General features: G+C 43.9%; 2 protein-coding genes and 7 non-coding genes across 9 annotated transcripts; 5 read left to right on the top strand and 4 right to left on the bottom strand.

The window, feature by feature from the left end:
• Nucleotides 1-16503: 16503 nt before the first annotated feature.
• On the bottom strand, nt 16504-16597 carry TRNAY-GUA (transfer RNA tyrosine (anticodon GUA)). The gene is made up of 2 exons: nt 16561-16597; nt 16504-16539 (listed from the first exon to the last, which is right to left on the bottom strand). It is a non-coding gene; the product is annotated as a tRNA-Tyr (tRNA).
• Nucleotides 16598-19810: 3213 nt separating this feature from the next.
• On the bottom strand, nt 19811-19904 carry TRNAY-GUA (transfer RNA tyrosine (anticodon GUA)). The gene is made up of 2 exons: nt 19868-19904; nt 19811-19846 (listed from the first exon to the last, which is right to left on the bottom strand). It is a non-coding gene; the product is annotated as a tRNA-Tyr (tRNA).
• A 2390-nt stretch (nt 19905-22294) lies between these two features.
• Nucleotides 22295-22388, bottom strand: TRNAY-GUA (transfer RNA tyrosine (anticodon GUA)). The gene is made up of 2 exons: nt 22352-22388; nt 22295-22330 (listed from the first exon to the last, which is right to left on the bottom strand). It is a non-coding gene; the product is annotated as a tRNA-Tyr (tRNA).
• A 3131-nt stretch (nt 22389-25519) lies between these two features.
• Nucleotides 25520-25613, bottom strand: TRNAY-GUA (transfer RNA tyrosine (anticodon GUA)). The gene is made up of 2 exons: nt 25577-25613; nt 25520-25555 (listed from the first exon to the last, which is right to left on the bottom strand). It is a non-coding gene; the product is annotated as a tRNA-Tyr (tRNA).
• Nucleotides 25614-42494: 16881 nt separating this feature from the next.
• Nucleotides 42495-42567, top strand: TRNAT-UGU (transfer RNA threonine (anticodon UGU)). The gene has a single exon. It is a non-coding gene; the product is annotated as a tRNA-Thr (tRNA).
• A 1508-nt stretch (nt 42568-44075) lies between these two features.
• TRNAY-GUA (transfer RNA tyrosine (anticodon GUA)) lies at nt 44076-44164 on the top strand. The gene is given in 2 exon segments: nt 44076-44112; nt 44129-44164. It is a non-coding gene; the product is annotated as a tRNA-Tyr (tRNA).
• Nucleotides 44165-44823: 659 nt separating this feature from the next.
• On the top strand, nt 44824-44895 carry TRNAP-UGG (transfer RNA proline (anticodon UGG)). The gene has a single exon. It is a non-coding gene; the product is annotated as a tRNA-Pro (tRNA).
• Nucleotides 44896-55617: 10722 nt separating this feature from the next.
• ANG (angiogenin) lies at nt 55618-56208 on the top strand. The gene has a single exon (XM_055289512.2). It carries the CDS (start codon nt 55618-55620, stop codon nt 56059-56061), a length of 444 nt encoding a protein of 147 aa, XP_055145487.1. The 3' UTR covers nt 56062-56208.
• A 5206-nt stretch (nt 56209-61414) lies between these two features.
• RNASE4 (ribonuclease A family member 4) lies at nt 61415-62941 on the top strand. The gene has a single exon (XM_055289514.2). The coding sequence runs from the start codon at nt 61415-61417 to the stop codon at nt 61856-61858; it is 444 nt and encodes a 147-aa protein (XP_055145489.1). The 3' UTR covers nt 61859-62941.
• The last annotated feature ends 8001 nt before the right edge of the window (nt 62942-70942 follow it).

Raw genomic sequence — 70942 nt, 5'->3', positions numbered from 1 at the left:
TTTTTTGTATTTTTAGTAGAGACGGGGTTTCACCGTGGTCTCGGTCTCCTGACCTTGTGATCTGCCCGCCTTGGCCTCCCAAAGTGCGGGAAATTTCCCAGTTTCATCTCTAGCTAATTCTACTGCTTCTCCCAGCCTTGCTGCTTATCTCCTAGTGGTAATATATATGTTCCACATACCCAAAGCATTATTCAGAATTCTGGGCCATTGATCACATTTTTTCCATTTGTGTCCATTCTATGGCCCTGACTAAAATCTTGACTGTTCCTACTCATGTCCTAAGACTCAGTTGAGTCTAGTGCACATCTGGTCTTCTGAGACAGCTTCCCCTACCCTCCATCCTTAGTCCTACCACCCTACTCACTCTCCCCCCTGAGGTATGGCAGGTTCTGTTTATCTCAATCTTAATATTTAATCCATTGTATTATAACGTTGCTTTTCTGTCTGTATCCCCTGCTAGACTCTAAATTCCTATGGCAGGAATATTTTCATCTCTGTATTTCTAGCACCAATCACAGTGCCTGGCACATACTAGGTGCTTGACAAATGGCATGTGAACTAGGCTGCTCTGAACCCCAGATTTGAGGAGCAGCTGCCCTTGTCAGATGAGCACCAATTAAGCTTTGAACTGACAGGAGTGCACAGGGCTCCCGGCAAGTAGTTTAGCTGAATTACTCTAGACATACTCCTTTCTAGAAAAAAGAAAATATCTAAAGGGAATGAAGCATGAGAACTGTCATCACTAGATTCTAAAGCAGTGAGAGCAAAGACTGGGAGAAACTGGCTGAGCTAAGCCAAACAACAACAAAAAACTAAACTAGAAACTGCAACTCTTGTTTGTTAAGCTGAGGGAAGGAGGGGTCTGAAAAAGAGACCCATGAAGTCTAAGAACTAGTAAAGCACATTTAAGCCTCGCTTTTTTTTTTTTTTTGAGACAGAGTCTTGCTCTGTCACCCAGGCTGGAGTGCAGTGATGAGATCTCAGTTCACTGCAACCTTCACCTCCTGGGTTCAAGCAATTCTCCTGCCTCAGCCTCCCAAGTAGCTGGGACTACAGGCACCCGCCACCACGCCCAGCTAATTTTTGTATTTTTAGTAGAGATGGGGTTTCACCATGTTGGCCAGGCTGGTCTTGAACTCCTGATCTCAGGTGATCCACCCATCTCAGCCTCCCAAAGTGCTGGGATTACAGGCATGAGCCACCACGCCCAGCCAAGCCACACATGTTTTTAAACCTTAATCAAATCTTAAGGACTAAGGAAAATGCAGAAATAGATGAGATCAAAGACAGATAATTTGTTTAAAACAAACAAACACATAGGCTGGGTGCAGTGGCTCAGGCCTGTAATCTCAGCACTTTGGGAGGCCAAGGCGGGTGGATCACCAGAGGCCAAGAGTTCGAGACCAGCCTGGCCAATATGGCGAAACCTCATCTCTACTAAAAATACAAAAATTAGCTGGGCCTGGTGGTGCCCACCTGTATTCCCAAGTACTAGGGAGACTGAGGTGGGAGGATGGCTTGAGCCTGGAAGGTGGAGGTTGCAGTGAGCCAAGATAGCGCCACTACACTCCAGAGTAAGACTCCGTATCAAAAGCAAAACAAAACAAAACAAAAAACGCTCTTTGCCCAGTTGACATTGGCTTTGGTATTTAGCTTATAATACTTTTTCTTTTTTTTTTTTGATACAGCATTTTTGCTCTGTTGTCGCCCAGGCTAGAGGGCAATGGAGCGATTTTGGCTCACTGCTACCTCCGCCTTCTGGGTTTAAGTGATTCTCCTGCCTCAATCTCCTGAGTTGCTGGGATTATAGGTGTCTGCCACCACACCCAGCTAATTTTTGGAGTTTTATTTTTTTTTATTTTTATTTTTATTTTATTTTATTTTATTTATTTTTTTTTTTTTGAGGCAGAGTCTCTCTCTTTCACCCAGGCTGGAGTGCAGTGGCGCGATCTCGGCTCACTGCAGGCTCCGCCCCCCGGGGTTCACGCCATTCTCCTGCCTCAGCCTCCCGCGTAGCTGGGAGTACAGGCGCCTGCCACCTCGCCCGGCTAATTTTTTGTATTTTTAGTAGAGACGGGGTTTCACCGTGTTAGCCAGGATGGTCTCGATCTCCTGACCTTGTGATCCGCCCGCCTCGGCCTCCCAAAGTGCTGGGATTACAGGCGTGAGCCACCGCGCCCGGCTTTGGAGTTTTAGTAGAGACAGGCTGTGTTGACCAGGCTGGTCTCAACTCCTGGCCTCAAGTAATCTGCCTGCCTTGGCCTCCCAAAGTGCTGGGATTACAGGCATCAGCCACCGCAACCGGCCACTTATAATACTTTCAAACCAACTTGATCATAGGAATTTCCTAGTTTTTTTTAATGAAAGTAAACCATGTTAGAAGAAAAAATTATATTCATTGTTAAAGCATACTCACATGGTACAAAAATAAAAATGTATAAATTGAAAAGTTCTAGTCCCCCACATTCCTATTCACCCCATCCCCCTCCCCAATTAACCATTTTAATTAGTTCATTGGCCTCCTTCCAGTGTTTTTTGTGTATAAACAAGGAAATAACAAAATGTTCATTTATTTACTTCAGACTTTCTTACACAGTTCTGCACCTTTGTTCTTGTTTTTCCCTGGAAAACTTTCCCTGTCAGAAAATAGAGAGCAAAAGAAAAATGTATAAACCAAGAAGAATACTAGAATGACACATCCGTTGAATGAATGAGTTGCAACATTCTTGAATTACATGTCTGCTTTAATCGTTGTTTGATATCTCTTTCGCTTCAATTTTCCTTACTAGTAAAAATCCTATTGTAATGGAAATTGTATCAAAAAATCTAATTGACACTTTGTAAATAAAAATGAGCTAAAGTAAAACGAAATGATATCTGGAATTTTCTTCAAAATAAAGTGAGGGCTATAGATAAAACTTTCTTGGCCATGAACTGGTAATTCATGGAGCTATATGTCAGCTATAACTGTGATTCATTATACTATTCTATTTTTAATATGTTTGAAGTTTTTCATAATAAAAAGCCTCAGAAATATGTAGTGAAAATCAAGCATCTATTTCAAGAAAACTCTAAATTTTTAGAATATGATTTTCCCAGCTAAAAATTAATAAAGATGTGAAATACTTCCCTGAATATGGAAACTCTAGTTCCACAAAATTAACCAGCCAGCCACTGGAGAATGTCAAATACCATGTGGGCTACTCAGAGCCAGAAAATGTAAAACTATAATGAACTACTAACTCCAAGAGGAACGTAACTTTCTCAGCAACAACCTGCCTTCTGGTTCGAAAGAGTGGAGGCAATATAGAAACACACATACACACAGAATCACAGTCTAGAATAAGGTTTTTTTTTTTTTTTTTTGAGGTTGAGTCTCCCTCTGTCTCCCAGGCTGGAGTGCAGTGGCGCGATTTCGGCCCACTGCAAGCTCCACCTCCCGGGTTCACGCCATTCTCCTGCCTCAGCCTCCCGAGTAGCTGGGACTACAGGCGCCTGCCACCACTCCCAGCTAATTTTTTGTGTTTTTACTAGAGACGGGGTTTCACCGTGTTAGCTAGGATGGTCTCAATCTGCTGACCTCGTGATCCGCCCGCCTCGGCCTCCCAAAGTGCTGGGATTACAGGCGTGAGCCACCGCGCCCGGCGGGAATCGAGTTGTAAAAAGAGAGAAACAAACACAAGTCTAAAATACAAACAGGAGAAATCTGCTCCATAGTCCTTAATTCCTCTATTTGAATTGACATGTAAATATTACCAGGCCTTGAGTAAACCATAGTGTTAATGAGAAGGATAAAAATGAACAAGTAGAATGAGTGACCTTAGAGGAAACAGATACTTAAATGATGGAAACAATCTTTACATTTCCAAATTTATATTAATAAAATAATGTAAACATTAACAAACCAGGAATAGATGTTATGAAAAAGGAATTTCTAAGAACCAAAGAGTTATTTAAATTAATAATGATATCATCAAAATTAACATATACACACATATCAATCACAGTTATGCCCTGCATAACAATGTTCCATCAATGACAAACTGCATATACAACAGTGGGCCCATAAGATTATAATGGAGTTGAAAAATTCCTATTGCCTAGTATTTACTATACCATATTTTTTGTTTATTTTAGAGTGTACTTTTTCTACTTATATATTTTTAAAATGTTAACTGTAAAATAGTCTCAGTCAGGTCCTTCAGGAGGTATTTCAGAAATCATTGTTCTCATAGGAGATAACATTTCCATGAGTCTTATTGCCCCCAAAGACCTACCAGTGGTGGCCGGGCACGGTGGCTCACGCCTGTAATCCCAGAACTTTGGGTGGCCAAGGTAGGCAGATCACCTGAGGTCAGGAGTTCGAGACCAGCCTGACCAACATGGAGAAACCCCATCTCTACTAAAAATACAAAGTTAGCCTGGCTTGATGGCGCATGCCTGTAATCCCAGCTACTCAGGAGGCTGAGGCAGGACAATCGCTTGAACTCGGGAGGCTGAGATTGCAGTGAGCTGAGATCATGCCATTGCACTCCAGCCTGGGCAACAAGAGCAAAACTTGGTGTCAAAAAAAAAAAAACCAAAAAAGCAAACAAACAAAAAACCTACCAGTGGGACAAGATATGGAGGTGAAAGACAGTGATATAGTGATATTGACAATCTTGACCCTGTGAGGGTCTAGGCTAATGTGTATGTCTTAGTTTTTTAACAAAAAAGCTTAAAAAGTAAAATAAAATATAAAAATTTTAAATAAAAAAGCTTGTAGAATAAGGACATAAAGAGAATATTTTTGTATAAATATACAGTGTGTGTTTTAAGCTAAGTGCTATTACAAAAGAGTAAAAAAGTTTTAAAAATTAAAAAGTTTATAAAGAAAAAGTTATAATAAACTAAGGCTAATTTATTATTGAAGAAAAAAATTAAATAAACTTTTTTTTTTTGAGATGGAGTTTTGCTCTTGTTGCCCAGGCTGGAGTGCAATGGCATGATCTCGGCTCGCCACAACCTCTGCCTCTGGGTTCAAGCGATTCTCCTGCCTCTGCCCCTCGAGTAGCTGGGATTACAGGCACGTACCACCACGCCCGGCTAATTTTTGTATTTTTAGTAGAGACAGGGTTTCTCCATGTTGGTCAGGCTGGTCTCCAACTCCTGACCTCAGCTGATCCGCCTGCCTTGGCCTCCCAAAGTGCTGGGATTACAGGTGTAAGCCACTGCGCCTGGCCCCATTTTTTATCTGTAGCTTTTCTATGTTTAGATACACACAAATACTTAACATTGTGTTACAATTGCCTATAATACTCAGTACAGTAACATGCTGTATGGGTTTATAGCCTAGAAGTAATAGGCTACACCATATAGACTAGCTGTGTAGTGATGATACCACCTTAGTTTGTGTAAGTATACTCCATTATGTTTGCACAATAATGAAGTCGCCTGATAATGCATTTCTTAAACCATATCCTTGTTGTTAAGTGACACATGACTGTATATAAGAGGCTTGGCTGAAGACAATCTTCTAGAATATAGAACTAAGAGATGAAATATATGAGAGAAATATTAAGAGACATGGAAGTTAAATCCGGGATGCTCAACATATATCTAATAGGAACTTCAGAAAATAACAAAAATGGAGGAGATAAAATAAAGAAAGAATAAATAAGTTGTCTGAATGAAAGAAAGACACTTCTGAAATTTGGGAGACCATGCAGTGAACAGTATTAAACATAAAAATACCCACAACTATATACGCCTTGGTGATGTCTCCAAAGTCCAAGAATAAAGACAAAAGCTTAAACACTTCCTGAAATGTAAAAGAAAAAAAATTATCTATAAAATAGGAAAAATCAGTTTCATCATCAATGAAAACTCTATGTAACAAGAACAATGTCAGTTATCTTCAGGAGTAAGAGGGAAAATGATTTTGAGTCTAGTATATTGGTTTTCTAGGGCTACCATCATAAAATACCATAGACAGGGTAGCTTTAACAACAGGAATTCATTTTCTTACAATTCTAGAGGTTAGAAGTCCAAGATCAAGCTACTGGTTTCTTTTGAGACCTCTCTTTGGCTTGCAGATGCCTACCTTCTCTCTCTGTCCTTACACGGTTCATCCTTTATTTGCATACATCTCTGGTGTCTCTCTGTGTCCAGATTTTTTCTTCTTATAAGGATATTAGTCAGATTGGATTATGGCACACCCTAACAGCCTCTAACTGAATCACCATGTTAAAGGTGCTATCCTATAGTCATATTCTGGTGTATGATGATTGGGGCTTTAGCCTATTAAATTTTGTAAAGACACAGTTCAGCCCATAATACCCACAATTCTATTTTTAGCATAAATAGCAGTCAAAAGAGAGTCTACATTGAGGGCATTCGGTGTGGGGGTGTTCTAGAACTTATATCTTCATTAAGATCCATGGATGCATTCTAAAGGAATTACTCAAGGTTGAACTCCTGAAAATAAAAAATAAAATCATAAAACAGTGAGATGCAAAAAAGGTTATGAGGAAGGCAAGAAATAGAACTTATATGTAAATGTAAATAATTGTTAAGACATTGTTGTAATATACATGAATTCAATTTTCTAACATTTTATTCAAATATTTCATCTAGTTTCATAAGAATATCAGTTATAGTGTCACTTGATGGCCATAAAAATCAATGACTTGGAGATAAAAATCCCAGATTATATAAAACATTTGAAGATAGTAGAGAAGGTAACGACTTGAAAGCTGAGATACTTTGGGAGGCCGAGGCGGGCGGATCACGAGGTCAGGAGATCGAGACCACGGTGAAACCCCGTCTCTACTAAAAATACAAAAAATTAGCCGGGCGTGGTGGCGGGCGCCTGTAGTCCCAGCTACTCGGAGAGGCTGAGGCAGGAGAATGGCGTGAACCCGGGAGGCGGAGCTTGCAGTGAGCCGAGATTGCGCCACTGCACTCCAGCCTGGGTGACAGAGTGAGACTCCGTCTCAAAAAAAAAAAAAAAGAAAGCTGAGATTCTTTCTCATCTCATTCTGAGTTAAATTAACCATAGCCATTGATAGAAACTGTTAATTTATATGTATGCTAAAAATGTAAGGAGAACTTCCACTTTTGGTCATGATGGAATAACAGGAACTGGATTTATCTTAACCCTAGTTAACTGTAAAATGAACAAAATATGTGAAACAATGACTTCTAGAAATTAGACCACAGGCAGTGAAGGACTGTGATCCCTAAGAGATGAAAAATAAGAGTGAATCCTACGAAGTATTTCCCCAGCTTTCAATTGAAAGGCAGGTTCCAACCTGAACTACATAGAGGCAACCCAAACAGACACATCATTCTTGCTAAGTTGAGAAGACAAAGATTAGAGCTTGAGGAGGTCAAGAAGCAGAATACTGGAGAAAAGGGAGCTTCACAAATAAAAAACTTCTGACATCTGCAGATGAGAGACACTTTGAGTCTTTCACTGAGTAATGACCTATGTGTGAAAGGCAACTACCAAGGCCAGGGAAAGAATCACTGGAAAACAGGAGACTCAACAATTCCCAGGTCCCACATAGGGGTAAGAATGGTTTATGCTTCCACAACCAGAGTATAAAGACCTTGCAATATCCACAACTTTGGGTAAACACCAAAGAAAATGGTGAGAATATACCGGTGCTGGAATAAAAGCTGCTCTGTACCTGCCCATAATGTGATTTTTCCTCTGACTGTTATGTAAGATTTTTCTCTTATTACTGGTCTTAAGCAAATTGATTATGATGTACCTTTGATTAATTTTCTTCTAGGGGTGTGTGTATGCATATGCACATACTTGAGATTCATTAAGCTACTTGGATCTGTGAGTTTATAATTTTCATCATATTTTGAAATTTTTCGGTAAGTAGTTTTTAGAAGTCCAATGCGCTATCCATTGCGCCACGGAGCCACCTTTAGTAAGTAGTTTTTAAGTTTTTGTCCCCCTTTCCATTTTTTTCATTTTCTTGGGAACCCTAATTTAATGTGTGTGTGTGTGTGTGTGTGTGTGTGTGTTAATATTACAGAATGTAGTTTCAGACTAAATACTTTTACTGGACACAAAGAATGGCATTTCAACATTGTAAAGTGATCAGTTAATCAGGAAGACATGGCCGGGTATGGTGGCTCATGCCTGTAATTCCAGCTTGGGAGTCCGAGGAGGGAGGATTTCTTGAGCCTAGGAGTTTGTAACCAGTCTGGGCAACATAGACAGACCTATCTCTACTAAAAATTAAAAAATTAATCAAACATGGTGGTGTGTGCCTATGGTCCCAGCTAATTGGGTGGCTGAGGTAGGAGGATCACTTGAGCCCAGGAATTCAAGGGTGCAGTGAGCTATGATCACAACACTGCAATGGAGTAATATTAAATGCTCAACTAAAGCCACAAAAGGCAGAAAAATAGTAGAAGACAGAAAAAAAAATGAACAAGGGCAACAAATACAAAGCAGTTAAAATACAAAATATGGTAGATATTAATCCAACTATATAAATCATTATTTTTATTGTGAATGGTCAAAATACACCAATACAAAGACTTTCAGGGTGGATTAAAAAGAAGACCCGACTATATATTATCTACCAGAAACCTACTTTAAATATAAAGACAGAAAGATACTCCATGCTAGTACTAATCTAAAGAAAGATAGAGTAGCTATGTTAATTTCACACAAAAAAGTCTTCAGAGTAAGAAAATTATCAGGATTAAGAGGAAATTACATAATGATAATAGGGTCAATTATGCAAGAAGACATAACAATCCTTAATGTGTTTACACTGAATAGAGCCTCAAAATACACGAGGCGAAAATTGATAGAACTCCTAGGAGAAATCAACAAATTCACCATTATAGTTGGAGATTTCGGCATCCCTCTATCAGTAATTAACAAATCTAACAAATCTAGCAGGCATAAAATTAGTAAGGGCATAGTTGAACTCAATAGCACCGTCAATCAACTGGATTTATATGGACATTTATAGATAACTTTATACAACCACAGCAGACTATACATTACTCTCAAGTTCACATGGGACATTCACCAAAGTAGACCACATTCTGGGTCATCAAACACACATTAAATATCTTAAGTGAATAGAAATCATAACAAGATGTGTTCTCAGACTGCAATGAAATTAAACTAGAAATCAGTAACAGAAGAAATCAGTAACAGAAAATCCAAATATTTTTGGATTAAACGACACACTTCCAAGTAACACATTGGTCAAAAAAGAAGCCTCAACATTTGGACTAAATATAAATAAAAATACAACTTACCAAAATTTGTGGGGTGCAGTAAAAGCAGTGCTTAGAGAGAAATTTATAGCATTGAGTGTATATATCAGAAAAGAAGAAAGATCTAGAATCAATGCTTTAAGCTGCCACCTTAGAAAACTAGAGAAAAGGCCAAGCACGGTGGCTCACACATATAATCCCAGCACTTTGGGAGGTCAAGGAGGGAGGATTTCCTGAGCCCAAGAGTTTGAGACCAGCTTGGGTAACATAGTGAGCCCCATCTCTACAACAAATAAATAATAAATTACCCAGGCATGGTGGCGCACACCTGTAGTTCCACCTACTTGGGAGGCTGAGGCAGGAGGATCACTTGAGTACAGGAGGTTGTGGCTGCAATGAGCTGTGATTACAGCACTGCACTCCAACTGGGGAAACAGGGTGAGACCATGTCTTAAAAAAAAAAAAAGAAAAAGAAAAGAAGAAAGAAAACTAGAGAAAGAAGAACAAAACTTAAATTCAAATAAGAAGAAAAGTAATAAAAATTAGAGAGGAAGTCAATCAAATAGAAAAACAGGAAAATAATAGAAAAAATTAATGAAATCAAAGGATGGTTCTTTGAAATGGTCAATAAAATTTATAAATCTCTAGCCAGGCTAACCGAAAATAAAAGAGAGAAAAGGCACAAATTACTAATATCAGAAATAAAAGTGGGAAATCACTGCTTGCCCCACAGACTTTAAAAGAATAAATAAATATTATAAACAACTTTATGCCCATAAATTTGATAACTTAGGTGAAATGGGCCACCTCCTTAAAAGACACACTGCAAAAACTCACATAAAGAGAAATAGATCATGTGAATAGGCCTGTATGTATGAATGAAAGTGAGTCAGCAATGTATCATCTTCTAAAACAGAAAGGAACAGACCCATATGGGTCCACTGATAAGCTCCATCAAACATCTAAGAAATGATGCAAATTCTTTACCGTCTCTTACGGAAATTAGAAGCAGGAGGAACACTTTCTAACTTACTCTGTGAGGCAAGCTTTACTCTAATATCAAAACTAAAGACATAACAAGAAAGGAAAATTACAGATCTATATATCTCACGAACATAGATACAAAAATCCTCAACAACACATTGACAAATCAAATTTAACAATGTATAAAACAAAAATACACATCACAACCAAGAATGATTTATTGCAGCTATGAAAGTCTGGCTCAATATTCAAAAATCAATATAATTCATCACTTGAACAGGCTAAAGAAGAAAAACTATGTAATCATATCAATTGATAGTGAAAAAGCATTTGACAAAAGCTAACACATATTCATAATGAAAACTTTTAGAAAATCATAATAGAGAGGAATTTCCTCAACTTGATAAAGAACACCTACCAAAACCCTTCAGCTAACATCATACTTATTGGTGAGAAATTAGAAGCTTTCCTGCTAAGATAGGGACAAGACAAAGATGTCCTCCATTTACCATTTCTATTCAACAACTTACTGGAATCCTGGTTAGTATAATCAGACAAGAAAATAAAATAAAAGGCATGATGATTGAGAAGGAAGAAATAAAACTGTCTTTGTTCACCGATGGCATGACTGTCTATAGAAAGTCTGAAAGAATTCACCAAAAAACCCCCTTGTAAATAGTAAGTGATTATAGCAGGGTTTCAGGATAAAAGGTTGATAAAAGTCAACTGCTTTCCTATATACCAGCAGTGAACAATTGGAACTTGAAATTTAAAACATAATGCAATTTACATTAGCACCAAAAAATAAAATACTTGGGTATAATTCTAACAAAATATGTACAAGATTTATATGAGAAAAACTATAAAATGCTGATGGAAGAAGTATGAAAGATATAAATAAATGAAGAGATATTTTGTTCATGAATAGAAAGACTATTGTTACGATGTCAGTTCTTCCCAGCTCGATCCACAGATTCAACATAATCCCAGTGAAAAGTTTAGCAAATTGTTTTGTGCTATCAAATATCAACAAACTGATTCTAAAGTTCACATGGAAAGGCAAAAGCCCAGAATATTTCACCCAATGCTGAGGAACAAAGTCAGAGGACTGACACTACCTGACTTCAAGACTTACTATAGAGCTGCAGTGATCAAGACAGTATGGTATTGGCAAAAGAATATATAAACAGATCAGTAGAACAGAATAGAGAACTCAGAAACAGACCACACAAATACAGTGAAGTGATCTTTGACCAAGTAGGCATCTTTACTCATGATTCAATGGAGAAAAGATAGTCTTTCTAACAAATGGTGCTGAAACAGCTGAACATACATATGCCAAAAAAAACATGGATTGTCTTTCCATTTGTATAGTTTTTCATGACTTCTCCAATAATATTTTGCTGTTTTTGCCTTGATATTTTGTACATTTTAAGAGATGTGTTTCTAGGTATTTCATTGTTTAATGCTATTATAGAGGTAATCTTTTAAAAAGTGAACATTCTAACTGGTTTATTATGACATGTAAAAATATAACTGATCTTTGCATGTTGACATTTGGTACCACAAATGTATCAAAATCATTTATTTCCAATAAGATAACTGTATATTTCTTTAAGTTCTCTTTTTATACAATTACTTCATTTTTATTTCTAACAAAAGCCTTCAGTATAATATTTAATAGGAATGAAGGCCAGGTGCGGTGGCTCACGCCTGTAATCCCAGCACTCTGGGAGGCTGAAGTGGGTGGATTAGTTGAGGTCAGAAGTTCGAGACCAGCTTGGCCAACATGGTGAAACCCTGTTACTACTAGAAACACAAAAATTAGCAGGGTATGGTGGCAGGTGCCTGTAATTCCAGCTACTTGGGAGCTGAGGCAGGAAAATCTCTTGAACCCGGGAGGTGGAGGTTGCAGTGAGCAGAGATTGCACCACTGCACTCCAGCCGGGGGGGACAGAGTGAGACCCCATCTCAAAAAAAAAAAAAAACCTCCCCTCTCTAAAAAAACCAAACAGCAAAAAAGTAGGAATGAGGTGTCAATCAGGCATCCTAAGCTTGTTTGAATCTCAAACAGAAATCTAGGACCATTTCACCATTAACTATGCTGTTTAAAGTAGTCTCTAGTCATTACTCCAGGATGTCACTCTGTGCAGGGTACTGTGCAAGGTACCGATGATACCAAAATGAACATGACATTGTCCCCGATTTCAAGGAGCTCACTCCTGATAGAGATAGAGTGATAGGTGGGAAGATGTAGTAATCAGGCAGTATCAGAGACAAAGAGGAGGAGAACCAGATTAAGACTTGGGAGTTACGAAAAGGTTCTGGTAAAAGATGATCCTGCCTTGAGTGACAGAGAATGAGAAGACTGACAAAAGAGGAGGCAGAGGGATCAAAGCAGGGTAAGCACCCTGTGACCGTCTTGTGTTCGTAAGCCCGGGAAACATGGTACATTTTGGCTGAGTCAAAGAGTCTGGGTGGGAGTGGGGAAAATGAAATTGATTAAGCTGGTTACTTCAGAGGTGCCATTTCTGGCTCTCCAACATTTTCAGTAAAATATTAAAGCTAGAAGAAGAGAAATCTCGCCTGTAAAAGGAATACATCTTCTGGGACAGTGTTGACCTCCCATTGATGGTGGGTCATGCTGTAAGAGGAAGGAACTCACTTGCCCTTTTCTATTGTGACTCAGATTCATGCCTTATTATATGAAAGACCATGAGGCTGCAACATGGGGAAACAAGGAGCTATGCCTAGTAAGAAACTGCTTGCTTTTTAGGCTTTCCACCTAGGCACGGCTTCTCAGATGCTGTTCTTCTGCCTTATAAAAAAGAAAGGAGTGCCTTTGGATCCTGAGGAGGCTGAGACACCATGTTATTTATTTTGGCTACCAGCCTCTATGACCCCACTGTGTCCTCTTTTAGAGAATGTTTATCTTTAAAGTGCTTAATAATTTTGCCTTGAGGAGGCACTGATATTTAAACAAGGAGACTGCCTCAGAATGTCTCAAGGTATTTCAGTTTGTATACACTATGGGACTGGAAAGCAAAGGGTAGACCTGAAAGGATTACACCTCTCGGCTTCCATCTGAAAAATACTCTAACACTTATCCACTGTCCTTTTACCCAATACAGTTCAGAATATGTTGCAATTTGAGGTCAGGTCTTGTGTTTCTTGCTTATGTATTTTACATATAAACAGTCATTTTACCACTGTTGGACCACGTCCTTCTTGATTGCCAATAGCAGTCTGAGTGGAGAGGTAGAGGAGAGTGACAAAAGCCTTGGTTTCTAATTAATCCCACTATTTAAAAGTAGAAAATAATACGTATAGTCTATTCATACCATTTAGTTATCACTAAGGATGTTCCACATAGGAACTGATATTGATCTAAGCATCAGGACCCCAGTTAAGAGTAGTACTTGCTGGAAAAGGCCACCCAATTAGTAAAGAGATCATATGATAAAGTTTGAAAAAGAGAGAAGACAACTTTTACAGATCTTGAATGAAGATTTCCCAATTCCCCATTCCTGCCAAATCTGAAAAGCAGGAAAAGCAGTCATTCAACATAAGATTTTTCTCCCTTGTCATCAGTCATGCCTTCATTTTTCAGCTGACCCAAGCCAGGCAGCTGCACATAGCATGTGCAGAGGCAATGACAATGGGAGTGGAGATGAAGGGAGTGGAGGTGAATGCGGAAGAACATGAACATTATGTACTTTTTCTCCTGCTTGTCGCTCTGGGGAATAATATATATATGATAATATATATACATACATACACACACACACACACACACATATATAAAATTTCATAGCTACAGTGCCCTGTCTATGAGGACTCAAAGAGATGTAGGGCAATCTTCTCTGTTTCTGGGGTGAGTAGCAATTGAAACTCCAGGGATGTAACGACATAGAAAAAAGTTCCATGCACAACTTTTAAAATCCTCGTCTCCTGATACTCTTGGATTTGTTTGTATGTTCTAATGATACTATATATAGTTAGTTACAAGCATGATCAACACTCTTCAGGCTTCTGTTTATTTGCTCAGACTTTTCTGTGTCCACCTTACTTCTCTGATCATAGATCTACTGCTACTCCTGATCTAAAACTCAATTGACTCAACTTTGATGAGCATAGGCTTTACCAGAAAACCTCCCCTATTTACTAAGCTGCCTTCCATCACAGCTTAGAAGGAACTAAGGCTTTTCACTCTAGGTGTGCATAGAATATTCCTTTATTGCGGAGTTTTTTTCTTTTTTCATTTTTTTAGAGACGAGGTCTCGCTATGCTGACCAGGTTTGCCTTGAACTCCTAGCCTCAAGCAATCCTCCAATCTCAGCCTCCCAAAGTGCTGGGATTACAGGCCTGAGCCACTGCACTCGGCCTCCTTTACTATAGTTTCGAGCACACTATATTCTAACAGTCTGCTTCCATTTCTAAGTCCCCTATGGACATTAACATATGTTTGGGCAAGATGTATGTTTCAATCCCTGTATCCCAGAATCTGGGACAAGACAGGCGCTTAGTAAAAGGTTCGTGAACAAAACTTCCCTGAATGCCAGTCTCAAGGAGCAGCAGCTCTTATAAGTCAACAAACCCTGGGTTCTTGAGCTAAGAAGAGGATGTAGGACTTACTACACCCATTATTGATGAAGACCTCCTTGTAGTCATATTCAGTAAGCACATTCTTGGCTCACTGCAACCTCTGCCTCCCAGGCTCAAGCAATTCTCATGCCTCAGCCTCCTGAGTAACTGGGACTACAGGCACGTCCACTACACCTGGCTATTTTTTTTTTTTTAATAGAGTCTCACTGTGCTGCTCAGGCTGGTTTTGAACTCCTGGGCTCAAGCGATTCTCCTGCATCAGCCTCCCAAAGTGCTGGGATTACAGGCACACAATCTCAATAGAGTTAAAAAAAAAAAAACATCTAAATATGGTTAAAGGCCAGGCACGGTGGCTCATGCCTATAATCCCAATACTTTGGGAAGCTGAGGGTGGAGGATTGCTGAGCCCAGGAGGTGGAGGCTGCAGTGAGCCATGATTCCACCACTGCACTCCACTCTGGGCAACAGAGTGAGACCTTGTTTCTAAAAAAATAAGTAAATAAAAATAAATGTGGTTACAGCATTGCCCCAATTTAATCAAGCAATAAAATTCTAAGATGTGCAAGAAAGTCCAGAGGTTCCATCTTGGGTCACATTTTGAAGATTTATACAGATGGTGACATTGAAAACTGAGGCTACAGAGCTGTAGAATCCTCATGAAGGCCAATGATGTATGCCCAATGGCAAACCGTGGTGTGAGAGACCTCTGTTATCCCAACATGAGCTAAAACCTCCTTGTGGCATCTGTAACAACTGCAGAAAACAAGAGCCAGGAGCTTTCCCAGGGGCCCCCCCAACTGTGCCCAGACCAACCTGTAAACTGAAGAAGCTACTGAAAGTTCTCACCCTGATACTAATGTCACACAGACAGTATTGCAACATTTTATTCTGGCAACTAACACACTTAGAAAAAAAAATTGTCAGAGATTTGCATTAAACAGGGTAATAAGTTCAAGTTATGTTCAAAATGCAGACAAAGCAGAGCCCAGAAGACCAGGGTAAACTCTATACATGTCCATACATTGAGAGAATTGAGAGAGAAAAAGAGAGTAAAAAAGGAAAAGACCGACACAGAGAGAGCAAGAGAGAGAGAGACAGACAGAGAGAACAGAAAACAATGAGACAATGTCAGGTGCCAAGGCAGTTATAGAACCACTAGAAGAACATGAGGGGAGAGGGTGACTTTTCATCAAGGATGCCACGGTTGTCCGTGACCCTGCACTGTCTTCTTGTAGAGTAGTCTGCCTCCAGGAATCCTGACCTTCCAGACTTGTCTTGGGCTTACCACTTTGCCCACCTCCATGTCTAGAGGGCTCCGTCAAAGGTGAACACAGCGGTGTTGCCACGGCCCCTCAGCAGTGCTCAAGCCCTAAAGCAGTCCATGAAAAAAAGTGGAAGAGTGAGGTGTGGTGGGGGTGCTGATTAAGAGGACTGGCTGGGTCACAAGACAGAAGCAACAGGCACTACAGTGCTGACAAGTACATGTATCTGGACTGCAGGAAGAATGAGCAGACTCCCAAGGCCACAGAATGGGCTGCGGGAAGCTGGGTGATCCGGAAAGGCCTGGCTAGGTTTCGCCTGGCAGAGTGTGGATGCTGGCTGGCAAAGCCTCTGACCAGGCAGAGATGCAGTCACGTAGTTTTGGTGCCTGCGTGTGCAAAAGCATAAGGCACCTCCTTTGAGCCGGAATCGAACCAGCAACCTAAGGATGTCCACAGATGTTTCTACAGGCTACAGTCCTCCGCTCTACCAGCTGCGCTATCAAAGGGCACACGTTTCTGGGGTTGGGTCATTGATCTTTCAGCAAATGCAAGAAGCCAAGTCCTTGCAACTCTAGTCGTCCAATAAGCTTTAAGTTGGTTGGAACTCGCCTTGGAGAGATAACTCTGCGCTGATCGCCACCGCGCCCCTTTTGCGGCGGAACAAAATCCTCTGGGTGTGGCTGACTGGCTGCCCCCTGCATCGATAACAACGACCCATGAGGGGTGAGCCGGGTAGGGGGCGTGGGGGTAGTGGTGGGAATGTGCTCTCACTTGTTATCTTCTTCCTCCTGTGCATCCCCCTTTCTACAGGTGAGGATGACAGACCTCAGTGGCAAAAAAAAAAAAAAAAAATGAGAGGGTGAGAGGCAGAGGGGTTGGCGAGGTGGATGCAGGGTGCGGGGGCCCGGTGAGGGAAGGGTTGCTGGAGGAGAAAGGAGGAGAACTGGAATGGACGCTGGTAGAAGGCTTCCAACCCCAGGCGAGCCGCATGGTCTGGTGGTGGCCGGTAATGAGGCCCTTCCCTAACACTCTGACCTCCCTACACCTTCCACTGCCCTCCCACCCCCTCATCCCCCACCCCCGTTCTTCCTCCCGATGCGCTTTCTGCCTTCTACCCACGGTATCCTAAGTTCACTTTTTGGCCCGTTGAGGTGTACTGGGAAGTGAGGGAAAGAATAAATAGAATTAGGTGAGGAGACCCCTCCCAGGGATTGCAGAAGCACATGTGATACCCCTCCTCCCTCGGAGCCAATCTGGTGGTTGGCTTCCCTCCTCTGCAAACCGACTGGAAATATTTTGCCAGTTGCAACTTTTAGGAGTAGGACAAGGCTCTGTGGGCTCTGAAAAAGCAAAGGGGCAAGGACCAGCCTGAGCAACATGGCAAAACCTTATCTTTACAAAAATTACAAAAATTAGCTGGGTGTGGTAGCACGAGCCTGTAGTCCCAGCTACTTGGGAGGCTGAGGTGGGAGGATTGCTTAAGGCCAGGAGTTCAAGGCTACGGTGAGCTATGATTATGCCCCTGAACTCCAGCCTGGGTGACAGAAGGGACCCTATCTAAAAAAAAAAAGAAAAAAAAAAATAGGGGGTGGGTGAAGTAGAAGACAGAAGTGTCAGTGTTGGACTGCTTGCCCTGACCCCATGTCTTTGACAATGTTTCAGATCTCATCTGGTGTGTGCCACTACCCCAAGACCACTGGGACACCCACCCCCCAGGTGAACACCTAGTGGAGGTGCAGCAAGCCACATCCAAGGGACCTGGCCACCACTGAGTTTAAGTCTACTCCTTGTCTTATGGCAAGTGGGTCTGGATCTCTGAGGGCAAGGGTCAGATGCTCACAGAACCCAGCTACTCTCTGTCATGGCTCAAACAGGGAGAGTTGGTACCCAGGTTTCAACCTTGCTTGTGCTGACCACCAAAGCCCATTCACTGGCTCACCTCTGATTTTCCCACCAAAACACTAAACAGAGGTTCCAAAGAACCCGAGGGTCTCTGTATCCCATCATAAACTTAACCAATAAGGGACAAAGGTACTACATTTGGTCTGTGTTCGCTGGTCTCTGCCTTTGGTGTCATTGGAGGCAGGGATCTCTCTGTGGCTCCAAAGCCATAGAATCATCCTGGGCACTGGCGATGCCACAGCTTGGCCTCCTTCTGTTAGCAATGAGAAGCAGGAAAGGCTGACAAAGCCAGGGGAACGTTGGGGGAAATAGGGAGGTGGAGGGAGATCAGGAGCTGCTTGCCAAGAGAGAAAGACATGTGTAGTATTCAGTTTGAGACCTGCAATGAAACAGCTCTTGTGGCCACAGCAGGTAGTGGAGGCAGGTTTCCCAGTCCCCAGAGGGCTTCAGAGGGCCACGTTCCCATGGGCCATTTGGCTTGGAGTGCTCTCTGTGGTAGGTTGCATGTGTGCAGCAAATCTCTGGAGATTTTTTCTGAGATGGTGAGATGAGACCAAGGAATGCTTGTTGGCTTTCTTCTCTGCCCCATACCCACAGAACCCACTCCATCTCCCTGGAGGTGAAACCCCTCTTCGTTGGAGAAAACCTAAGTCCATTTCCTGCTTCATTCTCTCTGATTGTGCCTCAGCACATTTTCCTTCGGGGTGAGGGTAAAGTCCAACTGTGCCTCTAGTCCCAAAGCTCCAAACTGCTCAGACCCACCAGGCAGTGGCCTAAGGCAGTGAATTTGTGTGCCTCTGTATAATGACAGCTGTCACTCAAGCTTTACTTCTGCTCCCTGCCATGGACCCAACAGCCCCTAACTCTCCAGGATCACTGAAGCTCTTTTCGAGCCTGCACTTTTGTACTCCCCTTCCATCTCCCTTACCCTCTCAAGTAGCAGGGCACTCAACACAAGTGTTTTTGCTGGCTTTGAACTGAATGGTCCTTCTTTTTCCAGCAGGGGCCAAACTTGGCTGTAGCAGCATGAAAAGTTGTGAAGGCTCAGAAAAAGTGATGCTTGAGGGATTTGGGAAAAGCTGTGGGGATAGGGGATAGACTCACCTTGTCCTCGACCTCATGGGCAACCTGACCTTGCTAATGGAAGTTCTTAGGATTAGAAAATTCTCAGGGTGGTAGCTGTCTCCCCAAAGTAGACACAGCAAAGTGAATATGAACATTTTCTTTATGCCTGTATAGGTCTATACATTTCCAGCAAAGGAGAATGAGAGGGGCAGGCTGAGGGCTCGGGGGAGAGAGAGGGAGGTAGAGACACAGAGACAGAGAAACTGTGAAAGAGAGAAAGAGAATGAGACAGAGACAAACACGAGACTGTCGGATCTCAATGCAGTGATGAAGAGCCTTAGATGGATGAGAGTGAGAGGGTGAGTTTTTACGGAAGATACCACAGTTATCCCCACTTTACACCCTTGTCAAGTAAGCTTGATGTTCTCCAGGGAACTTGACCTTCCAGGCTTTGCCCACCTGGTCAGGAGAGCTCTGTCAAAGGTGAGCACAGTGGTTTTGTCACAGCCAGCGGCAATGCTCAAGCCCGAGAGCAGTCTGTGAAGAAAAGCGAAGGAGCGCAGGGTGGGGAAGTGGGGGGCAGCAGGAATAGAGGAATTAGTGGGGTCACAAAGCAGAAGCAAGTTATGGAAAGCTAGGTGATCAGGAAAGACTTCGTGGGTGTTTTGCCCGGGAGAGTGTGGTTACTACTTGGAAGCTGCAGGGGTTTTACTTGGAGGCTGCAGGGCTTTTAACCAAAAGCATCAGGCACTTCCTTCGAGCCGGAATTGAACCAGCGACCTAAGGATGTCCGCAAATGTCTGTACAATCTACAGTCCTCCGCTCTACCAGCTGAGCTATCGAAGGGTGCATGCTATCAAAGCTGGGTCATTGGACTTTCTGCAAACAGAGGGGGCCACATCCCTGGAATGCTTGAGGTCCAATACGCGTTGGGTTGGTTGGGACCCACCTTGGAAAAGAACCCTGCACCGGTCACCACCACGCCCCTTTCGGGGTGGAGCAAATCCTCTGGGCGAGGATGCCTGGTGTCTCTCGGGCTCTGATAGCCACCGTCCATGAGGAGGAGCTCTCATCTGTGACAGCCTTCCTCTCCCTGAGCATCCCCCTTTCTACACGTGAGGATGACAGCCCCCAGTGGCCTAAGAGAAAATGAGAAGGTGAGTCAGCAAGGGCACAGGGATTGGCGAGGTGGTTGGGTGGGTCTAGTCGGGGAGAGAATGCTGGGGGAGGAAAAGAGGAGAACCCTAATGGGCGCTGGATAGGCAGCTGACAACTCCAGCCCAACCTCAGGGTCTGGTGCAGGTCTCTAATGGGCGCCTCCATAATAGTCTGGCTTCTCTACTCCCTCCCCTACCACACACACAGGCCCTCCTCCCCAGGTGCCCTGCCCTTCTCCTCATAGTAGTCTATGCTCACATTCTGGTGCATTGAGGTGTACTGGGAAGTGAGGTGAGGAAATCTCTGCCAGGCTTGCAGATGCACATGTGAGATACCCTTTTCCGCAAACAGGCCAAGAATACCAATCAGAAGCTGCCGATTTCTGAAGTAGGGCAAAGTTCTGTGGATTTCCTTGAAAAACAAGAAGCCAGGTAGAGGACAGAAGTGTGAGCTTTGGACTCCTTATCCTGAACTCACATCTTTGACAAAAGTTTCAGATCCCATCTGGTGTGTGCCCACCACTCCAAGACCACTGAGACACCCACCCTGCAGCAGAACACCTAGAGGAGGACAGGAAGCCACACCCATGGGACCTAGCCTCCATTGAGTTTATGTCCACTTCCTGTCTTATGGCAAGTGGGTGTGGATCTCCGAGAGTGAGGGTCAGATCCTCACAGACCTCCTGCTACTCTCTGCCATGGCACAGCTGGGAAGAGTGGGCACCTGGGCTCACCTTCACTTGTGCCAGCCACCAAACCCATTTGTTGGCTTACCTCTGGTTTTCCCCCAAAGCACTGAGCAAAGGTTCCAAGGGCTCTGGTGACTCCACGCCCCATCAGGAATATATTCAATGAAGGCCTGAGGCACTACCTTTGGTCCCTCTTTGTTAGCTGGTCTTTGCCTTTGGTGTCATTGGAGCTGGGGTCTCTCTGTGCCTCCAGAGCCATAGAATCATCCCGGAGCACTGGTGACACCAAAGAAGAAAGGTTGACACAGTTGGGGTGACGTGGGAGAGAATAGGCGGTGGCAGGATACCAGGAACTGCTTTCCACGTGAAAAAGATATGTGCAGTAATATGTGCGGTATCCAGTTTGAGAGGCACAATTAAACAGTTCCTGTGGACCCGGCAGGTAGTAGACGGGACAAGCCAGTCCTAAGCAGGCTTCAGAAGGCCATGCTTTCCTGGGCCATTCAGTTTGGAGTACTCTCTGATAGGTTGCATCTTTACATCAAACATCTGGAAGCTTTTTCCAAGATTATGTGATGAGACCAAAGGATGCTCATTGGCTTTCTTCTCTGCCACATACCTACCAAACCCACTCCAACTCCCCAGAGTTGAAGCTTCACTTGATTGATAAAGCCCAGTCCATTTCTGACTCCATTCTCTCCGACTGGGCCTCAGCACATTTTTCTTGGGAGCAGGAGAACCCAACTGTGCCTCTAGGTCCCAGAGCAAATGCTCCAAACTGCTCAGACACACCAGGCAGTGGCCTAAGGAGGCAAATTCATGTGCCTCTGTAAAATGACAGCTGTCACTCAAGCTTTATGTCTGCTCCCTGCCATGGACCCAATAGCCCCTAACTCTCCAGGATCACTGAAGCTGTTTTGAAGCCTGCACTTCTTTGGTACTCCCTTTCCCTTTCCCTTACCCTCCCAAGTAGGCAGGGCACTTGGTGCAGGTGTTTTTGCAGACTTTGAGCTGAATATTAGATATCCTTACTTTTCCAGCAGTAGCCAAACTTGGCTGTAGCAACATAAAAAGTTGTGAAGGCTCAGGAAAGGTGAAGCTTGAGGGATCTGGGACGGGGGGTGGGTGGGCAGTTTGTAAATACAAGTGGAAAGGCATAGGATGGTGGGGGCATGAATTGGGGTCTGGCTGGGTCACAAGGCAAGGGGCACTGTTTTGTGCTGAAGACTACGGGGATTCGGGAAGAATGAATAGGCTCCCAGGTGATCAGGAAAGGCAGGATTTTGCTGGGTTTTCCCGGGGAAAGTGTAGTTACGACTGGAAGGCTGCAAGGTCTTTGACCAGGAACAGGTGCAGCCGGGCAGCATTGTGCGCAAAAGAGTCAGGAACTTCCTTCGAGCTGGAATCGAACCAGCGACCTAAGGATGTCCACAAACGTCTCTGCAGTCTACAGTCCTCCGCTGTACCAGCTGAGCTATCGAAGGATGCACGCTGCTCAGGCGGGGTCATTGGATTTTCCGCAAATGGAGGAAGCCAAGTCCCTGGACCGCCGGAGATCCAATACTCGTTGAGTTAATTGGAACCCGACTTGGAAGAGAACTCTGCGCCAGTCTCCACCGCGCCCCTTTCCGGACGGAGCGAATCCTCTGGGCAGGGGGGTGCCTGGCGTCTCTCGGGCGCTGACAGCCACGACTCACGAGGAGGAGCTCTCACTTGTGGCCTTCTTCTCCCTCTGCATCGCTCTTTCTGCTTGTGAAGATGACAGCCCTTAGAGGCCAGAGGGAAAATGAGGTAAGACGGCGAGGGCAGAAAGGCTGGTGAGACTGATGGGTGGGTCCAGTGGAGGAGGGGACACTGGAGGAGGAAAGGGGGAGAACCAGCATGGGCGTGGTGTAAGCAGCTTCCAACCCCAGCCTAGCGTCAGGGTCTGATGGAAGACCCTAAGGGGGCACTGCCCTAACAGCCTGTCCTCTACTTCCCACCACCTCAAACACACTCCTCTCGATGTGCTCGGCCCTTCTACCCACAGTGTCCTATGCTCACTTTTTGGAGTATTGAGGCATAATGGGAAGAGAGGGAGGAAATACAGCAGGATAGGTGGAGGCTGGGTATGGTGGCTCGCGCCACAATACCAACAATTTAGCGGGCGGAGGCGAGAGGGGCGCCTGAACCCAGGAGTTCGAGATCAGCCTGGGCAACACAGGGAGAAGCCGTCTCTACAGAAAAACTTTAAAAAATTATCCGGGTATGGTGGCCTGCACCTGTGGTCCTAGCCACTCAGCAGGCTGAGGTGGGAGGATCATTTGAGCCCAGGGGTTCGAGGCTACAGTAAGCTGTGATCTTGCCACTGCACTCCAGCCTGGGCGACGGAGACCATTAAAAAAAAGAAGATATGTGGGGAAAGAGTAGGGCCAGGGGCTCACAGATCACCATGTGATACCCACTACCTCTAACCCCAAGGGCCAGCATAAAAGCTTCGATCCAATCCTCTGCTACTGACCAAGAATCCTTTCCCAGAGGCTGCTGCTTTCTAAAGTAGGGGCCCCTGGAAAGAAAAAGGGGCTGATAGAGGACACCAGGTGAGCTTTGGACCCCTTACCTAGGCCCCAAATTCTTACAAAGTCTTCATATCCCATATGGTGTGTGTCCACTATCCCAAGACCACTTATCACCCACACAAACAGTGAGACAGGTACTGGTGGCACAGCAAGCCGAACCCAAAAGACCCACCCTTTATTGAGCTTATAGGGGAAAAGTCAGGGATCACTCACACTTTTGCTGATGACCAAACACCACTCAATGGCCCACCTCTGTTTTTTCCCTCAAAGCACCAAGCCTAGATTCCAAAAAACCTGGTACCGCCACATCTTATCAAGGACATATCCAGTATAGACCAAAGGTTCTACTTTGGTTTCTGTTTGCTGATCTCTGCAGCAATGTCATTGGAGGCTGGGATCTCTCTGGGGCTGCAGAGCTACAGAATGTTGCTGGGGCACTGGTGAGTCCACAGCTCCACCCCTTTCCACCAGCAGTGGGAAGCAGGAAATGCTAATACAGCAGAGAAGAGGTAGGGAGTAGGCCATAGGGGGAGAACAGGAGCTGCTTTCCAGGAGGGGAAGACATGTGTAGTCTCTAGTTTGAGACGCAGAGTGAAAAAGCGGTTATGCCCATCGGGTAGGGGAGAGTGGTCACCTGGTTCCCAGAAGGCCTCTGAGAACCAAATTTCCCTCACTGTTTTGCTTGCAGTGCTCTCTGTGATAACTCATCTGTACGTCAGGTGTCTGAAGAATTTTTTTTTTCCCCAGAGCATAGGACGGGACCAGGGGGCACTCATTGTGGTTCCTCTCTGGCCCATACTTTGATTAACCCACTTCATATTCCCAGAGGTGAAGCCCCAATTGGTGAAAGTCAACCCATTTCCTGCTTCATGCTCTCAGATTGTGCCAGCTATATTCTTCTTGTAGAAGGTGCAGCCTTCCAGCTGTGCCTCCAGAGCTCCCACATAAAAGTTAGCATGCTGCTCAGATGCAACAAGCCAGTGGCCTGAGGAGGTGAAATTGTGTGCCTCTGCAAGGTGGCAGCTGCCACCCAAGCTTCAATTCTGCTCCCTGCCATGGACCCAACAGCCCCCAACCCTCCCAGGTCACTGAAGTTCTTCCCAAGTCTGCCCTTTTATACTCCCTTTCCCTCTCTCACACCTTCACAACTAGCAAGACACTTGGTGTAGGTGTTTTTTGCAGACTTTGAACTGACTGGAAGGTATCTTTCTTCTTCCAGCAGGAGCCCAAAGGTTACTGTAGCAACATTAAAAGGTGTAAAGGCTCAGGAAATGTGAGGCTTCGTGTATGTGGCAAGGGGGCACATTTTTGTTCTCAACCTGAAGGAAAATGTTATGGAGCCAGTGGAAGTTCTATTCATTAAAAAAAAATCTCAGGGCGGCAGCTCTCTCCCACAAACAGACAAAACAAAACAGAAATGAACATTTTCTGTCTGTATACATCTATACATTACAAGCAAAAGATAACAAGAGAAAGAGTCAGAGAAAAACAGAGAGAGAGAGAGAGAGAATGCTCAGATAGAAAAGCATTGCTAGAGACCTGGAGAAGGAGATGAGAGAGAGAGAGCATAGAGAGCATTTTTTTGTTTTGTTTTCCTGAGGATGTCACAGTTGCCTCTGACCCTTTTCTCTTCCAGCAGGCTTGGCCTTCTGGGAGTTGATGGTGGGCCCACTGGTTTAATAGACCGAGAGGTCTATCAGTGGTGAGCACACAATGTTGCTAGAGTCAGTGGCCCTCAGCACCCAGAGCAATCTGTGGATAAAAGTGAAAGAGCTCTTGGATCGTGTGGGTGCGAAGGGGGTTGTGGGGAGGGGCTGACTGGGTCACAAAGCAGAAGCAAGGGGTGGTTTGCGTTGAAGAGTACCTGTCCCTGTTCTGTGGGAAGAATGAGTGGGCTTGCGGGCGTGTTTCCTGGCCACAGCACAGGTGTGGAAACCAGGTGATCAGGAAAGGTTTCTCTGGGTTTTGACTGGGAGGGTGTGGGTGGATACTAGTTGGAGGCTGCAGGGCGTTTGACCAGGCACCAGGTGGCATTGCGTGCAAAAGTATCAGGCACTTCCTTCGAGCCGGAATCGAACCAGCGACCTAAGGATGTCCACAAACGTCTCCGCAGTCTACAGTCCTCCGCTCTACCAGCTGAGCTATCGAAGGTTGCACGCTGCAAGAGCTGGGTCACTGGACTTTCTATAAATGGAGGAAGCCAAGTCCTTGGAACGCTGGAAGTTCAACACACTTTGAGTTGACTGGAACCCGCCGTAGAAGAGAACCTTGCGCTGGTTGCCACCGCGCCCCTCTCAGGATGGAGCAAATCCTCTGAGTGTGGTTTCCTCGCGTCCCGGAGCGCTGATAGCCACAATCCAGGACGGGAGGCTCTCACCTGTGGCCTTCCTTCACCTGTGCATCTCCCTTTTTACAAGTGAGGATGACAGCCCTCAGTGAAAGAAAATAAGAGGGTGAGAGGGCTCGGTCACAGGGATGGGTGAGGTGGGTGGGTGGATCCTGTGGGACAGGGGTTGCAGGAGGAGGAAAGAAGAACTCGGAAAGCTTCTGGGTGGGCGGCCTCTATCCGCAGACCAGCTTCAGGGTCTGCTGGAAGTCCTTAAGGAGCCCTTTCCTGAAACTCTGGCCTTCCTACTCCCTTCCCGGCCAACACACACATGCCCCTCCTCCCGATGTGCCCCCGCCCTTTTCCCTACAGTGTCCTATGCTCGCTTTTTGGCACATTCAAGTATGCTAGAAGTGAGAGAGAGAACAAATGGGACTAGGTGAGAAGAACTCGGCCAGGGTTTGCAGATGCACTGTGATACCCTCCTTCCTCCCCAGCGCCCACCTGGGCCTTGGCTTCCCTCCTCTGCAAACTGACCAAGAACTCTTTTTTTTTTTTTCCCCCGAGAGGCTGCGTCTTTCTGAAGTAGGACAAGTATATTAGTCCGTTTTCATGCTGTGGATAAAGACATACCCGAGACTGGGATGAAAAAGAGGTTTAATTGGACTCACAGTTCCACATGGCTGGGGGGGCCTCAGAATCATGGCTGGAGGTGAAAGGCATTTCTTCTTGTTCTCCTTTTTTTTTTTTTTTTTTTTTTTTTTTTTTTTTTGAGACGGAGTTTCCCTCTTGTTGCCCAGGCTGGAGTGCAATGGCGCGATGTCAGCTCACCGCAACCTCTGCCTCCCAGGTTCAAGCGATTCTGCTGCCTCAGCCTCCGGAGTAGCTGGGATTACAGATATGTGCCACCACGCCCGGCTAATTTTGTATTTTTAGTAAAGACTTGGGGTTTCTCCATGTTGCCCAGGCTGGTCTTGAACTCCCAACCTCAGGTGATCCGCCCTCCTTGGCCTCCCAAAGTGCTGGGATTACAGGCGTGAGCCACCGCTCCTGGCCAAGTTACTTCTTACATGGCAGAGGCAGGAGAAAATGAGAGAGAAGCAAAAGCAGAAACCCCCGGTAAACCCATCAGATCTTGTGAGACTTATTCACTATCCCGAGAATAGCACTGGGAAAACCGCCCCCCGTGGTTCAGTTATCTCCCCCTGGTCCCTCTCACAACACGTGGGAATTTTGGGAGATACAATTCAAGTTGAGATTTGGGTGGGGACACAGCCAAACCATATCATTCCGCCCCTGGCCTCTCCAAATCTCACGTCCTTACATTTCAAAACCAATCATGCTTTCCCAACAGTTCCCCAAAGTCTTAACTCATTCCAGCATTAACCCAAAAGTCCACAGTCCAAAGTCTCATCTGAGACAAGGCAAGTCCCTTCTGCCTATGAGACTGTAAAATCAAAAGCAAAGCTCGTTACTTCCTAGATACAATGGGGGTACAGGTATTGGATAAATATAGCCATTCCAAATGGGAGAAATTTGCCAAAACGAAGGGGTTACAGAGCCCATGCAAGTCCAAAATCCAGCGGGGCTGTCAAATTTTAAAGCTTCAAAATGATCTCCTTTGACTTTAGGTCTCACACCCAGGTCACACTGATGCAAGAGGTGGGTTCCCATGGTCTTAGGCAGCTCCACCCCTGTGTCTTTGCAGGGTACAACCTCTCTCAGAGCTGCTTTCCTGGGCCGGTGTTGGGTGTCTGCAGCTTTTCCAGGTGCACGGTGCAAGCTGTCAGTGGATCTACCATTCTGGGGTCTGGAGGACAGTGGCCCTCTCCTCACAGCTCCACTAGGCAGTGCGCCAGTAGGGACTCTGTGTGGGGGCTCTGACCACACGTTGTCCTAGCAGAGGTTCTCCATGAGGGCCCCACCCCTGCAGCAAGCTTTTGCCTGGGCATCCAAGCGTTTCCATATATCTTCTGAAATCTAGGAGGAGGTTCCCAAACCTCAATTCTTGACTTCTGTGCACCCGCAGGCTCAACACCACGTGGAAGCTGCCAAGGTTTGGGGCTTCCACCCTCTGAAGCCACAGCCCAAGGTGTATGTTAGCCTCTTTCAGCCACAGGTGGAGCAGCTGGGACACAGAGCACGGAGTTCCTAGGCTGCACGCAGCACTAGGACCCTGGGCCCAGCCCAGGAAACCACTTTTTCTTCTGGGCCTGTGATGGATGGGAGGGGCTGCCCTGATGGTCTCTGACATGGCCTGGAGACATTTTCCCCATGGTCTTGGGGATTAACATTCGGCTCCTTACTACTTATGCAAATTTCTGCAGCCAGTTTGAATTTCTCCCCAGGAAATGAGTTTGGGTTTTTCTTTTCTATCACATAGTCAGGCTGCAAATGTTCCAAACTTTTATGTTCTGCTTCCTGTATAAAACTGAACGCCACCGGGCGTGTTGGCTCACACCTGTGATCCCAGCACTTTGGGAGGCCGAGGCGGGCGGATCACAATGTCAGGAGATTGAGACCATCCTGGCTAACACGGTGAAACCCCGTCTCTACTAAAAATACCAAAAAAAATTAGCCAGGCGTGGTGGCAGTCGCCCGTAGTTCCAGCTACTCGGAAGGCTCAGGCAGGAGAATGGTGTGAGCCCGGGAGGCGGAGCTTGCCGTGAGCTGATATCGCGCCACTGCACTCCAGCTGGGTGACAGAGCAAGACTCTGTCTCAAAACAAACAAACAAACAAAAAAACTGAATGCCTTTAATAGTACCCAAGTCACCTCTTGAATGCTTTGCTGCTTAGAAATTTCTTCTGCCAGATACCCTAAATCATCTTACTCAAGTTCAAAGTTCCACAAATCTTTAGGGCAGAGGCAAAATGCTGTTAGTTTCTTTGCTAAAACATAACAAGAATAATCTTTGCTCCGTTTCCCAACAAGTTCCTTATCTCCATCTGAGACCACCTCAGCCTGGATTTTATTGTCCATATCACTATCAGCATTTTGGGTAAAGTCATTCAACAAGTCTCTAAGAAGTTCTAAACTTTCCCACATTTTCGTGTCTTCTTCTGAACCCTCCAAACTGTTCCAACCTATGCCTGTTACCCATTTCCAAAGTCGCTTCCGCATTTTTGGGTATCTTTTCAGCAATGCCCCACTCTACTGGTACCAATTTACTGTATTAGTCCATTTTCACGCTGCTGATAAAGACATACCCCAGACTGGGCTGAAAAAGAAGTTTAATTGGACTTACAATTCCACATGGCTGGAGAGGCCTCAGAATCATGGTGGGAGGAGAAAGGTACTTCTTACATGACAGTGGCAGGAGAAAATGAGAGAGAAGCAAGAGCAGAAACCCCTGATAAACCCATCAGATCTTGTGAGACTTATTCACGAGAATAGCACAGGAAAGACTGGCCCCCGTGATTCAATTACCTCCCCCGGTTCCCTCCCACAACACGTTGGAATTTTGGGAGATACAATTCAAGTTGAGATTTGGGTGGGGACACAGCCAAACCATATCAGCAAGGTTCTGTGGATTTCTTGGAAAAAAATAAAAATAAAAATAAAATAAACAAACAAAAAAATGGTGGTAGAGGACAGAGGTGTGAGTTTCTCCTGACCCCACGTCTTTGCAAAGGTTTCAGATCCCATCTGGTGTATGCCCACCACCCCAAGACCACTGAGACACCCCCCCAAAGCTGAACACCTAGTGGGGGTACAGCAAGCCACCCCCAAGGGACCTAGCGTCCATTGAGTTTAAGTCCACTCCGTGTCTTATGCTAAGTGGGTCTGGATGGCCAAAGGTGAGAGTCAGATGCACGAACACCCCTTGCTACTCTCTGTCATGTCCCAGACTGGAAAAGTGGGCATCTGGGGTTCACCCTCGCTTGTGCTGGTCGCCAAAGCCCAATACCTGGCCCCCTTCTGCTTTTGCCCTCAAAACACCAAACTGAGGTTTCAGAGGACCCGTGCCTCCATGTCCCATCAGAAACATATCTAATGAAGACCTAAGGTGCTACCTTTGGGCCCTGTTCACTGGTCTCTGTTTTTGGTGTCATTGGAGACTGGGGTCTCTCTGCGGCTCCACAGCCATAGAATCGTCTCAGAGCACGGGTGAATCCACAGCTTGGCTCCTTTCCATTGGCAGTGAGAAGTGGGAAAGATTGACACAGCTGGGGGAATGTGAGGGGAATAGGCAGTGTTGGGGGAAATCATCTGCTGCTTTCCAGGAGAAGACACATACAGTCTCCAGTTTGAGACCCACAATGAAGCAGTTCTTGTGGCCATAGAGGGTAGGGGAGGGCAGGGACCCAGTCCTCAAAGGGCTTCAGAGGGCCATGCTCCCGTGGACCACTGGGCAGAGACAGACAGAGAGAAATATACAGAGACAGAGAGAGAAATTGTGAAAGAGAGACAGAGAATGAGTTAGAGACAGAGGTGAGGCAGTAATAGCCCAAGAAGGAAATGAGAGGGAGAGGGTGAGTTCATGGATGGTATCATGGTTGTCCTCGATCCTACACCATTGTCCTGAATGCTTGATGGTCTCCTGGGAGCTTGGCCTTCCAGGGTTTGCCAACCTCGTCGGGAGAACTTGGTCACAGATGAATCCAGCTGTGTTGCCAGATTCCCCAGCAGTGCTTAGGTCGAAAAGCAGCCTGTGAATAAAAATGAAACAGCCCTGAGATGGTAAGGTTTGGATGGGGGGATTGGCTGGGTCACAAAGCAGAAGTAAGGGGCACTTTGCAATGAAGTGTACTGGCAACAGCACAGGCATGGCAAGCAAGGTAATCTGGATAAGGCTTTGCTGGGTTTTGCCTGGGAGAGTGTGGCAACAGCAGGGCCTTTGACCAGGCAGAGGTGCAGCCAGGGAGCATTGGTGTGTGCACAAAAGACTCAGACACTTTCCTCAAGCAGGAATTGAACCAGCAACCTAAGGATGTCCACAGATGTGTATAGTCCTCCACTCTATCAACTGATCTCTCAAAGAGTACACAAAGTTAGAGCTGGGTCACTAGACTTTCTGCAAATGGAGGACACCGAGTCCCTGGCATGCCAGAGGTCCAATATGTGTTGGGTTGGTTGGAACCTGCCTTGGAAGAGAACCCTGTGCTCTTGTTGCCCAGCCTGTGGTGCAATGGCACGATCTTGGCTCACTGCAACCTCCACCTCCCAGGTTCAAGCAATTCGCCTGCTTCAGCCTCCCGAGTAGCTGGGATTACAGGCATGTGCCACCACGCCCAGCTAATTTTGTATTTTTAGTAGAGACTTGGGGTTTCTCCATGTTGGTCAGGCTGGTCTCGAACTCCTGACCTCAGGTGATCCGCCTGCCTCGGCCTCCCAAAGTGCTGGGATTACAGGTGTGAGCTACTGTGCCCGGCCCGGAATAAAACAGTTTTACTTCTTCATTTAAACATGGATGGCTTCCATTTTAATTTTTTTTGCATTACTGTTCAAGAATCTCCATACATTGCTGATGATAGTGATGAAAGCAGATGTCCTTGCTTATCCTAATCTCACAGGGAAATCAGTCAGTCTTTCATCATTAAGTGTATTGTTAGCTGAAAGTTTTTCATAGCTGCCCTTTATCAGATTGAGAAAAGGCCCTTCTATTTCTAATTTGCTGAGAGTTTATATGAGAAGCAAATGTGTAGCGGGCATTGGTGGCTCATGTCTATAATCTCAGCGCTTTGGAAAGCCAAGACGAGAGGATCACTTGAGCCCGGGAGTGCAAGACCAACCTGGGCAACAAAGTGAGAACCCATCTTTACGAAAAATTTTAAAACATTATCAGGGCACCAGGCGCGGTGGCTCACGCCTGTAATCCCAGTACTTTGGAAGGCCGAGGGCGGAACACCTGAGGTCAGGAGTTCCAGACCAGGCTGGCCAACATGGTGAAACCCCATCTCTACTAAAAATACAAAAAATTAGCCGGGTGTGGTGGCGGGCACCTGTAATCCCAGCTACTCGGGAGGCTGAGGCAGGAGAATCGCTTGAATTTGGGAGGCGGTGGTTGCAGTGAGATCACGCCACTGCACTCCAGCCTGGGCAACAAACAGCGAAATTACATCTCAAAAAAAAAAAAAAAAGGAAAGAAAAAAATGTTATCAGGGCATGATGGCACACACTGGTAGTCCCAGCTACTCAGGAGGCTGAGGCAGGAAGATCACTTGAGCCTAAGAAGTTGAGGCTGTAGTGAGCTATGGTTGTGCCACTGCCCTCCAGCTTGGGGGACAGAGGGAAACCCCCATCTCTAAAAATATAAGTAAGTAATAAATAAACGAATGTGAAATTTTGACAAATGATTTGTCTACATCTTTTGATATAATCATGTTTTTCTTCTTAATATAATATAGTTTGTTAATATAATAAATTACATTGATTAATTTTGAATATCAAACCAAATTTGCTTTTCTGGGATAAATCCCCCTTGATTCTGATGTATCATTATTTTATATACTGTTGGATTCAACTCGCTAAAGTTATGTTAAACTTTTTGGCTTCTATGTTCTTAAGAGACACTGACCTGTAGTTTTCTTTCTTTTGAAGCATCTTTGCTTTTAATATCAGAATACACTGTCCTCATGTAAAGAGGTGAGAATTATTATCTCCTCTCCAGTTTTTCTGCAAGAAGTTGTGCAGAATTGTCATTATTCCTGAAACATTTATTAAAATTCACCAGTGAAGTTATCTGAGCTTGGTAAATACATCCCAGAGCATAAAAACTGAAGCAACTGGAGCCCCAGGGAGGCTGGAACTCACACCTTTGTTACAGCCTGGTGCATTAACCCTTGAGTTGCTGACTTTACTATTTTATTCTTCTAGGGGACATCTTCATTTTGTTGATCCACAACCAAGAAAACTAACAGAAGGAAAAAGGAACAGATATTTGTCTCTAGGTTCAAGCAATTGCAACCCTCCTCCCAAAGTCATCATACAAGAAGACAAGGCCCCAGACCAGACTGGGAATACAATCTGCGTAAATGTCGCCTGGACAAAGCCCTTACCCCCATCCCCCTCCTGATTTTTCCTGCATGGCACTTGTCAGAAAAAGGAAAATCTGAAAGAACAATGTTTAAAAGTGGCCCAAGACGGCTGCAGATTGGGCATATAGGTAATAGAAACTAGATCTATGAACTAAAGCTGAACTCTAGCCTGAAAGGTTAAAGTTTGTCTTTTTTTGTCTTTTTTTTTTTTTTTTTTGAGACAGAGTCTTGCTCTGTTGCCCAGGTTGGAGTGCAGTGGCATGGTTTCAGCTCACTGCAACCTGATGCCTCCTGGGTTCAAGTGATCCTCCTGCCTCAGCCTACCAAGTAGCTGGGACTATAGGCACGCACCACCATGTCTGGCTACTTTTTAAATTTTTTTTATTTTTATTTTTTAGCAGAGTCAGGGTTTCTGCATGTTGGGCAAGCTGGTCTCAAATTCCTGACCTCAGGTGAACCACCTACGTCTGCCTCCCAAAGTTCTGGGATTACAGACTTGAGCCACCACGCCCAGCCATGTCAAATGTTTTCACTGACATGTACTGATTGTAACCTTGCCTAGCAGATGAAGCACAAAGGCAGTGTCAACTGAAAAATGACATAACAGGCACTTGAACTTAAAGAAGTCATGGTTAGATTTATTCTCAGCCAAGTTTGAGGAGTTATGCCTGAGAACACAGACTTAGAATAGACCTAGAATAGGTCCCAAAGTAGTTTACATGAGGCACAGTATATTTAAATTTTCTAACGGGGATATGTGTGGCACAGAAGCAGGGAGAAGTGGCTAATGAAACAATGGTTACATTCTTGTGACTTTGATGAGTGCTCAGTGATGCCATACATAAGGTAAATATAGAGCTGAGTGAGTAGGGAGAAAGATTAAGCATCTTAGAGTCTGGTGGAGGAAGGGTGACTAATTCCATTCTGTCTTTGTTCTACATCTGATAAACAGGTTCATGACCAGTCCCTATCAGTGAAATATTTAACAAACTCCAGTTACACAGGCAAGAGGTCAGCTTTAGTTTATAGGCCTGGGTTTTATTACCCATATGCCCAACTGCAGCCATTGTGGGCCCATGTTAACATTTTCTTTGAATTTTCCTTTTTCTAACAGCAGGGTAACGTCAGTCATTCCCCTCCAAATCCTAAGATGCGTACATACTCATTTACTTGTTACCCTATCCCTATATATGTTAACCGCACATTTGGTTTGTCTGTGTATAACATCACTAAACATCAGTCAAAATTGTAAAAATGTCACCTTTGCTTCACTGCCCCCTTCTTTGATTTTTTATTTAGAAAAAACATGTAAATACCGTGCCTCATGTAACCCACTCCGGGACACATTCTCAGTTTGCATTGTTTGTGTTCCAGGCTACTGTTCTCAACTTGGTTTGGGACAAAATTAATTTTGATTTCTTTAAGTCCATAGTGCCTATTATTTTAATCTTTTGGGTACACACACTAGGGAAACATGGGCCCACTGTGACTACTTTGTCTCTCCTGACCTGGAAAACCAGTGTCAGTGCAGACTGCCTGAGACCTTCGCTAGACCCAGATTCCCCACCTCCAGCAATCTCCCCAGTTTCTCAGTAGAAGCCATGGGAAGAGTGCAGCTGGTGAAACCACCTTTACAAAAAATTATAACAGTGAAAGAAGTCTGATGTTACCAACTCTATCTTTTTTTTTTTTTTTCCCAGACGGAGTCTTGCTCTGTTGCCCAGGCTGGAGTGCATTGGCGCAATCTCGGCTCGCTGCAACCTCCGCCTCCCGGGTTCAAGCGATTCTCCTGCCTCAGCCTCCCGAGTATCTAGGATTACAGGCGTGCACCACTACGACCGGCTAATTTTTGTGTTTTTTAGTAGAGATGGGTGTTCACCATGTTGGCCAGGCTGGTTTCCAACTATTGACCTCAAGTGATCTGCCCGCTTTGGCTTCCCAAAGTGCTGGGATTACAGGCGTGAGCCACCGCACCCGGCTACCAACTCGATCTTGCTTCTAACCTCCAAGCTTCCTTTGCTCATTTCTGGGCGTATGCCAAGCAAACCATGGGAGGAGTTTAGTTTGTAGTTTAACTTTAAGACAAACATGACAACAGCCCCTTTATGAATCAAACCCCCTCCTTGCTTGGGGGTCAGACCTCCTTTGTAAAAGTAACAACTTAGCCATAGTATTAGAAATTATGGCTCAGGAGTCATACAGCCAGAGGCCACAAGATCCTAACCTCCTCAATTGCTCCTATAGATAACATTATTATTGTAAAAATCTAAGATTGCTGTTGAAGGTATTTTTCAGACTCTGCATTCTGAATGGATCAGCTAGCGTCACCGAGATCGGTAAACTGGCGCCCTCTCAGGAACTGACTCAGTGAAAGAAGGCAAGCTCCCACTCCCTATGATTTTATCTCTGACCTAACTAATCAGCATTCCCCTGCCTGCCCAAATGCTGCGGGACTTTTCTTTAGTTCAGCTCAAGACAGGGTTCTTTGTCCCACGGCCACGAAAATTCAGGCTCGCAGACAATTGGGATGGTGAGTAAGACAGGGTTTTACTGGGTGAAACAGGAAGAAACGGGGGACTCTGCTAGGCCAGAGTCCCTGCTACAGCACTTGCCGCCCAGGCCTTCAAATCCCAGGCTCCTCCCGGGAGGAGATGGGGCCAGGCTCCTCCTTGCTGCGAATGACGCTAACTTCCCGAGGTTCCACCCCGGTGCGCGTTCGTCCCCGTGCGCAGGCTGGTTGGGGAGTCTGCGGGGACCCCCTTCCACCTGGCTGTCTCACAACTACGCTTGAAAAACCCTAGCCTCTGAATTTTCGGGGAGGCTGATTTGAGTAATAACAAAGTTCTAGTCTTCCATTTAGTTGGCTCTGCATTTACTAAACTCTTCGTTGCAGTAACACTGTCTCAGTAAATCAGCTTTTCTGGGCAGGGGCAAGATGAACCCATTAGGCAATTATGCTAGTGCTGGGAGCAGCATCCCTGTCCCATCTTTTCTATAAGCGCTGTCACAAAGAAGCTAATACTTTTAGAACATGTACCTCAAGTTAGCCTCTGAGGGTTGAAAATGAATGATTTTTGAGCCAAAGTAATTCTAAGCACCCACAACCGACTGAACGGACTCCTGGAATTAAAGGTGTGCGCCACCATGCCCAGCCTCGCCCGGATAATTTTTTTAAAACATTTTTTGCAGAAATGGAGCTTTGCTATATTGGCCAGGCTTGGCATATATTATTTTATAAATTGTATATACATATGTATAATTGTAGGTACTAGTAATGAACTATCAGAAATTGACATTTTAAAAAGCAATACAATTTACAACAGAGTAATTAAATATAAAATACTTAGGAATAAAATATGTCCAAGACTTGTACACTAAAAAAAATGCTAAGAGAAATGAAAGGAAACCTAAATACATCAAGAGACGTTTCACATTTGTGCATAAACAGACTCAATATTGTTAAGATATTAGTTATCCCTAAATTTATTTATAGATTTAATCTAATTACAATACAAATCCCAACAGGGTTTTTTTTTTTTAAAGAAATTGACATGCTAATTCCAAAATTCATATGCAAATTCAAAGGCAGCATGCCCAAAACATCTTTGGAAAAAACAAAGTTGGAAGACTCACTCTGCCCGACTTATTTGTATTTTATTGTATTTATTATAAAACTGCTATAACTAAGAGTTTCATACTGACATTAAGAAATTTAAAACAATAGATCTATAGAGCATGAGTACAGAGATAGAACCACATACATATTGTTAATTGACTGTTGCCAAAGCTTCAAGGGCAATTCAGTGGAGAAAGGTAGTTTTCTCAACAAACTTTAGAAAAATCGCAACAACACATTTTTTTTTTTTGAGACAGAGTCTCACTCTGTTGCCCTGGCTGGAGTGCAGTGGCGTGATCTTGGTTCACTGCAACTTCCCCCTCCTGGGTTCAAGTGATTCTCCTGCCTCAGCCTCCCAAGTAGCTGGGACTACAGGTGCGTGCCACTGTGCCCGGCTAATTAAAAAAAGATTCTTGATCCCTACATTGCTCTACATATAAAAATGAACCTCAAGTAGATCATAGACCTACCAATAAAATCCATAACTTTAAAATTTTTATAATAAAGTCTTTGTCAACTTGTGTTGGGGAAAGATTTCTTAGATACAACACTGAAAGTATGACTCACAAAAGAAAAACAATTAAATGAACTTCATCAAAATTAAGAAACCTCTGCCTTGGTAAAGACACTGTAAGAGACAAGCTACACACTGGGAGATAATCATCTCCAGAGATGGCTTTGCCTCCTAGGGGACATTTGGCAGTGTCTAGAGACATTTTTGATGTCACAGCTGGGTAGGGAGGGCATATTACTACTGACATCTAGTGAGTAAAGGTCAGGGGTGCCGCTAAGCATCCTACAATACACAGGACAGCCCTCTACAGCAGGGATGACTACAGTAAAGAGCCACATGGATAAACTTATCACTTGCCTACTTAAGGCACCGGCCAGTCAAGTTCCATCATCACCTCCTAACATGAGCTGTCGCCTCCTTCCCAAAGCCTTGAGGTAGGGACAATGTCTGGATTCAAACTTGGATGTGATAAGATGCCAAATCCTGCCCAGTGCACCTCCTGGGTACCAAAGATATCACATGGGGCAGGAAGGGCACTGCACTCAAAGGCCAGAAAGTAAGGTTGCTCCTTAAAGAGCTCAAATTCTGACTTCAAACTCATATTTGGATTCTTTGTGGTCTAGGTGGCGGCCAGGGTGGTCTTCTGTGGTTGGCTCAAGCCTGAGCATCGAATCTTCTGAAATATCACCTCCCTGAGCTGGTGACCTGTTGCCTCCCTTGGTGATTTGTGTCCTGCTTAACCCATCTTTTTTACTGTCCTAGTGACAGACCTAGAGGGACAGATACTGAAGGAGAAATGGTGGGTGAGGGAAGGGGTTGTAGCAGGAGATCACGGGTAGGTGAACAAACCAGAGACAACATGCTGTAGGAAACCCAGGGTGTTCCCAGAGGCAGTCAGCAGCAGGGACGTAGGGATATTTTACATTCTGTGTGCAACTGCTCAGATTTCTTCAGGTTAACACTTAGGAGCAAATGAAACAAAAGCTCACTTCACTCCCTGCTCCCCTCTACTCCCTACCCTACCTTATCCTTCTCTTTCACAGAACACATACTGCACTTTCAAAGTTATTTCGAGGTTCCAGCTCAAATGTCATTTATTTGGCAAGGTCTTACCAGCTCCCTTTCAAACAGAAGTTGGGAGCACATCTCTTAGTGGTCTGGGTGTTCGATTGTTAAGAGCTCCCTGAGGGTAGGCTGTGAGTCATTCATTCAGTGGCTCCATTCCCCCAGCCCAATGCTGGGCGGTGAGAAAAATCACATGTTGGGTTTGACATTAGGTCAACCCCCTGGTGAAGACACACTGAATAATTATTACTAATGTAGGAACAAAAGACCCTTGCAGCAGTGGGATTTAAACCCACGTCCCCAAAGAGACTGGAGCCTAAATTCAGTGCCTTAGACCATTCAACCACAGTACCAAACTGCTAAGACTAACTGGCCACACCACCAAACCATCTTGTCCTTTTCCAGCAATGTCTTCTGGAAAGGGTGATATAACTAGAAAGAGCAGGCTCCTATTCCAGCTGTCACCACTCTTTCATTTTGTACTTTGGCATTCTCCCCCTTAAGCTTTCTCTAGAGTACTGTTTTCTCTGCTTCTCAGTCCATGTGGTGGACTATGATTGATGTTATAGCTCCCACAGCTGCCATTTCCTTTCTAGTATTGGTAGGCTAATTAATTTAGACCCATCCTTCTTGAAATAAAAGTTATTAAAGATATTGCATAAGATTTTTACCAAATCTCAGCTGGTTGCAGTAGCTCACGCCTGTAATCCCAGCATGTTGGGAAACCGAGGCAGGAGGACTGCTTGAGTCCAGTTCCAGACGAGCCTGGGCGACATGGTGAAATCCCATCTCTAAACAGAAATAAATAAAATAAATAAATACTTTTTTGGGGGGGTGGGGGGGGACGGAGTCTTGCTCTGTCACCCAGGGTATCTTCAGATACCCTCTCTCTACTAAAAATACAAAAATCAGCCGGATGTAGTGGCACGTGCTTGTAATCCCAGCTACTCGGGAGGCTGAGGCAGGAGAATTGTTTGAATCTGGGAGGTGGAGGTTGCAGTGAGCCGAGATTGCACCACTGCACTTCAGCCTGGGCAACAGAGCGAGACTGTATCTCAAAAAAAAAAAGTCATTTGTTAATTCCTGAAATGCTGGGCTATATAATTTTGGTAGCCTGTTTGGGTGGGAGAAACAAGAGGATCAGATATCAAGACACAGCACCCACCAGAGGTAGGAAGACTAGTAAGACACCCTCCCAATATTAAGTTGGGACTCCAAAGAGCTATTCCCCTAAGGTAAGGGCAAACAAGAAGTACACCTATGTCTGTTCTCCTACTTCTAGTAATTGTTGTGGAGCTCAGCAGAAAAAAATTGAGCTTAGCAAAGGAAAACAAAGTGTGAGGAGTTTTTCTGAGAAGCTGGAACCACAGGTCAGCATTCTGATTTGCACCTTGGGTTTACATATCTTGGAGATCCAGAGAATGCCTGGCCATTAACTTTGTTTAGGATCCTCTTGGGCTGATAGAATGCCAAGTGCCTGGGAGAAAAAAAAGTAATGTATATATTTTTAAAGGAAGATAACCTTCATCTTGTCCTCAAAAACTCACTGCATGTAATTTTGCAGAGACATTGAGCAGTACACATTCAAAGATGACCAAGTTTTACAAGAAAACAAAACAACATGAATTGACAAAACAACAGCATAAAATTCAGATATTAGGATTATCAGTTATATATATTAAAACAACTATAATTACTGTGCTTAAGGAAATAAGAGACAAGCTGGAAAATATCTGCAAAAAACAGGAAATAAAAAAATTTGGCCTAGTAGTTTTGAAAAACAATCAACTAGAACTTCTAGAATAGGAAATTACATTTTAACCAAAATAAATGACTTAATGGGCATATCTAACAGCTGATTAAACAGAGCTATAGAGAGAATTACTGATTAGCATCAAAGGTAAGAAAATGTTATCCAGAATGCAACATAGAGAAAAAGACCAAATATATACATATATATGTATATGTATATGGAAGAGAGGTTAAAATAAATGGAAGACAAGGTAGGAAGCTCTAATAGATGTTTAATTTCAGTTCTAAAAAGAGAGAAAAAAATAGAGTAAAAACAACATAGGAGGCTGGCTGGTCTGAGTGCAGTGGTGTTTACAACTAATTCATCACAAGCAGTTACAGGTCTCTTTGTTCCTTCTCCACTCCCACTGCTTCACTTGACTAGCCTAAAAAATATATATATATACACGTATATATACGTATATATATATATGTATATATACGTATATATACGTATATATATGTATATATACGTATATATACGTATATATATGTATATATACGTATGTATATATACGTATATACGTATATATGTGTATATATACACATATATATGTGTGTGTGTATATATATATATATATATATATGAGAAGATAATGGCCACTATTAGTTAAAATGTATCTCCCCTAAATTTCTATGTTGAAGCCCTAATCCCTAGTATCCCAGAACTGTATTTGGAGATAGGGCGTTTAAAGAGGTGATTAAGTTAAAATGAGGCCATTAGAGTGGGCCCTAATCCAACCTGGTGTCCCTATAAGGGGAATAAATTTAGACACAAAGAGAGGCACTAAGGGTGTGGACCCGCAGAAGGACAGCCATGTGAGGCGGCAGCAAGAGGCCAGCCATCTCTAAGTGAAGGAGACAGGCCTCAGAAGGAACAAAACCTGCCAACACCTTAGTCTTGGATTTTTGACCTCCAGGACTGTGAGAAAATGAATTTCAGTTGTTTAAGTCACCCAGTCTGTGCTATTTTATTTTGGAAGCCCTAGCAAACTAATACCATGACTGAGAGTTTTCCAGAACTAAAGAAAATCAGCAGTATATGGATTTAAGAAAACCCATATCCAAAAACTTGACATTGATACCTTATTTGGAAAAACATGGGTTTTCCCTACGGTATCCTGTACTCCTGTTTTATGTTTCTAAATGGAAAGCTTCCTGGGCGATGCATCTGATTGGTGGAGCCCAGGTCACATGCCCATTCTCAGCTGCAAGCTGGGAAAGCAAGTGTTCTAGAACAGACTTACTTATAATATGTGAAATATCCACATGTAAGGAGAATTTTTAAAGATGTTGGACACACACTAACATAACATATGCCTATAACAGGGCTATTCAAAACTTAGGTTAGAACCTAACCTAAGTTAGAACCTCACCTAAGTTTTCGGCTGTTTTCTCTGTATTCTTTTCCTTTAAAAGTGCATAACTCGTAGTCTCTAACTCAATGGATGACTTATGTAATTTGATTAATTCATCTATCAATTCATGAAATTCTAGACACAAGAGTATTCTGGCTATCATACAATTCCCATAAACTGCTCCACCTTCACTTCATATTCAGCTTACCTAAATCCTAGCATCACCCCTCTGCCCTCTCCAGATAACCTGAAGAGGTAGGCTTCCTTTTTTCTGCAAGTGTTATCTTGCCTCTTCAAGACACCTTTGAGAGTCTCCTGTCTTTCCTCTTGATTTCACTTCATATCTAGGTTCAGCAGAATCGCCCTTCCCTGTAACGCTCTCACTCATCCCTTCCTTTCCAATCCCATAACGATTACCCTTTTGCAGCTTTATGTTTGAGCATCTGCACCATGGCCAGTCACTGGTGTTTCTGACTCTGGTTGCTCGTCCTTTCAATTAATTCCGCAAACTCATCAATGTTTGGTGAATTTCTATTTTCTTCTACTAATCTTCCCACCTGCTGCCCCGGACAGTGTTCCCTTGAATGTCTCAGTCTTTCTCTTGGACTTTGCTCATAATTTTATCACCCTGCTCCCATTTTTGTCTAAGTCTTAACCTCCCTTCATAGTGCAGCTCAGGCCAATGCCCTCTTGAAGACACCCCCGGATGCTTCACTTTGTAAATGTGTGGACCTTGGCATGGCCAACGCCCCTTCACACCTGGCACAGCTACTTTTCATTGTTTTCCTTCATGAAAACTAAAGCTCTTTTGTTCCACAAGACTGTGACAGTGACTTCAGGATAAAGATCATATATGGATCCCTAATTCTTAGTGCAGAGCCTAGCACAGAACTGGAATGCAGTGTTTGTTGAATGAAGGAATGAATTAAACTGCAAATTAACGAATGCCTGCTCTGGCACTGAGACTCGCAGCTGTGAGAAAGGTGTCTGGAGGCAGACAGTTGCTGGTACGAACTCCTGAGTCAAGCAGGAAACAAATGCGGATGTCAGCAGTTTCAGGTGAGACCTGTGGTGAGCTCCTTCCTCTGCCGGTTTTCCGTTCTTAATTTTCAGTCTGAAGTGAGGGAGTGGAGAATCTTTCTGTGTTAGACTGTGTCGCGTTGGGCAGATTTCTCCAATCTTAGGATAGTAGTGGTCCCTGTCGCTGGCCTTCACTTTGCACCATCCCCAGCAAGAACACTGAGTCTGTGAACTGAATTCTAGTGGTTGGGAAATAGATTGAAACGACATCCGGGTTTTACTTAGTTTCTATGCTCAGATGTTAGCAGAAGCCCTGCAAATATTTTCCTTTTCTATGAAAGGAAAAGCTAACTCTTCCGTGAGGCCCTATAGCTCAGGGGTTAGAGCACTGGTCTTGTAAACCAGGGGTCGCGAGTTCAAATCTCGCTGGGGCCTTACAAAGTCAATTTCTTGACCCACGTTTTTTAAAAAACTCCCCTCCTAGTCTTTCTGAACTAAGTCTGAGAAAATGTGGCGAATTATATCTTCTTGCAGCGGTTCAGATCATCCAAACACCAGCTCAGCAGAACGTTTCCTTTAGGTTCCAGTGGTAATGCTGTTTTAGCTCCTGGCATGCGGCGGAATCCATTACACAAGCGGTGGAAATCGCCGTCAGCCTCTGCCGACGGCCTGGCTTGCGGACTGGCGGCGAGAGCCCTGCTGGCCTGGCGGGAAATGGGGACAGCTAGGCGAGACAATAGCCCTTTAAGCTATTCTCAAGCCCCGGATCTGGGCATATTTGGAGTAGAGATCAAGGTTCCCCTTCTGAAACGGGAAGAGCCAGCGATGGCCGCTCCAGCCAGGCGTCCAGAAGATAGATAGATGCACACTGTGCGGCAAGGTTTCATGTGCCAGTGGGGTTTTGGGAAATTAAGGGCCCGACTTTAGAGGCGAGACTTGGGTTACTAAATTTGATTTTGACGCAGAGAAATGTGGCCTTCCTTTTGAATGAGCTAAAAATATTTTCTCCAAAAGCGAATTCACACAGAAACATTGGGTTTGCCCAGATGTCCTCTATTTCAGGGATTCCCAACCCTTGGGCCGCGCACCGGTCCACAGGCCTGTTAGGAACCCGGCTGCACAGCAGGAGGTGAACTCCGGGCTAGCTACCAGTACCTCCGGAGCTCCGCCTCCTGTGAGATCAGAGGTGGCATTAGAATCTCACAGCAGCGCGAACCCTATTGGGAACTGCGCATGCCAGAGATCTAAACTGCACTCCTTATCAGAATCTAAGTGATGCCTGATGATCTGGGGTGGAAGAGTTTCATCCCGAAACCATCCCCCAACTCTTCCCCCCCGCCCCCACGGTCCGTGGAGAAACTGTCTTCCAAGAAACCGGTCCCTGGTGCCAAAAATGTTGGGGACCACTGCTCCATTCTACACCCTCTCCCTCCCGTGTCTGTGGACGTGTAAGCGGAAGAGCCGAGATTGGGAGGGGAGCGCAGGAAGTGAGGACACCAGGGAGCCCGGGCCTAAGCCTGGAGGCCCGCCCTCTCCCGCGTTCACAGTTGCGCAGTCAGAATTGTGTGCGTCCCACCGCCTCAGCCCCCAGTTCTCCGACGCCCAGGTGCAGGTCCCCACCCTATACACAAACACGCATCCATGCTCGCGAGGCCCCTGGGTCTGCGCCCAGTGAGGCCAACAGCCCTCGGGCGCCCAGAGGATGTGCAGCCTCGGTATGCCCGGGTTACGGGGCGCCTGCTCTGCTTGGGAGCCCCTCAGTGAGGCAGGGGAATCCAGCTTTAGAAAGGTTGTCCTCAGAATCTCGGACGCGGGACTGTCTTACAAGCTGGCTTTGCGACTCTGCAGTAATCACTTTCCGGATTTAAAGAGATTTCTTTCTTTCCCGTCTCTGGTTAAGGATGTCTTGAATAGGGATTTGTAGCAGCCGTATTTCCGCGCTCCCTTAGATAGCTCAGCTGGTAGAGCGGAGGACTGTAGTACTTACTGTGTTGTCATCCTTAGGTCGCTGGTTCGATTCCGGCTCGAAGGAGAAGCTCCTGTTTTGGGGTTTACAGTTGCTCTTCGTTTGTGCAATAAATCTCTGTATCTTGACGTGATGAAATCTGTTTCTGTCTCTTACCCTTGTCCGAAGGAAACAGCTTAGCCACGAGCTGAGCTGCGTTAATCACGTCGTGAAAAGTTGGTTACCTTTCTGAAAGATAGTAGACCCGAATCTTCCAACCGTTGGGGGAAGGCACTGTTCCCTTACCGAAGTGTGTTATATTTTGGCTCCTACGTTAAGTCCAAAGGCCGGCAGATATATACGTATCGCGCGTCTGTCCTGGGGCTCAGTACCCTACAGCCTTGCAACCGAGCTCAGCTCTGGCCCTCGATCTCTATTTCAGCCCCCTCCACGTTCCCTCCAGGCCCTAGCGGGCTTAAATCGCTCCCCGGCCTCAGTGAGACACAAGCATGTGACCTAAAGTCTAAAAAGCTGCCTTCCTTCACCCCATCCTGCGTCTGGATCGAGGAGAATAAGCCAGAGAATAAGCCACACTTGAAACTTGGTAAAGATGGAAGGAATAACTAAATAAGGCCAAAGGGAAATGTCACAACAGAGGAAAAAACAAAACAAAACAAAAAAACCTTCAGAACAGCAGGCGGAAAAGAGAAATTCAGAGGGAAAAGAAGTAACATTTTTGACGGAGTGGCTCGTTGGTCTAGGGGTATGATTCTCGCTTTGGGTGCGAGAGGTCCCGGGTTCAAATCCCGGACGAGCCCTCGTAGTTACCATTTTTCCGTTCTCTTTTGGCAACTACTGAAAAAAGTTTCCGTTAAATATGAAACACATATTTCGCTTGTAATCCCAGCACTTTGGGAGGCGGAGGCGGGCGGATCACGAGGTCAGGAGATCGAGACCACGGTGAAACCCCGTCTCTACTTAAAAATACAAAAAATTAGCCGGGCGTGGTGGCGGGCGCCTGTAGTCCCAGCTACTCGGAGAGGCTGAGGCAGGAGAATGGCGTGAACCCAGGAGGCGGAGCTTGCAGTGAGCCGAGATTGTGCCACTGCACTCCAGCCTGGGCGACAGAGCGAGACTCCGTCTCAAAAAAAAAAAAAAAAAAAAATGAAACACAAACTGTCTCGCGTTGGGCTGTCCTGCCAAAGAAAGCAGCACCGAATAAGTACGTGGCAGATGGGGCTGTCGAACAGTGTCAAGACCAAGCTTCATGGGTTCCTGGACGCTCAGCCAGGGGTAGTCTCCGAAGGGCCGCCTGGCAATTGGGAGCAGAAGCCAGTTTCCCGCCATCTGCTCTCCATGGAGGCAGTGCCTTCGCGGCTGCTGCCCGTTGGGTTCCAGCTGAGGAAGGAGCGCGGATCTCAGGCTCGTTCTTTGCCTGGGCTGCCCCTGTGGCCCCTGGGGCGGGGGCTGCTGCGGCGCCAGCTCCAAGGGCGGATCCAGGCGGGAGGGGCCTCCTCGGAGAAGCGGGGCGCGGTCTCAACTATGCAGAGGCTCGCACGCCGACCATCCTCACCTCACTACGCCCCCATCTCCGTCCGTGTACACACACTCACGCAAGCACGCCAACCCCACCTAGATGCAAAGCAGGATTCAAAAGAACGTCTTTGCGTTTTCTACCGGCTCCCCATCGTCGTACTAGGGAGGAAGAAGCGGGTGAGAAACAAAACTTCTTTCCATTGTCCTGCCCTTTTCTGCCGACTTGTTCTGAGGCCGAGGTAGGTTCATACTCCTGCTCCTCCTCCTCCTCTCTGGTAGCTTTACCAGGGGCGTTTAGGCTGGAGAGTCCTTTCCTAGCAGAGGCAGCTTAGGACTCCTTGGGGAGGCGTTTGCGGGACTGGGCTGGAGAGGGAGGAATGGGGAGGAAGGTGAAAGTCCAGTATTTGTATGAGTTAACGACTTTACATTCCCACTCAGGTTTTCACTTTGCGCAGCTGGGCAGAGATGCCAGCTTCTGTTGATTAGCAGGCTTGGAGGAGGACCACAGAATCGCCGAACCTAAGGGCTTCCCTGCACTTGCCCACAATTAAGAAAGCTTTGCTAGTTATTCAGGTTAATCACCAGATTTTTGAAGCAGGCCTTAGTGTTTGCAAGCGTAACTAACACTTGGGGATCGGTGTTTTCTGTTTACTCTCCTCTGCCTCCTCACCCTTAACCCACCCTCAGCCAGTGTTGTGCAATTCTTAGAGACACTTGCCAACAGCCTCTTCTCTAAGCCTTCCTACTGGAAGGTTGGGATCCTCCGTTTTCTCGCTCTAAGACAGCACGTCAAATGCTAACAGCAGCACATGAGTAAAGCGCAACATCTTTATTAAAACAATTTCAGCACCACTCAGGGGGCTAGGGAAATCTCAAGTGAGCCAAGACCCTCCCTCGTGACAGTAAGAATCTTATGATCAAGTCATAATGTAATCAATAGAAACCCAAGTGACACAATTATCTGCAGCACAGGACCACCTTCCCAGAAGCAGCCTCAGGTATCCAAGACTTACTTAACCACAGAGCCACTAACAAGTTCTGCAAGAGGATAGGTTTATTACATACGCTTCAATTCAAGCAATTCTTTTACTGATGACAAGCAGAGTAAAATAATTTTTGAATTTATGGTAATAGTCAATGTAGGTTTCCTTCGAACAGCAACTTTCAGTGGCCCCTTTAAAGTTAGCTTTGATTGTCTAGAAAGTACTAGTATGGAATATAAAAGTTGTGTGGGCCCGGCATGGTGGCTCACGCCTGTAATCCCAGCACTTTGGGAGGCCGAGGTGGGTGGATCACGAGATCAGGAGTTCGAGACCACCCTGACCAAGATGGCGAAACCTCGTCTCTACTAAAAATACAAAAATTAGCCAGGCGCGGTGGTGAGCGCCTGTAATCCCAGCTACTCGGGAGGCTGAGACAGGAGAATCGCTTGAACCTGGGAGGCGGAGGTTACAGTGAGCAGAGATTACGTCACTGCACTCTAGCCTGGGTGACAGAGCAAGACTCCGTCTCAAAAAAAAAAAAAAAAATTGTGTGGTGCATTGGAAAGCTTCTAGTCCCGCGAATGCCATGAGTTCCTTGGGCAATACATGTCTCTTTCTCTGTTCCTCAGTTGCCTCTTCTTTAATATGAGGGGTGGACAGAGTCTCAGAGGCCCCTCCCACTCTTGTTCTATGACTGCATGGAGTGGTGCGGTGTTAGTAACAGGACATAAGGCACTCTAGTAATGTGGAGATTAACTATAGTTTGGCAGAGAGGATGAAAAAAATCATGCCAGGAAAAGAGGAATGGCTTTAGCTATTGTCGAAAACAGATAATCCGGTTATAAGCAGGCAAGAGTAAGAGGTTTGTCAAGTTATTGTTGGAAGCATTTGTCACTGTGACTCAAATTAAAGTAGATGGATAAAAAAGCGGACCAATGAAGTCCAGTGAAACCTTTCTCTTTTTTTGTGATCTATTTATTTTATTTTATTATTATTATACTTTAAGTTTTAGGGTACATGTGCACAATGTGCAGGTTTGTTACATATGTATCCATGTGCCATGTTGATGTGCTGCACCCATTAACTCGTCATTTAACATTAGGTATATCTCCTAATGCTGTCCCCCCCACCTCCCCCCACCGAAACCTTTCTTTAGGAGTTTTTACTGAATCTGTGTTTAAGCAGATTCTCTGTAATTCTCTGTAAACAGTTATTCCCGGAAGAATGCCATGAAATACTTGGGAAAGAGGGAATGGGAACAAAGAGTGAGTGGGCACAAAGCCCAGAGTTGGTTGAAAAGAAAATATTTAGTTTTTGTCTTTGTTTGGAAATACAGGCATGTCAGCAGGACTTTGTCCCCACTGTCCTTCAGTCAGTAGTGTTGCCTCTTCCTGGAGACGTGGTTCTTCTTGCCACGTGGGCTTTTCCTTCTTTACCTGTTACTTCCGTTATTGAATAAGTTTCATGCTTATAGACCTAAAATGTTAGAATAATAAAGAAATTTAGAAATTACTTAGCCCATTTTTCCCATCATCTAATTTTATAATTTGCCCTAAGACAGAATGAAACATATATACTCTGTATGAAGGAGGAAAGTGCTCCAACCCTAGAGTCCTTGGAAACAGGACCCGTGCATCCCGCGTCTGTGTGCAGGCACATTATTGGCTTGAGGGAGAGAGAGAAAAAAATCTCCAGGAAAGAGGAATGACTTTCAAGTTAAAGCTGTCTGAACATTTAAAAAATATATGAGGTTTTTTGCAATTGGCAATTCCTTCATTTGTATTAAAATTACTGACAAAGATGTGATGTTCCTTAATCATAGAATATAATTCCTTGTTGTATTTTAAACACAAATGACTAAGTGCCTAGATGCGTTCTAATGAAATAGTGATTTTTCCCCCAAACCCTACTTTTCATTTCAACAAAACTTCCTTGTGCCAAGTTTAAAAGAAAAACAAAAACTGTCTTTTTGCATTGTGGGCAGATTGTGAATCCTCCAAAGGTTGTCCAGTGAAGGCCCAGAGGCAGAGAAGGGACCTAACTATATTCAGAGGCTGCTGGTTGCCCCACCCCAGCACTACTGCAGAACTCTAACATCAGAGGCTGCTGTTTGCGTGAGTGGGTGCTTGAATTGGTGCTTCAGGCCATGGGGCTGTGTGTGCAGGCGCATATGGATTGTATGTTGTGGCAGGGTACTGCTTTTCGGGACTCAGAGGTGGTGTTGCTTGAGCTAAGTCTGGAAAGACAGGTCAGTTTTCTCCTTGCTTATGAAGGGTTCAAAGTCTGACTCCACCATTCATCTGCTGTTTGTTCTTGGAGTTTCCTCATGAGCAGAGCATATTTACATAATGCCTACCTCACATAGTCCTGGTGTTGGTTGAATGTAGTCAAGTATGTGAGAGCTTCACAAACTGAAAGGTTGCACTGAATATTATAATTATTATGATTTCAAGTGCATTTGTTTTACTAGCAGGCAGCCTGTCTTCTTGACACCTTCTCAAGTGCAGCCAGACTGAATACTTGCAGGTAGGTGGGTGACAACAGAGGATTGAGGATTTTTAAAAAGATAACACTGTCCTAAATCCAACACCACTGTGGGCAAACGCTGGGGGTCTGTGAAACAGTTGGTACCCTTCTGCTGTCTGATATTGGAAACTATGGGATCTATAAAGTGATCCTGGTGAACTTTGCCCACTGTTTTTACACAAGCAATGGATCTACAGCCCTGCTTTAATGATGGAGATAAGCAATTTTGCAAGTACATTACAAGGATCAGAAGATTGAATGTTCAGAGTTAGTCTCTTGTGGACAGGTAAAGATGGAAGAAGGAGAAACCCAGGAAACATGGCAAGCCTACTTTTGGGGGTTAGAAGCTGAGAGGTTGAGTGTAGGGGGCGGGGCAGTGTACTAATAGCTGTCACACGACCTTCTCTAGAAGTGCTTTCCTGGCTGTATGAAATCGATGGAATAACGTGCTTAGCATCCGTTCATGAAACCAAATGATGTGATACGATAAATAGAATGTGATATGATAAGTGATAAATAGTACAGTGGAAAAGCATCCTACTGGAAGACCATACCTGACTCTGTGACATCTTCCAAGGCAGTTATTGGAGTTGGCCCAGGGAGATCAGAGATGCTATCTTACGGATCCAGACTATTATGTGTGAATAGTGAAACCTCAGTCCTGCCATGGACAAGAGTAAGCACCACAGACAGCAGAAAAAGGCAACTTTTGGACAGAAGGCCATGTTTCTCAAACTTTGTCTTCCAGAACAAATCTCTAATCCATTCAGGTGGGTTAATATCTAACCCAATCATGCCCAGTGAAAAGGTGAATGACCCTCCTCGTTTGTTCCAGAGCAGTGTCCTTGGTTTTCATGTCCCTGCCAGGATTGGGGGTCCTTAGCTCTATTCTCTCCACCCCCTTATTAGGAACACTATATAATCAGAACCTGGAGAGGCCTCCAGGTTCACACAACTGGAACCCATCTCCAGGAACAAGCAGCTGGAACCCATCTCCTGTTGAAGGGAAACTGCCAGATTTTTGTAAGATTCTTCCTCCTGGATAATCTATTGTTCTATTTGTTTTATATATTATTTCTAGCCATCCATCCATTTTAATGAAATCATTTTCCTCCCTTTAAAGCCTCCAGGCTCAAGCTCATGAATTAAAAAGAAAATGGATCACATTCTAAAGTTTAAAATGAAAACAGGTTTCCTTTGGGACGGCCTATATGTGGATAAAGAGAAATTAGTGAGACTGGGAGCAAGTGGAAGTTTAGGAGGGATTTCTAAATTGGGATAAAATCCCCAAAGGCCTGGGGGAGCCATTTGCCGAAGGGCATCGGGAGTCCTCCCCCGTCGTCCACCCCGTTACAGGCATTACATGTGGCTTAACAAGGAAAGAAACAGAAAGTATGTTTTTAGCATTGTTTCCTTCTAACCTTCCCTGCTAATTTCTTTTCTTAGAAAATTTTGGATGCTCTTTGAAAACAAAGTGGAACACATCCCAAGATCAAAAGAAGGCTCACTGGCAGGTTGAAGGGAAGAAGGAAGGAAAAGCGATAAAGGGATGAATATGCCTTGGGTGTTAGGCTCTCACTTTGGGGGATTTTGCCCTAGGATATATAAAAGTGTAAAGCCACATTGATGAAAATGATAACTATAGTTACTCATCATAAACTGTCAAGTTAACTCCCTGGTGTGTAAAGTTTGATGAATCTATTGAATACTGAACATTGCCTGTGGGGAGAGGGAGAGAATATTAATTCTTGTGAAAACTAACATTCATTTGATACAGAAGATAAAGTTACTCTAAAGAACAGTTGGGGCCAGGTGTGGTGGCTCACACCTGTAATCCCCGCACTTTGGGAAGCCGAGGTAGGCAGATCACCTGAGGTCAGGAGTTCGAGACCAGCCTGGCCGACATGGTGAAACCCCGTCTCTACCAAATATACAAAATTAGCCAAGTGTGGTGGTGGCCGCCTGTAATCCCAGCTACTTGGGAGGCTGAGGCAGGAGAATTGCCTGAACCTGGGAGATGGAGGTTGCAGTGAGCCGAGATAGCACCACTGCGATCTAGTCTGGGCGATAGAACAAGACTCTGTCTCAAAAAAGAAAAGAAAAGAAAAGAAAAAAGAACAGAGAACAACTGGGACTAATTCCACTGACAAAAAGCTGACAGACAGTTACGTGTTTGGGTACAGAAGGATATATCTATAGGACTTTTGCCACCAGATGTGAGGCTTTGCACTCTTGGCTTAGGCAGATTCACTTTTACACCACAAATAATCTGTCTCTTACTGGTGTTCTCCCAATTCCATTTTACCTTGCTTTCTGAGAAATTTAGAGTTGAATATATTGAGAAAGTTTTGAGTGAGGGAGCAGATATTAGATATTGGTGGTTTTGGTGTACGTTTGCTGAGATTTGGTTCCTGGATGTCTTAGGGAATCAGGATTACAGTAAGCCCGGGCAAACCTTAGCTGACTTATTACAAAATGAATGTGCATACTCTGCAAGTCAGAAGCGAAGATACCCTTTTACCTCTCCCGACTGGGATGTGAGGGCCTTCATATTAAAAAAACAAGTGGCTTTTTAGGAGGCAAAGCCCCCGTGTAGTCCAGTGCTTTACCTAGAGGTGTTATGTGAGCTTGGCTTACACACTGAGCCTTATGGGGTGATGCATCTTAGTGAGATTGGGCCACAGGTCACCCTATCATCTACTTGTTCCAGTTGGTGCCTTGTGCCCCCAACTAAACTTACACAAAATTTGTCTCTGTAACTGAGGGTCACTGGACCTTTGCTATTGAAACTAGCAAAGCCTCTATTACGCTTAATGAGAACCATGAAACTTCAGATTTTTAGAGCTAGCAACTCTCTTATTTTCTTGATGAACAAACCTAGGCCTGGAGAGAAAAATGAAGACAATTATTTAAAAAATATTAAGGGTTATAATAAGGCAAGCATGTTGATTCAAGGTGAATAATATGAGTTCTGTAGAATATACACCAGTAAGAAACACTAACAAGTAAATAGTTCATTGTTCATCCAGGATCACGTGGGTAATGGCATGTTTGGAAATGGCACCCGTGAAACCTGACAACAGGTCGGTCTTTATTTTGTAGTATCCTTATGGGTAGATCCTGAATTTTGTGGCTTTTACTTTGGCACTTATATCTAGTGAGGTGTCCTTGGTCTTAATATCTAATGCAGAGGGAGTTTGGACAGAGATTCTAAACAGGCTTACCAGCTCATACTCCTTTCTGTGAACAGCAATATTCCCACAAGTTATACAGCATTGGCACCTCCTGCAAGTACGTCAGAGAAGACATTAACTAACGACTCTTTTAGGTACTAGCAGCTCTGGTTCCGTTTCCTGATTTTTGAATTCTGGGATTCTGGCACCAGGCAGAAGGATGTTGACTATGTAAGGGAGACCTTTGACATTAGAAGTCAGTATTTGTTCATTACAGAGCAAGAGACTAGTAATTGATTACAAATCAATAAAACTTAATAAGATCTTCCAAAAAACTAGAAACAGGAAACACACCCAGGAGACTGAAAAGCATGATGTAAATGTGAAGAATGTGGCAAGTGGGTGGCTTGGCAGCCCAACAGTTATACTGGAGCAGCTGCATGAGTCAGTACTTGTTACTCCTTTAGGGCTGGCTCTCCATTCTGCAATCATGTACCTCTTTCTTGATAAACTCCCAAGAACACACTTTCAGCATGGAATTTCAGACTTTTAGAGATAGCAACTCTCTCAAGTATAGACAAATGTCGGTGCAGACAAATTTGATGCACTGCTGAAGAATACCAAATAATATGCTGAGGAATTTTTTCATTCCACAATAATGGAGTAAATAGCAGCTGAAAATGTTTGCATTAAGTTCATAGATTATAATTTGTAATGGAATCAACACCAAATGCAAATTAGAAAGAGAGCCCACTTTGCTCACCCAGTCACATGTCTTCCCATGTAACCATAGAACATTGCGGTCCTGTGTCTTTCTAGATCCACAGTCTTGCTCTCAGAACAGGCTAGCCACACCATAGGCCTAGTGCTAGGACCCATGGCCTTTTTTTAAGCTCAGACTCCCTTCTGTGAACAGCAATATCCCCACAACTTGTACAACATTGGTGCTTCCTGCAAGGGCTACAGAACTATTTGATACGAAGATGTTCATTGACTTACACACAAGAGAAGCACAAAATAAAAAATTAATAATTAATTTAATGTCTATGAAAATGTACCATTTATTTTTACATTTGGGATCATAAGAATTGTATTACACTTAAGAATGTAATACAATTTGTAGATCAGATTTTTCTCCCTTTGTGAGAATTTCTCAGTATGTGTGATGACTACCAAGAAATCATAGCCAGTCATAAATTCAATGAGTTACTCATAAACGAACAATTTAAAAAGCAAAATTCTAAAAATCAGGTAAAATTTTACAGTGAAAAGTTATTTTTCTTGTCAAAAATAGGGGCATTCACATATATTAGATATAATGTGGGTTAGATCTGTAATCGTTTTTAAAGGCTCTGAATAGTCCTTAAAATTTTCTCCAAAGAACTAAAGGTAGTCAGAAACTACTTGTCGCACATACCAAATACTTTTCAATTCTCTAATCTTCAACTTTCATAAGCAATAGAATCTTAAAAAGCAAATAGAATCTTAAAATTAGAATCTTAGAATTCTTAAGCATAAGAATTTTGCTATTTTGTTATAATTCATATTTGTTTAGTTCTATTTTCAATGATCAGTCATTGAGTTAAAATTATGCTCCAGGAAGAAGCACTGTATTTACCTAAAGCACCTAACTAAAGTGTGTTGACAGTCTGTGATGCACTATTCCTGGGATGTGTGCGTTCTAGAGTTTGAGACTGACAGCTCTTGAGAGGTGATGGCAGGAATCCTCTTTTTCTCTTCTTTTGAGGAAGATGTTAAGAAATCATTAGAGCAAACTGTAAGACCTTTGATTTGATAAAAAAAAAAGTTTAAGGCATTTTTTTACCACATGGTAGCACCATTTGCCTGCTGTGTAACAGCGTATGTACATATGCAGGAGAAACTAGAAAATATTCTCTAGAATAATCTCAGTTGCTGTCAATGTGAGAAGCTCCTAAGAATAAGCTCATATTCCTTTCTTCTCTGTAAGGGTTGATACCAGAGCCATCTTCCAAACATCACGTGTCTTCTTCCATGCTCCTCCCTCTTCTTTCTAAATACTACAGAACAAATTCACCTTTGGCCATGAACCACCTACTTCTTGGGGAGGTAGGTCTGCTTCCCTTCAACTCAGGATGCAACTGCTTTCAACTGCTTTCTTCACGTTAGCTGACTAATTAGCTAGAAGTCTGTCGTAAACAATTTTATGGTTGACTCCTTCCTTCCCTGGGCTCAGGGTTCCCTAAAACAGAGGTCCCCAAATCCCGGTCTGTGGCCTGTCCGCCTGAGCTCTGCCTCCTGCCGGATCAGCAGGCAGAATTAGATTCTCATAGGAGCTGGACGCCTATTGTGAATTGTGCATGTGCGGGATCCAGATTGTGCACTCTTTATGAGAATCTAACTAATGCTTGATGATCTATCTGAGCCAGAACAATTTCATCCTGAAACCATCCCCCACCCATCCATGGAAATACTGTCTTCCACAAAAATTATCCCTGGTGCCAAAAATGTTAGCGACCACTCCCCTAAAACTCTCTTCTTAGCTCTCACCTCCTGTATTACTATCTCATCTCAGTGCATTGAAGCCATCTTTTCCCCATGGGTGCCTCATTTCCTATTAGGGAGGCATTTTTTTTTTTTTTTTTTGAGATGGAGTCTCGCTGTCTCCAAGGCTGGAGTGCAGCGGCGCGATCTCGGCTCACGGCAAGCTCCGCTTCCCGGGTTCACGCCATTCTCCTGCCTCAGCCTCCCGAGTAGCTGGGACCACAGGAGCCCGCCACCACGCCCGGCTAATTTTTTGTATTTTTAGTAGACACGGGATTTCGCCGTGTTAGCCAGGATGGTCTCGATCTCCTGACCTTGTGATCCGCCCGCCTCGGCCTCCCAAAGTGCTGGGATTACAGGTATAAGCCACTGCGCCCGGCCGTCATTTGGTATGTCTCAATGTGCCTCAGGACCTAGCACAGTCCCTGGTACCCAGTAGGGACCTATGTAATGTTCGTTATTCAATTAATAAATACATGAATTAAACAGTGAGAGTGGATTTTGTAATGTTATGACTGATAGAGAAATGCTCAGTGATTCTAAGGGATGGGAAAGAGTGGTTGGAGCTAGAGGTTGTGCTCAGGAAACTATTAAATAGACATTCCGGAGGAATGGAGTGACGAAGTGTGAGGTTAATGAGGAAGGGAAAATAGAATATAAAATTTGGTAGTGGAAAAGATCTGATTCATGATGCCATGTCAGAGAGCAAAGCTCCTGTCCTTCTAGCCTAATTTGGTGCTGCTGTTCTTGCGTCTACCACACCTCCTTTTGCCCTTGGCAGGAGCCTGTGTTGGAAGAGATGGTGATGGGCCTGGGCGTTTTGTTGTTGTTCCTCATGCTGGGTCTGGGTCTGACCCCACCGACCCTGGCTCAGGATAACTCCAGGTACATAGACTTCCTGACCCAGCACTATGATGCCAAACCACAGGGCCGGAATGACAGATACTGTGAAAGCATGATGACGAGACGGGGCCTGACCTCGCCCTGCAAAGACATCAACACCTTTATTCATGGCAACAAGCGCAGCATCAAGGCCATCTGTGAAAACAAGAATGGAAACCCTCACAGAGAAAACCTAAGAATAAGCAAGTCTTCTTTCCAGGTCACTACTTGCAAGCTACATGGAGGGTCCCCCCGGCCTCCATGCCACTACCGAGCCACATCAGGGTTCAGAAACATTGTTGTTGCTTGTGAAAATGGCTTACCTGTCCACTTGGATCAGTCAATTTTCCGTCATCCGTAACCAGCGGGCCACTGGTCAAGTGCTGGCTCTGCTGTCTTTGCCTTACATTTCCCCTCTGCACCCAGAACACTGCTGGCAACATTCATTGCCAAGGGCCCAAAGAAAGAGCTACCTGGACCTTTTGTTTTCTGTTTGACATGTTTAATAAATAAAAATGTCTTCATATCAGTAAGAATCAGAGTCTTCGCACTGTTCTGGGCATATTGATCTTTCCATTTTCTCTACTTGGTTGGTCCCTGAGAGGACTGCATAGGGTAGAAATGCCTTTTTTCTTTTCTTTTTTTTTTTTTTTTGAGACAGAGTCTCACTCTGTCACCCAGGCTTAAGTGCAATGGCACAATCTCGGCTCACCGCAACCTCTGCCTCCTGGGTTCAAGTGATTCTCCTGCCTCAGCCTCCCAATAGCTGAGATTATAGGCATGCACCACCACACCTGGCTAATTTTTGTGTTTTTAGTAGAGACAGGGTTTCACCATTTTGGCCAGGTTGGTCTTGAACTCCTGACCTCAGGAGATCCGCCCAGCTTGGCCTCCCAAAGTGCTAGGATTACAGGCATGAGCAACTGAGCCTGGCCACTTTTTCCTTCTCAGTTTTTACAAGTCATTAGGGAGGTAGACTTTACCTCTCTGTGAAGGAAAGTATGGTATGTTGATCTACAGAGAGAGATGGAAAAATTCCAGGGCTCATAGCTACTAAGCAGAATTTCCAAGAGAGGCAAATTGTTTTTTCTGTCAAATAATAAGCTAATATTACTTCTACAAATATGAGACCTTGGGGAGGAGTTTCCAAGGACCAAGTACCAACATAGCAACAGATTATTATAGTTTCTCTCACTCTGTTACACACACACACATATACACATATGTAATCCAGCATGAATACCAAAATTCATTCAGGGTAGCCACCTTTTGTCTTAAGCGAGAGATAATTTTGATGTTTGAATGGAATGCTCCCAGGATATTCTCTTGTCATGGTTATTTTATATAAAATTCAAAAACCAATTACATTATTTCCTCTGTAATCTTTTACTTTATCAACTAATGTCTGGCAAGTGTGATGTTTTGGGGGAAGTTATAGAAAGATTCCGGCCAAGCGCTGTGGCTCACGCCTGTAATCCCAGCACTTTGGGAAGCCGAGGCGGGCAGATCACGAGGTCAAGAGATCAAGACCATCCTGGACAACATGGTGTCTCTTCTAAAAATGTGAAAATTAGCTGGGCGTCGTGGCACACACCTATAGTCCCAGCTACTCGGGAGGCTGAGGCAGGAGAATCGCTTGAACCCGGGATGCGAAGGTTGCAGTGAGCCGAGATCACGCCACTGCACTCCAGCCTGGGCGACAGAGCGAGACTCCATCTCAAAAAAAAAAAGGAAGAAAGAAAGAAAAAAAAGAAAGATTCCCAGTTTATCCCAGTTTATCCCTTATTCTTCCTCAATTCTCAAGATTTGTTTTTAAGTGAACATAACTTAGGTTAACACACTCTTTGTAAAATACACTGTTCAATCTACAGACTCAGTGGTTAGCTTCCTGTTACCTAATTTCTGTTAACAGGTACTTGGATATTTTATTTAGAAAGTCGTTGCAAATAAATTAGTTATAAATCGCCAGTTTCACTGCCTTGTGAACTCATAATTATTGTGGTCTCAGTATTCCCTATGGTGGCTTCTCCTGCTCCTGGTATTGCCCTGAAATGGGCCAAAAGCCCTGGCTCCCCAATACTCAGGTTATAGAACATTGTTCAGGTACCATCTAGGACAGCCCAGCCTCACTGAAAGTATTCAAATTTAGGAATGGGTTTGAGAAGTAGGTTGCTGGTATGTGCTTAGCACAAGAATCTCTCTTCCCTGGGTTAGTCTATTTCAAAACGGAAAACACTGTCATTCCTTAAGAAAATAGGAAAAAGTATTCCAAACCTCTCTTACTAGAAAATATGCCATATTACCAAATCTCAAAAATTTCTCATGAAATGAGAAAGTCCCAGTTTCTGGTAAACTATTTGGGCCCTTTTCTTAAGTTCTCCAACCAGTGCTATTTCCTTGAGGTGAGGCAAAGTTACTCAAGATCATTGCTGCCACTCAAGGCCTTGATAGGGCAAGTCAAAGGCATGGACCATTATTATATTGATCACATCATAAGCTGTGAAAACTCACATCTTCTCCAAACATCTGCCTGGAGCATTATCATCTCATAGTTTGCTCTGGTGTTAAGGGAAATGGCTGTTTCATAGGAAATCACATGGCAGTGGGATGGGGGTGTTTCCTGACTTGCTGATGGTACTGGCAGCTGAGCAAGCATTCCTAGTCCTTTTTGGTCTGGGCCTCTTGTTCTATCACAACCACAAGCTGTTTAAAATAAAATGTCAAGTCACAGGCAGGTCATTTTATCCTGAGTGAATTATTTGAAGAATTGAAGTCCTGGTCAGCTGTGATTGTTGGCTTTGCAAGGAAAAAGAAGGAACACTCTAAAATGCTAAGTCATTTGAAGAATAGTGACATGCAAGGAAGAAAATTCTATGCAATTTGGAGAAGAAAAATTTTTCTAGGAATCTAGTAGCTAAGATATTTTATAGTTTAAAAACAGACTTCCAATATCTTGAGAATACAATTAGCTCTACGAAATAAAGAGGAGTCAATAATACATGCAACTCTGTAGTCATTCGTTATTTTATCCAGATGGACAGAAGCAGAGGAAACCAAGAAAAATGGAAGTGGTAAAAAAAAAAATGCAGTAATTGCCAACATTTACTGAGCATTTACCACATGCTAGGCCTTGTTATAGGCACTTAGACTGATTTTCTTTTCATAACATCCCTAAGAGGTAGGTATTATATGCTCACTTTGCTTATGAGGAAATCTGCTGAGCGAGATTAGGTAATTTTCTCATGGTCACAGCCTCAGTCTTTTAGACCACAGTGTCAAAAGAAGTTCTTACGGAGTTAGGGTAGTGCAATGGAGAAACAGTTTGGGGAAAATCCTGACCCAAAAGTGTGTGTTGGGATGATGTGGAAATCATTCCATTTTCTCTTGTAGCTACAGCTTTGAGATGCACCCATTGGTATCCACACTGGCCTGCTGTCCTCAAATATTTCTGTATGTCTTGTTTACTTCAGTAGTGTAGAAAAGCTGACGTCCTGGGTCTGCTCTTGCATGCATAGGTGAGGTTTTCTCTGTAGCCAGTTATCTTGCTAAACCACATTTTTGGTCACAAAGAATCAGGATGAAAGAAAGTAGATAAAACCATGGAAACTCGAGGTGCCACCAGAAAAGCAAACCAAAGTATATTGATCTGCTGAAGCTATAATCCAAGTACTAAGTATACCTTCAGAAGTTGTATGCATTGTTCTTGGGGCAAAAAGAAAATCAAACATCTGCCCTTCCTCCCACTACCTCTTTACTGCCCTCTCTTCCTAACACTGTATCTCACATCTATAGCTGCAGGCACACAAATATGACATACAGCTTGATATCTTTATGTGCAAAGGCAAAAGGTGGCTATGGATATAGGAGGTGGCATTTAAAAGAACAATATCCATGTTTGATACTGCTTTCATTATCAATAATGAAAAGGTAGGCTTTCAGCAGAACGAAGTAAGGTACGGGTCATTTGGAAGCCATTTCAGTCATTCACACAGTGTGATCCACCATTATGAAGCAGAATTTGAAATCAAAAGACAATAGTACCCATATACATCAAACTAGGAGTTCAACTGGGGTCAGTCCTTGGACTGCACATATGGAGTTGGGCTGCCTGACTCTCAAAACATTGCCCTTGCTAATTTGGGTTGCTCACTTCCTATTGAATCAGGGATGATTTTTCTTTGCTGTAGTGAATCAGCCCTGCTACACTGCAAGAGACAAGCCTATTCACAATTCACATTAATTCCAGGAGTGACGGCCAGATGGCAGCATCTGGCTAGTCAGTTGGTGAGTGAGTCCACCTCCAATTTTGATTAAACTCTGCTGCTGGGAAGTAGCAATTCTGAGCATAAATGTCTTTGATATCCTGAATATTTGGGGCGTGGGACGAGAGAGGCAGTAGAGGATAGTGGAAAGAGCACAGCGTGTAGACTAAGATAGGCCTAGATTCCTTTCTTTAATCTGTCAACAAAAGCAATGAATGTTCTGAAACTACATGGCAATGCTTTTTTTGTTGCTGCTCTGGCTTTTTTTTTAATGCTATAAAATATATGCTTATTTTTCACTGCCAAGAGGTGACAACACAATGATGCTGCAACCAGAGAAGACAGACAGCTACCAACAACTATTGACAAGACAGGAGGAACATCAAGAATAGATGCAAGACAATGCAATGTATCTCCATGGCCTAGATTTTTTAGGTTATGCATAGAAACAGCAAGGAGAAGAAGACACAATCCAAGTTTTCTTTTGAGGATATTGTGCTGTTTAAATTTATTTTTTAAACATTTCTAAGCTTTTCTTATTGGTCAGTTTCATAAGCCTGGGAAACACCTTTACTCTATCCATTTAATTGCATTTGTTCATTAGCTCACTCATTTCACTTATTAGTTCATTCAAACAGTAGCTATTATCAACTGTCTTCTAAAAGCTGTATCTGGGTGCTCTGGTTTTGTGTTGTTTGTTTTTTTTTAAATAGAATTAAAAGGATTTCCAAAAGGACCTGATTTTACATTAGAATTAGAATAATACATTTTAGATTAACATATAACATATTATTAGAATTAGAATAGATTTTAAATCACATTAGAATAATAGCCACATGACAAAAAAGAAAAGAAAAATAATAAAATTAATGACAAAGAATAAGAATAGTCATATGAGAGGAAAGGCAAAGCCTAAATATTCCTCTGTCCTCTTCCTCCACCTAGATTCCCAGATGTAAGGTATTAAAAGTAGTTTGTAAACTTTCTTTGACATATTCTGAGTCTATCCAAACTGTTGGGAATTGGAGCCTCCCGGGAAACAAACACTCCCCAAAGATCATACACCTACGGAATTCCCCCAAGAGACACACAACTGCAGTTTCATCTAGGTTCACCTTTTCTCTCTTTTTATACTCTGACCACACAAGCCTGGCAGCCACGCAGTCAGTCCCTGCCCTGTGTCATTGTACTGGCTACAACAACTTCTCTCTGTAAATGAGAAAGGTCTTGCTTTCAGAAAAGATCATGTTTGCAAACTACTCACTCTTGGGGAAGCAAGGGTGGGAAAAGTAGTAGAGATGAGTGGGGAGATGGTGCATATAAGAAGGAGGAAAGAGGACACTATGGAGTCAGGATGCCAGCTTGCTATTCTCAACACCTTTTTCCAGTGCCCAGTTCTCACCTTATTTCTCCTGCCCCTTGCTTTCTTTTCTAGGCACCTCTAAGGTACTGATGGCTCTGGCGAGGACCCATTCATTCCTTCTGCTTTTGCTGCTGACCCTGCTGGGGCTGGGGCTGGTCCAGCCCTCCTATGGCCAGGATGGCATGTACCAGCGATTCCTGCGGCAACATGTGCACCCTGAGGAGACAGGTGGCAATGATCGCTACTGCAACTTGATGATGCAAAGACGGAAGATGACTTTGTATCACTGCAAGCGCTTCAACACCTTCATCCATGAAGATATCTGGAACATTCGTAGTATCTGCAGCGCCACCAATATCCAATGCAAGAATGGCAAGATGAACTGCCATGAGGGTGTAGTGAAGGTTACAGACTGCAGAGACACAGGAAGTTCCAAGGCACCCAACTGCAGATATCGGGCCATGGCGAGCACTAGACGTGTTGTCATTGCCTGTGAGGGTAACCCACAGGTGCCTGTGCACTTTGACGGTTAGATGCCACCCTGTAGGGATTATCACAAGTGGTTGATCTTACACTTGCTCCTTAAATAGCAGTGAGTAATGCATTTGGGCTGTCCCAGGCTCTGTCTCCTCAGCTCATTTCTTATTATTTTTCTCTATATAACTCATTCTAATAAATACATTGCACCAAAGAGAAATGGAGACATAAACCTATAATGAATGAGGCTGGGCTTTTCTGTAATAAGCTTCCTTTTATAATACTGGTCAGCTTAGCTCTCTCAGATCCTATCCTGTGGAATTTAGTTATTATGTGTATTTATGTAGTATTTCAAACATTTCAAAATGCTTTCATCTATGTTTATCACATTTTAATACCACAGCACTTATAATGATGTCATTACATATAGAAGCTCAAAGTTAAGGGATTTGCTGAAGACTATAAAGTTAATGGAAGAATTGAGACAAAAATCCAGTGTAGCTGGCCACTTATCCAGGGCTTTTTCTACTTCATCACAAGGAATGTTTTGAAAGTGTCTGCTTTTTTTATCCTTAAAATTCACCTATCGGGGGAGGCATTAAAAATTTGGAAATGTATGCCAGCAAAATGTGAGTCCTGTATTTTTTGGCATTCTTATGTTTCGGTTGAATAAGATTAAGAGGCCGGGCGCAGTGGCTCATGCTTGTAATCCCAGCACTTTGGGAGGCCGAGGCGGGCGGATCACGAGGTCAGGAGATCGAGACCACAATGAAACCCTGTCTCTACTAAAAATACAAAAAAATTAGCCGGGCGTGGTGGCGGGCGCCTGTAGTCCCAGCTACTCGGAGAGGCTGAGGCAGGAGAATGGCGTGAACCTGGGAGGCAGAGCTTGCAGTGAGCCGAGATCGCGCCACTGCACTCCAGCCTGGGCGACAGAGCGAGACTCCGTCTCAAAAAAAAAAAAAAAAAAGAATAAGATTAAGAAAATGATACTGGGAATTTTCTTTTTCCTGAAACTTTGAATCACCCTAGTAAGTCAAAGTATTAAAAAATGTACTAGATCATTAAGACTTACGTACTCTTACTGACTGAAAGATTTTTTATGTTTTCTTTGTAATAAAGGACTTAAACCGAAGGTACCTGAGAAGACTGTGCTATGGTATTATTTCTTTTTCTCTGATTTTTAAATTCTTCTCTAGTTTATAAACATGCATGCACTTTAATAACCTCATAAACTCTGATCAAAGACTAATGCCCATCAGATCCATGACCACAACACGGAAGATTTGTCTCATTTACTCCAAAGAGAATGATTCCTCTCAAAGACAATTCTCACAGCTCTTCCTTCTCCCTTAGAATATTTAGAAGCAAATTTGGGAGCTGTCAGGCCTCTGAGCCCAAGCCTGCACATATACATCCAGATGGCCTGAAGCAACTGAAGAACCACAAAAGAAGTGAAAATAGCCAGTTCCTGCCTTAACTGATGACATTCCACCATTGTGATATGTTCCTGCCCCACCTTAACTGATCAATTAACCTTGTGACATTCCTTCTCCTGGACAATGAGACTCAGGAGCTCCCCACCAGAGCACCTTGTGACCCCCACCCCTGCCCACAAAAGAATAACCCGCTTTGACTGTAATTTTCCACCACCAACCCGAATCCTATAAAACTGCCCCACCCCTGTCTCCCTTTGCTACCTCCTTTTTTGGACTCAGTCTGCCTACACCCAGGTGATTAAAAAGCTTTATTGCTCACACAAAGCCTGTTTGGTGGTCTCTTCACACGGACGCACATGACAGGAACAAAGATATATGAAATGCTAGCTGCTTCAGAAGGGAAGTGTGAGAGTGTGTGTGTGTATGTGTGTGTGTGTGCATGTGTAAGGACAAAACTGACAAAACTGAAAACATCTGAATTACAGCAGATACAGAAAGAAATCTTACCTAAACTTCTCTCACTTGACTAAAGCAGAGCATCCCAGAAATGCCTCCACCATTATCTCCCTCCAGAGGAGTCCTCATGTAATGGTAATAGGTCTTTTGCCTGATGTGCACAGCATGTCAATATGCCAAGACACTGGGTTGCAGCAGAGAAAGAGGTTTAATTGCAGGGCTGCCGAACCAAAAGATGGAAGGAAACCTCAAATGCATTTCCTCAAAGAGTTTGAGGCTGGAGTTTTTAAGGATTTGAAGTAGGTGGAAGTAAGAGATCACTAATTGGTTGAAGAATGCAGAGTGAAGTCATGGGACAGAGAGATGAAGAAACAGTATTCTCATGCTGATCAGTTCATCTGTGGGGCTCTTTACAGTTGGTGGTGTCAGCTGTTCTGCTGGAATTCAGGATCTGCATAAACAATTCTTAAACAAAAGCCTTATGATTCTAATGTCAAAGATCTTATCTACAGGAACAATGAGAATGCAAATTGTCAGTATCTAGTGTTCGTGACTTTTGGTTAGAAGGAAGTGGGTCAAAGTGTAGCCTGATTAACACTCACTTATAATTATATTTCTGTCCAGGATTCTTGTTAACTGTGTGAGGATGACTTCACCCAGACAGGGGATATTCCAAGAAAATTGTGTAAAACTTTATCCAAAGCTTCTATTTCTCTTTCCCAAAAGTCATTTGTTTTCCTATAGAAGCCATTTCCCCCTCCTTCTTTTCCCCTATGAGTTGATAAATAAACTTTTATCTCTAGCTCTTCATCAAGCCTCTTCATCTGAATGCTTCCACAAGTTATGAGTACAACTTGTTTTCTTTCCCCCTGCTAACCTATCTATAGTTAATTCACAGGCTCCCACCCACTGAACCAAAGTTGGTAGAGGGAAAGTTTTCCCTCCTAATAGCATGTCTGTGTATATTTAGAGTGAGAAAGAAGGATGAGAAGATAATTCTGTCCTTGTCACCATCCAGGTAGTCATGGCAGTTGGGGCCTGTGGTATAATAAAGAATAAATTTGAACTTAGTTCCTGGTTCCTGCCACAGAGCTTCTAAAACCCTTGGAATTTCCTGAGTGATAGTGCAACCAAACTAAGGGTCAGCTGATCACTGCTCACTGCTCAAAAGCAAGACTTGCGAGATAAGAGTTGGTGGAAGGAAAAGCAGGCTTATTCAAGAGCCAGCAACCTGAGGAGATGGTGGACTAGCGCCTCAAAGACGATTTCAAAATTTTAGGCTAGCTAAAGGGATTTTAAGAAGTAGGAGGCATGGAAACTGAGCAGGAGTGATGCAGGGTGCAGGTTTGCATGTCTTATTCTGATGGCTATCTTCAGCAACGGATCACCTGGAGGTCTGGCTGGCATCACCATGACTGCAACTAGCTTATGGATTAACCCCCCTCAGTGATTTTTCTGAGAATGTAGGATTCCACAATCTCAAATTCATGCCCGGTTTATTTCAAGATTAGCCCCTGGGTTTCTTAAGCAAGGATATGGCTAGATACTGAATAAAGCAAAGGGTGAGGCTATTCATTTTTGAAGCAGGCTGATTATACCAGTTACAAACTCCCCACTGCCAATTCCTATTTCATTTCTATGGGAGATCAGGTGTCAATTTCTTTCTAACCACTTCCTGCTGAAAGGGGGCATCACTAGGGAGCTGGAGAATGGAATTTATTTACCTGGAGTTGGAAGTATTCATGCATTCCTCAACTTACGGAAGTGATTATTTACAGCATCACTGACCTGGGAGTTAGGAGCCTTTCTGATCAAGGAAAATGCGATCTCACAATTTCATACATATGGTACAACAAGAGTATAACCCATAGCAGAGAAGTATACCTATTCCTATAATCATAGCTGGAATTACTAGCAGTTTTTTCCACCAAGTAGGTCCTGATCCAAACCATGAAGATAACCATTGGTTTAGGGACATTGTGGGGTCAGACATAGCAATGATTTGTCTGTGCATGTCTTGAAGGGCTAAGGAGATGTTTCACAAATTATCTAGGATATACACAAAACATTTAGTTTCAATTATGGCTCAAGGTCCCTCCCAGCAGCTGTGAGTACATCAAGGGCCATGTGGTTTTGCAAGACTACTTTTCTCATCATGGTCATTTCAGAGGTTACTAATGAGATGCCCTTAAATGTGTCTTTCAGCACTTGCTATAATTTGTAAGTGCCTCAATATGCCAGATGATGCTTTCTAAGCCTGCTTGGGGGAAAACAAGGGACAGGAGATGGTCGTACCAAGGGAAAACTGGCCTGGTCCATTGGTGTAACACATTTGGAAAGTGTGCAGGCTGCCTGGTGGTTTTTGTTAATCAGCCCAGGACCTATGGGAGTCCTAACGTGCACTGCCCTATCCATCCATCAGGTAGACATGGCTGAAGATTAGTTTCACATGACTATTGAGTTCTACTGGGGACCAGCCACCAAATTTTGGGTCTGTGTCCAATCAGTGGTAAACAAGTTTGTCTAATATAGCACTAAAGAATGTTCACATTGACGTAGAGGCATCCTATCCACATTTTTAGTAACATTCGGCCAATGATTCTGAGTGATTCCTTTGTTGCCAACATAAAGGGGCAATTTGGGTTAAGTGACTAATAGTGGAGATCATCCAGAGGTAATCGTCCCAAATTTGATAAAAATTCACCTACCATGTAATGGTTATCAGTAGCCAAAATCTTGGGGGCCATCTAGGAAAACTCCTTTAAGAGAGGGATTGCATACTCAGAGGTCCTTTGGATAGTCCGGTTATAATGAAGGGTTTTCCAGGATCTGGGTTCTGAAGCATTATATTAATGGCAGGCCATTTTTTTAAAATATTACCTTAAGGTACCAAGGTCCTGATTTTCCCATGAACAGTTTTTCAGATAGGTTTGTAAATGTATCTAATCAGTCCCCTGCAGGGGTGATACTCACTAAAGTAGCCCAGAAGTGCTAGAGATGGGTAGCAATCCACATACCCAGCAAGCATCTTAGTGTAGACTATCTGCATTATGTCGTGCCCACTGTAGAAATACACTAGTTTTAGCAGATGTCAAAAAAGTTTACTCATTATGATAAAGACTAACAGAAATTTCATCCTATAGTACTAAAAGATTTTTCTTAAGCCATAGCTTCAGTTCTCCAGTTGGCCCACAAGTCCAACCAGGTTGATTGTCTGCTGTGTCAGGTTGGGGAGGGGCGATTTTTACCCAAATGTGATATATGCATGGTTTGACTCCAGCCAGCTTAACAGATGAATGAGTAGTTAATAAAACATCATAATGACCTGTCCACTTTTTGGCTAGCTATTGTTGGTCCAGTCCTTGTTTTTACCAAGATTTTAGCAGCACTTTATCCCTGGATGAAAAGAGTGAAGGGGCTTGTTTCTAAGACACATAAAACTGGAAAGAACAAAAAGAACAAACTGGTGCAGGGTTAGTGATTTATGTCTTAGTTGTTGAACATACCGTTTAATTCTTGATTAATTTATTAAGTCCAAGGGTGGGGTCCCTGGCCAAGAAGTTCAGAAGGGTCTCCCACACACAATTTCAAAAAGCCTGAATTTAAGCCCACTTCAGGGTGCTACCCCAATCCATAGCAGGGCAATAGATAAAACCCTTTACCATTTTAAATCTGTTCCCCGATAGAGTTTTGCCAGGGGTCTTTTTTGTTTGTTTGTTTTGTTTTTTGTTTTTGTTGTTGTTGTTTTGTTTTTGTTTTTGTTGTTTTTTGTTGTTTTGTTTTGTTTCTGTTGTTTTGTTTTGTTTTTGGTTTTGTTGTTTTTTGTTGTTGTTTTGTTTTGTTTTTGTTTTGTTTTTTAGCATGTGGATCATCTTTTCGGTCTTTCCAGTTGATTGTGGACTCCAACAAGAGTGTCATTTCCATTTGATCTGTAATGCTTGGCTTATCCTTTGTGTGATCTCAGAAATAAAAGAAGGATTATTGTTGCTTGGTATGGAGTAAGGAAGTCCAAATCCAGGAATGATTTCTTTTAGCAGAGCCTTAGCTACTTCTGCAGCTTTCTCAGACTTGTTCGGATAGGCTTCAATCTCTTGCTCGGGTAAGCTTCAACCTTTCCAGAAAATGTGTCTACAAACACTAGTAGGCACTTATAGTTCCCAATGTTTTGGGCATCTGAGTGAAATCAACCTGCCAGTCCTCGAATGGTCATATTCCTTTGTATTGTACCCTCCTCTGGGAAGAGTTGCATGCAGCTCTTGGATCATTTGAGGCATATAGATAACATGCTTATATAATCTTTTGAATGGTCTTTTGAAGGTGTGGCCCTTTGAGATATGGCTACACCAGGTGAGCCAGTGCATCTCTTCCATAGTGTGCTCCCTCATGAAGGAGTTTTAGGACTGGGTATACCAGGGCCTCAGGGAGTAATAGCCCATGAGTGTTAGCTTTCCATGAGGAACGAGGGTCTGTGTTGGTCAATGTCCACTCATGTGTGCATTCTTCATTTCATTCAGTGTAGTGGAGTTTAAATTCTGACAAGTCTAAACGGAGTATTAAGGTCTCAAGTAAATATGTTTCTTGAGTGGCCTGCTTTGCAGCTTTATCAGCCACTTGATTCCCTTTGGTTACTGGGGAGTCATCCTTTTGGTGGCCTTGGCAGTGCATAATAGCAACTTGAGTTGGCAGAACAACTGCTTCTAACAAAGCTAAAATTTCCGTCAGGTGTTTAATGTCTTTATTTCTTGAGGTTAAGAATCCCCTTTCTTTCTGAATGACCCCACGGGCATACACTACCAAGAAGGCATATTTGGAGTGGGTGTAAATGTTTACCCACTTCTCTTGAGACTGTTTTAAGGCCCTGATGAGAGCAATCCATTCAGCTTTTTGTGCTGAAGTACCAGCAGCGGGGACATAGGCTTCTACTACCTTGTCTAAGATCACTGGAGCACACCTGGCCTGGCATTGTCCTCCTTCTGCGAAACTGCTTCAGTCAGTGTATAGCTCCCAGTCTGGAGTGGCCATCAGATGATCTGACAGATCTGGTCTGCTGGAATAGACTGCATCAAGAATTTCTAAACAATTATGCTCCAGTTCATAGTTGGACTCAGTGGCTGGGAGCAAGGTGGCAGGATTCAAGACTGTGGTAGTTTGCAGGAAACTTTTTGGTTATCTAATAGGCTGGCTTGGTATTTGCCCATATGCCCCGCTGTCAGCCAGTAACCTCCCTTTTGCTACAATAAGGTTAACACTTGATGAGGCACAAATGCAGTAATGGGCTGTCCTGGGGTAAATTTTTCTGTTTCCTGTAAGATATCACAGGTAGCTGCCACGGCCTGAAGACAAGGTGGCCATCGTCTGGTAATCTGCTCCAGTTATTTGGGAAAGTAGGCTACGGGTTGTGGGGAATTCTCATGTAGTTGAATTAGTATTTCCTGTTTTGTGCCCTGTTTTTCATGGATATAGAGTCTAAATAGCTTTCAAGAATTGGGCAGTCCGATGCTGGAGCTGACACTAATTTTTTTTTTTTTTTGATGGTATCAAATGCCTGTTGGGCTCCTGAATCTAATCCCTTTAGAGCCTTGTAGAGAGGTTTGACTATGAGTCCAAAATTAGGGATTCAGATTCAGCAGAAACCTGCCACACCTAAAACCCCCCCCAGTGTCTTCCATTCCCAGGGGCCTTTATTGCTGCTGTCACCTGTTTCTGGTCGGACATCAAGATCTGCTTTCCTTGTTTTAGTCAGAACCCAAGATCGGTCACTTTTTGTTTACAAATCTGAGCTTTCTGAGGTGATATGTTATGTCCGTATTATATCAAATAATTTAAGATTAAGATAGTGTTAGATAGGCACCTCTCATAGTCTTGGCTTGTGATTAACAAGTCTTCCAAATATTTTAGCAGAACCCCATCATCTAGTTGAAAATCTCTGAAGCCCTTTGCCAATATTTTGCCAAAGATGGTGGGTGAGTTTTTAAAACCTTAAGATAATACAGCCTAACAATATTGGCAGGTGTTTTTTGTTTCTAGGTCTTGCCACTCAAAGGTGAACAGCATCTGGTCCCTCTCTTCAATCAGGATGCAAAAAAAAAAAAAAAAAAAAAAAAAAGATATCCTTTAAGTCTAATACCGAAAACCACCCATAGTGCCCTGGTATATCAGTTAGTAAGGTGTAAAGGTTGGGCATAGTTAGGTGAATGTCTGGGACAATGTCATTAACGGTTCCCAAATCTTGTACAAATCAATACTCATTTAAGTGTGGGTTTTTAACAGGCAGGATAGGGGCATTGTATGGAGATCTGTAAGGACCTATTTGTCCAGTTTTTTAGAAACTTCTGTAATATAGGTTGTTTCCTCTCTAAAGCCTCTGTTTTTAGAGGGCACTGTGTTTGGGGAATACCTTAGCCCCTTCATTTATTTCTGTGCGCACAGGCTGTGTATTTTCAGCTCTACCTGTGGTCCCATCTGCCCTCATGACTACTTACTTGCTCACAGATTGCTGGCAGGAGGCATTCTTTTTCTTCCTCAGGGTGTGTGAGCAGCATCTGCAGCTGCAAAGCTTGCTCTGGCAGGACCTGCAGATGAAGTTGTTGTTTTTCTGGAGAAAAATCACATGGCAATTTAGTTTACAAAGCAAATCTCACTCCAGCAAAGGAATTGGGTATTCCAACATATAGAGGAAACTGTGTCTCAGCGCCAGATCTCTGTGTCTGGCAGTCTCCTGACTCTCCAGAGTCTGGAGAAAGGCTTTTTGCTGCATCTTGCCAGTGACAACCATCACGACCACTGTTTTCCTAGTACTTTCAGTTTATTTAGTGTTTGTGACTGAATAAGTCACACCGGTACTGATTAAAAAGTCAACCAATTTGCTCCCCGTTGTCAATCGTACCTGAGGTTCCTGTGAGGAAATTACAACCTGCTCCAAAAGATTTAGGGGAACCCCTGGGCCTCCTTCACTATCTGAGCTACTGTCCTGCTTTACCATCAGCCGGTATGTTTTTTCTCTGTCACTGTGTCTTCCTTCTTCTGGTTTCCCTGTCTTTTCTTTAATTTGGGGTACTCAGATTTCCAATGACCTTCCTCCTTGCAGGGGGCAGACTGATCATTATCTAGAGTTTTGTTTTGGCCACCTCCCTGTGTCTGGTTTTTCCTTTTCGGATGTACATTCTTTCCACTGATTCCAAGTATATTATGGCTTGCTTTAGCTTTTTGGCCTTCCTGGCATTATATACTCTGAAGGCAATGTCC

This window comes from Symphalangus syndactylus, chromosome 8, assembly GCF_028878055.3.
Source record: "Symphalangus syndactylus isolate Jambi chromosome 8, NHGRI_mSymSyn1-v2.1_pri, whole genome shotgun sequence".
Lineage (NCBI taxonomy): Eukaryota > Metazoa > Chordata > Mammalia > Primates > Hylobatidae > Symphalangus > Symphalangus syndactylus.
The sequence above is the reverse complement of the archived record's forward strand: the minus strand, read 5'-3'. Positions and strand labels throughout refer to the sequence as shown.

What these genes read in the sequence shown, in the direction of transcription:
- RNASE4 (XM_055289514.2), top strand. Translation starts at nt 61,415, where the DNA reads ATGGCTCTGGCGAGGACCCATTCATTCCTTCTGCTTTTGCTGCTGACC.
- ANG (XM_055289512.2), top strand. Translation starts at nt 55,618, where the DNA reads ATGGTGATGGGCCTGGGCGTTTTGTTGTTGTTCCTCATGCTGGGTCTG.